Here is a 61,416-nt window from a genome sequence, read left to right on the forward strand (position 1 = left end):
TATTATTTTTCTCACATTCCTGGGAAGGAGCTGATGTTAGATAATCATTTGTCCTTAGCATTTTGACAAACAAAAGCAACTTAAACTGTTTGTAATGCCAACTTGCCCAAATAAATACTACTAGAAACTAAATTTTAATATTTTCTTATAAGAGATCGTCATGCAATTATAAATCATTCAAACACATTTGAAAAATTTTAAATATAATAAAATAATTAATTTTTAAAAATATTGTATTCATTTATTCATGAGAGAGTCAGAGACAGAGGCAGAGGGAGGAGAAGCAGGCTCCATGTAGGGAGCCTGATGTGGGACTCTGGGATCACACCCTGAGCCGAAGGCAGATGCTCAACCACTGAGCCACACAGGCGTCCCAATAATGACATTTCTTATTGTTAGTTTTTTTAAAAGATTTTATTTATTTAGTCATAGAGACAGAGAGAGAGGCAGAGACACAGGCAGAGGGAGAAGCAGGCATCATACAGAGAGCCTGATGTGGGACTCGATCCAGGGTCCCCAGGATCCCGCGCTGGGCTGCAGGCGGTGCTAAACCGCTGCGCCACCGGGGCTGCCCTTATTGTTAGTTTTTTTAATTTAAATTACCTAGGGATAGATTTTTATTTTAAGACATTTTGGTAAAGAAAGTATTTAAAAAAATTTTTTTTAAGATTTTTTTATTTTTCATGATAGACATAGGGAGAGAGAGGCAGAGACACAGGCAGAGGGAGAAGCAGGCTCCATGCAGGGAGCCTGACATGGGACTCGATCCCTGGTCTCCAGGAATCCCACCCTGGGCCAAAGGCAGGCGCTAAACCACTGAGCTACCCAGGGATCCCCTTTTTAAAATTTTTAAATTCAAATTAATTAACATATAGCGTATTATTAGTTTCAGAGGTAGAATTCAGTGATCCATCAGTTGCATACATCATCTAGTGCTTATTACTTCAAGAGCCCTCCTTAATTACCATCACCCAATTACCCCATTGCCCCAACCCTCTCCCCTCCAACAACCCTCAGTTTATTTCCTATGATTAAGAGTCTCTTACGGTTTGTCTCTCTCTCTGATTTTTATCTTATTTTTCCCTCTCTTCCGCTATGCACCTCCGTTTTGTTTCTTAAATTCCACATAGGATTGAAATCATATGGTATTTGTCTTTCTCTAACTTATTTCACTTAGTATAATACTCTTAAGTCCCATCTATGTTATTGCAAATGGCAAGATTTCATTCTTTAGGATGGCTGAGTAATATTCCATTGTATTTATACACACTGCATCTTCTTTATCCATTCATCTGTCAATGGGCATCGGGCTTTTCTGTAGTTTGGCTATTGTGGTCATTGCTGCTTTAAACGTTGGGGTGCTGGTGCCCTTTCAAATCACTATGTTTGTATCTTTTGGATAAATACTGAGTACTGCGATTGCTGGGTCATAGGTTAGCTCTATTTTTTTCCCTAAATTTTTATTTATTTATGATAGTCACAGAGAGAGAGAGGGAGAGAGAGGCAGAGACATAGGCAGAGGGAGAAGCAGGCTCCATGCACCGGGAGCCCGACGTGGGATTCGATCCAGGGTCTCCAGGATCGCGCCCTAGGCCAAAGGCAGGCGCTAAACCGCTGCGCCACCCAGGGATCCCGGATAGCTCTATTTTTATTTAACTTTTTGAGGAAGACTTTGTATAATAATCAGGGGTAAGAAAAGTAACATTTTGGGACTATTAAATCTCTTATAATCTTCACCCCATGAGAAAATGTAGGTTAGTAAATGGCGGAACTGAGATTTGAATCTGTATTTGAATGATCTCCAAAACCTGTGTTCTTTTTGTAATGGTGTTCATTTGGTAATGGTGAATATTACAATTATTTTTACGAAATGTGATACTTGTAATCCTGAAAACTATCAATTTTTTTTCTAGACTGTCCCGAAACTAAACTTAAGAAAGCAAATGGCTGCTTTTCTGCGACCCAAGAGTAAGCTATTTGAAGATTTGTGTTTTTCACGGAGTTTTGTCCATTTTTGTGTTATTTAGTAATTCAAAGTTACAGATATCTTCATGTACTCTTTACTTTGTTTTTCACTAAATAGAAGCAAAATGTGGTCTTGTGAGCCAAGAAGATAGACCTTTATTTGCTGACAACAATTTTGCAAGAGAAGATAAGACTGAAACTCTCTGTAAACCATCCGTCAATGTCTCTGACTATTCTCCTCTTGCTTTTGTATCACCCGAAACTCCTCAAACGTCTTCAGCAATGCTTGGTGTTACAAAGGTAAGTTGTTTTGAACTTTGTCCCCCATGTTTTTTCACATACTATCCTCTTGATATCCTTATAATGAAAAGAATCTTAGGGAGAAATGGAAGCCCTCAAGAATATAAGAGAAAACAGTGTAATAACAACAGAGAAGTAAGTACTGGGTTGAGATTTATTACGGTTGGTGGGAATAAACAAATCTTAGGTGTGCCATTATGGAGGGAAAGAATTAGAAAGCAACTGGATAGAATAGCTAGATGGATGTGAAGATGAGGGGAGGGGTTGTGGGGTAAGAATTCATTTAATAAGGATGATGAATGTAAAGATAGGAGAGTTTAGAGAGATTATTATTAAAAACACAGCAGTAGTGAGGCTAAGGTAGAACAGATGCTGTATATTATAAAATGCGGTAGAAATTATTTTAAATGCAAGTTAATAAAAGGCAATACAAAACATGCTCAGATTCTTCAGAATGACAGCTGGTTTTTATGAAGAACTGGGAGGAAATTTTACCCTTTTAAGTTTAATAAAGTATGATAGCCTATATTTAATTTAGCAAGAGTTGTGTTTATACATAGTACAAAGTGAAGTCTGTTTTAAGCCATAATCAGATTTATTATGAGTTTTGAACTTTGGCTGTTGTCTTTCTTGTGGTTTCTAATTAAACTTACTGTGTGGTATAATCTTGGTCGACTTTATATCTTTTGAGAATAGAGAGGACGTAAATAAACATTTTAGTTTTTTCATTAATTAAAACTGAATTTTTTTCTTAGGTAAGTGAGGTTCTTAATCTCTATCCATTAAATGAAAAAAATAAATTTTAAGCTGCAAGATTCTTAAAAAATATAAAAACTATTTTCTGGATTCTGATGCATCTTTTTTTAAATATAAGCTTAGAATAGAGACACATGTCAAATGAATAAACTCATGATTTATCATTTTTTTATAAGATGATTTATCATTATAGAATCGTAAGGAAGGAAAAGTTGCCCGTAGAGTATACAATATTATTTGTAGAAGGATGACCTTTACTTTCTCAAAGATCTCCAACAGTGGATACATTTTACGTTATCTCGGGAAACTTTAGTCTTCATAGTTGTTATATTTTGTATTTTGTATTTTTTAATTTTGTATTTTATTTGTAATTTTTTTTGGAATTCAGTTTGTTAACATATACCATAACACCCAGTGCTCATCCTGCCAAGTGACTCCCTCAGTGCCCATAACCCACTCACCCCAACCCCCTGCCCGCTTCCCCTTGCACTACACCTTGGTCATTTCCCAGGGTGAGGTGTCTCTCATGTTTTGTCACTCTCACTGATATTTTCACTCAATTTCTCTATTTCCCTTTATTCCCTTTCACTAATTTTTATATTCCCCAAATGAATGAGACCATGTAATGTTTGTCCTTTAAAGACTGACACATTTCACTCAGCATAATACCGTCCAGGTCCCTCCACCTCAAAGCAAATGGTGGGTATTTGTCGTTTCTAATGGCTGAGTAATATTCCATTGTATACATAGACCACATCTTCTTTATCCATTCGTCTTTCGATGGACACCGAGGCTCCTTCCACAGTTAGTCTATTGTGAACATTGCTGCAAGAAACATCGGGGTGCGGGTGTCCTGGCATTTCACTGCATCTGTATCTTTGGGGTAATCCCCAGCAGTGCAATTGCTGGGTCGTAGGACAGATCTATTGTTAACTCTTTGAGGAACCTCCACACAGTTCTCCAGAGTGGCTGTGCCAGTTCCCACTCCCAGCAACAGTGCAAGAGGGTTCCCCTTTCTCCACATCCTCTCCAACATTTGTTGTTTCCTGCCTTGTTAATTTTGCCCATTCTCACTGGTGGGAGGTGGTATCCCATTGTGGTTTTGATTTGTACTTCCCTGGTGGCCAGTGATGCAGAGCATTTTCTCATGTGCTTGTTGGCCATGTCTATGTCTTCCTCTGTGAAATTTCTGTCCATGTCTTTTGCCCATAGCATGATTGGATTGTTGTTTCTTTGAGTTTACTAAGTTCTTTATAGATCTTGGATACTAGCCCTTTATCTGATAGGTCATTTGCAAATACCTTCTCCCATTCTGTAGGTTGCCTTTTAGTTATGTTGACTGTTTCTTTTGCTGTGCAGAAGCTTCTTACCTTGATGAAGTCCCAATAATTCACTTTTGCTTTGCTTTCTCTTCCCTTCAGGGATGTATCTTGCAAGAAGTTGCTGTGGCCAAGTTCAAAAAGGGTGTTGCCTGTGTTCTCCTCTAGGATTCTGATGGATTCCTGTCTCACATTCAGATCTTTCATCCATTTTGAGTTTTTCTTTGTGTATGGCATAAGAGAATGGGTCCAGTTTCATTCTTCTGCATGTGGCTGTCAATTTTCCAGCACCATTTATTGAAGAGACTGTCTTTTTTCCAGTGGATAGTCTTTCCTGCTTTGCCGACTATTATTTGAGCATAGAGTTGAGGGCCCACTTCTGGATTCTCCATTCTGTTCCATTGATCTATGTGTCTGTTTTTGTGCCAGTACCTCACTGTCTTGATGACCACAGCTTTGTAGTACAACCTGAAATCTGGCATTGTGATGCCCCCAGCTATGGTTTCTTTTTTAATATTCCCCTAGCTATTTGGGGTCTTTTCTGATTCCACAGAGATCTTAAGATGATTTGTTCAACTTTCTGAAGAAAGTCCATAGTATGTTGATAGGGATTGCATTAAGTGTGTAAATTGCCCTGGGTACCATTGACATTTTCCCAATATTCATTCTGCCAATCCATGAGCATGGTAGTATGTTTTCCATCTCTTTGTGTCTTCCCAATTTCCTTCAGAAGTGTTCTGTAGTTTTGAGGGTAGAAACCCTTTAACCCTCTTTGGTTGATGTATATTCCTTGTTACCTTATGCTTTTGGGTGCAATTGTAATTGGGATTGACTCCTTCAGTTCTCTTTCTTCAGTCTCATTGTTAGATGTAATAGAAATGCCAACTGTTTTCTGGGCATTGAATTTGTATCCTGCCACACTGCCAAATGGCTGTGAGTTCTAGCAGTCTTGGGGTGGAGTCTCTTGGGTTTTCTAGCTGCATTATGATGTCATCTGCAAAGAGGAGAGTTTGACTTCCTCTTTGCCAGTTTGAATGTCTTTTATTTCTTTTTGTTGCCTGATTGCCGAGGCTAGGACTTCTGGTACTATGTTGAATAGCAGATGGTGAGAGTGGCCATCCCTGTCTTGTTCCTGATCTTAGGGGATAGGCTCCCAGTGTTTCCCCATTGATAATCGATATTTTCGTAGATGGCTTTAAGATGCTGAGGAATGTTCCCTCTACCCTACACTCTGAAGAGTTTGATCAGGAATGGATGTTGTATTTTGTCAAATGCTTTCTCTGCATCTATTGGGAGGATCATGTGGTTCTTGGTTCTTTCTCTTGCTGATATGATGAATCACATTGATTGCTTTACAAGTGTTGAAGCAGCCTTGCATCCCGGGGATAAATCCCACTGGGTCATGGTGAATCATCTTCTTAATGTATTGTCGGATCCTGTTGGCTAGTATCATTGTTGAGAATTTTTGTGTCCGTGTTCATCAAGGTATTGGTCTATAATTCTCCTTTTTGGTGGGGTCTCTGTCTGGTTTTGCAATTAAGGTGATGCTGGCCTCATAGAACGACTTTGGAAGTACTCCATCCCTTTTCTATCTTTCATAACAGCTTTAGTGGAATAGGTATGGTTTGTTCTTTAAAACGGTTGATAGAATTCCCCTGGGAAGCCATCTGGCCCCGGACTTTTGTGTCTTGGTAGGTTTTTGATGACTGCTTCAGTTTCGTCCCTGGTTATTGGCCTGTTCAGGTTTTCTATGTCTTCCTGTTGCAGTTTTGTAGTTTGTGGTTTTTCCAGGAATGCACCCATTTCTTCTCGATTGCCTAATTTATTGGCGTAAAGCTGCTCATACTAAGTTTTCAAAATCGTTTGTATTTCCTTGGTGTTGGTGGTGATCCCTCCCTCTCGTTCATGATTTTATTAATTTGGGTCTTCTCTCTCTTCTTTTTAATAAGTTTGGCTAATAGTTTATCTGTCTTATTAATTCTTTCAAAGAAACCACTCCTGGTTTTTGTTGATCTGTTCCCAGTTCTTCTGGTCTCTATCTCATTGAGTTCTGCTCGAATCTTTATTAATTGTCTTTCTGCTGGTTGAAGGTTTCCGTTGCTGTTCCTTCTCCAGCTCCTTTAGGTGCAAGGTTAGCTTTTGCATTGAGTTCTTTCCAGTTTGGGGACGGATGCTGGTCTTGCGATGTATTTCCCCCTCAGGACTGCTTTTGCTGTTCCCAAAGATTTTGAACGGTTGTATCTTCATTCTCATAAGTTTCCCAGGAATCTTTTAATTCTTCTCTAATTTTCTGGTTGACCCTTTAAATCGTTTAGCAGGATGGTCGTTAACCTCCACGTGTTTGAAATCCTTCCATATTTCTTCTTGTGGTTTAGTTCTAGTTTCAAAGCATTATGGTCTGAAAATATGTAGGGGACAATCCCAATCTTTTGGTATCGTTTAAGACCTGATTTGTGACCCAGTATGTGGCCTATTCTGGAGAAAGTTCCATGTGGCACTTGAGAAGAATGTGTATTCAGTTGCGTCTGGTTGTAAAATTTCTGTAAATATCTGTGAAATCCATCTGGTCCAGTGTATCATTTAAAGCGCTTGTTTCTTTGGAGATGTTGTACTTAGGAGACCTATCGAGTGTAGAAAGCACTAGATTGAAGTCACCAAGTATATGTGTATTATTATCTAAGTATGTCCTAACATTGGTTATTAATTGTTATACTTGGCAGTTCCTGCATTTGGGGCATACATATTCATGATTGTTAGGTCATCTTTTTGGAGAGATCCTTTAGTATGATAGAGTGTCCCTCTTCATCTCCTACTACCTTCTTGGGATAAAGTTTAACTTATCTGATGTCTTTTGTGTTTGTAATCGAAGGTTGGTCAGTACATTTTAGAGAAATGGCAAGTTGAATTTTTTTTTTTTTACTTTGGTAAGTCGGCAGAAAAAATAGTGTTGGAACATATATAATGACAGCAAACTTTTATTGGGAAAAGCTTTCCCATGTTGGAGAGAAAAATGACATTTGGTCAGGGGATCAGAATTCTTACTGTTGTGATTTTTAAATTCTACTAACATTGATTTTATTGATTCATTAATGAATTTATTATTGCTATCATGACTTTATAATACTCATGCCTAACTGAAATCTTTAGTGGATCCAATTATTGTAGGTTTTTTTTCTTGGATATTTTTCTTTATTGGACTTTTTTTTTTATCATGTTAGCATATAGTTTTACCAGAGAGGACTCAGTTCTCTATTTCTATCCTTTTGTTACATTTAGACTATAATAATAGAAATTGTGGAAAATCAGGGATTGTTTTCTCAAAATTTATATTGCTATGGTATTCCACTGTGTTTTTGAAATCATTCCATTAGAGTGTAGTTAACACTCTTTTTCTAAGTGAAGAATACAAGTATTGCCTAAAACAATAATCAGCTCTAGAAGCGGAGGCTCTTCATAACCACATGGTAAAATGTCCATTCTCAGAATTCTTTATAATAAAGTGCTAAAAATATCTACTCATAGTCCTTGTGTCCGATGTTAAAATTTAAAATTTTAGATATTTTCTATTTATTTACCTATTCATTTTAAAGACTGTGCTTCATTATAAGGTAGTAGATTATGTTAGGAAAACATAGTCGTGCTTCTCCTGGAACACCTAAATAAGATCTGCTTGGAAGAAGCAATTTAATATTTTTCTAATGTGAATAAGTGAGCAGACAGATGGAATTCTGTAAAATGGAATGTTATAAGTATTATGCATAATATGTCATAAATATATAAATTTAAAAAGTATAGTTCAAATTTATATTTCCTTTTCCATTTAGGATTTACAAGCTCAAATGAATTATGTTGAGGAAATAAAGAAATAAATAAGAAAGAAAGTTGTTTTTTTAGTATCCTTCAATTGTCAACTTAGAATTTTAGATAAAAATTCTCACCTTTTGTTTTTAAAACCCCATCTATATTACATTAGATGTAGGCTTTCAAGGTATACATTTCTTATTAGAATTTTCATTACCAGTTCTTATTCCACGTGGAAAGTTGATGTGTTTGAAACATTTCTTTTTCAATTTTTTCTCGCTCTAGTGATAATTTATACCTTCCAGGTTGTGAGAGATGACCACTATCTGAAAAATTTACTTTATGGTGAAAAAAGTAAAATCTTACTTTTTAGATTTTATTTTTTATTTATGAGAGACACACACAATGATGTGGGACGAGATCCCGAGACTCCAGGATCATGCCCTGAGCCGAATGCAGACACTCACCACTGAGCCACCCAGGCATCCCAGAACTAAATTCCTTATTACAGTATTTATAAACAAATAAATGTAGAGTAAGAAAAGTCAGTATTATTAGGGATATAGTATAAACAAAAGTCTCTTAAACTTTTTTCAATTACATTTTATAAATCTATTATATAAATGTTACCTGTATATATAAAACAGAGGCGGCTGTTCATTATATATTCCTAACTATACATACATACATACATATACACACACACATATACACACATATAGTGTGGCCTGTGGAAAAATGGTTAGGTTAGTATTAATACTAATTAATAATTAATTAGTGTTAACTAATAAGTTAATACTAACCTAACCATTTTTTTCCACAGGCCTTTTTTAACTTACATTTTTCCCTGCCTTAAGATCATGCTTGATTGGTCACGTCTTATGTTTTTCTTTTTTTCTTCTTCTTCCTGCATTTTTTAAAGGTTTTATTTATTCATGACAGACACACACACACGCACACACACACAGAGAGAGGCAGAGACACAGGCAGAGGGAGAAGCAGGCTCCATACAGGGAGCCTGACATGGGACTCGATCCTGAGGCTCCAGGATCTCGCCCTGGGCCGAATGCAGACACTCAACCACTGAACCACCATGGCTGTCCCCCCTGCATTTTTTTGTACATGACTTTCCCGTACCCTACGTTTTCCTTACATGGGGGAAAAAAAAAACAAAACACGTTTCTTTAGTGTCTGTTCTTTCAGTCCATCTCTTTCTATGTTTATTGTCAATATTTTTGATTATGCCTTTCTGTTGTCTGTGTGTGTCTGTGGTTTTCATTCCTGAACCATTACCCCACAAGCCTTATTATTTTTCTCACATTCCTGGAAGGAGCTGATGTTAGATAATCATTTGTCCTTAGCATTTTGACAAACAAAAGCAACTTAAACTGTTTGTAATGCCAACTTGCCCAAATAAATACTACTAGAAACTAAATTTTAATATTTTCTCTTATAAGAGATCGTCATGCAATTATAAATCATTCAAACACATTTGAAAAATTTTAAATATAATAAAATAATTAATTTTTAAAAATATTGTATTCATTTATTCATGAGAGAGTCAGAGACAGAGGCAGAGGGAGGAGAAGCAGGCTCCATGTAGGGAGCCTGATGTGGGACTCTGGGATCACACCCTGAGCCGAAGGCAGATGCTCAACCACTGAGCCACACAGGCGTCCCAATAATGACATTTCTTATTGTTAGTTTTTTTAAAAGATTTTATTTATTTAGTCATAGAGACAGAGAGAGAGGCAGAGACACAGGCAGAGGGAGAAGCAGACATCATACAGAGAGCCTGATGTGGGACTCGATCCAGGGTCCCCAGGATCCCGCGCTGGGCTGCAGGCGGTGCTAAACCGCTGCGCCACCGGGGCTGCCCTTATTGTTAGTTTTTTTAATTTAAATTACCTAGGGATAGATTTTTATTTTAAGACATTTTGGTAAAGAAAGTATTTAAAAAAAATTTTTTTAAGATTTTTTTATTTATTCATGATAGACATAGGGAGAGAGAGGCAGAGACACAGGCAGAGGGAGAAGCAGGCTCCATGCAGGGAGCCTGACATGGGACTCGATCCCTGGTCTCCAGGAATCCCACCCTGGGCCAAAGGCAGGCGCTAAACCACTGAGCTACCCAGGGATCCCCTTTTAAAATTTTTAAATTCAAATTAATTAACATATAGCGTATTATTAGTTTCAGAGGTAGAATTCAGTGATCCATCAGTTGCATACATCATCTAGTGCTTATTACTTCAAGAGCCCTCCTTAATTACCATCACCCAATTACCCCATTGCCCCAACCCTCTCCCCTCCAACAACCCTCAGTTTATTTCCTATGATTAAGAGTCTCTTACGGTTTGTCTCTCTCTCTGATTTTTATCTTTTTTTCCCTCTCTTCCGCTATGCACCTCCGTTTTGTTTCTTAAATTCCACATAGGATTGAAATCATATGGTATTTGTCTTTCTCTAACTTATTTCACTTAGTATAATACTCTTAAGTCCCATCTATGTTATTGCAAATGGCAAGATTTCATTCTTTAGGATGGCTGAGTAATATTCCATTGTATTTATACACACTGCATCTTCTTTATCCATTCATCTGTCAATGGGCATCGGGCTTTTCTGTAGTTTGGCTATTGTGGTCATTGCTGCTTTAAACGTTGGGGTGCTGGTGCCCTTTCAAATCACTATGTTTGTATCTTTTGGATAAATACTGAGTACTGCGATTGCTGGGTCATAGGTTAGCTCTATTTTTTTCCCTAAATTTTTATTTATTTATGATAGTCACAGAGAGAGAGAGGGAGAGAGAGGCAGAGACATAGGCAGAGGGAGAAGCAGGCTCCATGCACCGGGAGCCCGACGTGGGATTCGATCCAGGGTCTCCAGGATCGCGCCCTAGGCCAAAGGCAGGCGCTAAACCGCTGCGCCACCCAGGGATCCCGGATAGCTCTATTTTTATTTAACTTTTTGAGGAAGACTTTGTATAATAATCAGGGGTAAGAAAAGTAACATTTTGGGACTATTAAATCTCTTATAATCTTCACCCCATGAGAAAATGTAGGTTAGTAAATGGCGGAACTGAGATTTGAATCTGTATTTGAATGATCTCCAAAACCTGTGTTCTTTTTGTAATGGTGTTCATTTGGTAATGGTGAATATTACAATTATTTTTACGAAATGTGATACTTGTAATCCTGAAAACTATCAATTTTTTTTCTAGACTGTCCCGAAACTAAACTTAAGAAAGCAAATGGCTGCTTTTCTGCGACCCAAGAGTAAGCTATTTGAAGATTTGTGTTTTTCACGGAGTTTTGTCCATTTTTGTGTTATTTAGTAATTCAAAGTTACAGATATCTTCATGTACTCTTTACTTTGTTTTTCACTAAATAGAAGCAAAATGTGGTCTTGTGAGCCAAGAAGATAGACCTTTATTTGCTGACAACAATTTTGCAAGAGAAGATAAGACTGAAACTCTCTGTAAACCATCCGTCAATGTCTCTGACTATTCTCCTCTTGCTTTTGTATCACCCGAAACTCCTCAAACGTCTTCAGCAATGCTTGGTGTTACAAAGGTAAGTTGTTTTGAACTTTGTCCCCCATGTTTTTTCACATACTATCCTCTTGATATCCTTATAATGAAAAGAATCTTAGGGAGAAATGGAAGCCCTCAAGAATATAAGAGAAAACAGTGTAATAACAACAGAGAAGTAAGTACTGGGTTGAGATTTATTACGGTTGGTGGGAATAAACAAATCTTAGGTGTGCCATTATGGAGGGAAAGAATTAGAAAGCAACTGGATAGAATAGCTAGATGGATGTGAAGATGAGGGGAGGGGTTGTGGGGTAAGAATTCATTTAATAAGGATGAGATGAATGTAAAGATAGGAGAGTTTAGAGAGATTATTATTAAAAACACAGCAGTAGTGAGGCTAAGGTAGAACAGATGCTGTATATTATAAAATGCGGTAGAAATTATTTTAAATGCAAGTTAATAAAAGGCAATACAAAACATGCTCAGATTCTTCAGAATGACAGCTGGTTTTTATGAAGAACTGGGAGGAAATTTTACCCTTTTAAGTTTAATAAAGTATGATAGCCTATATTTAATTTAGCAAGAGTTGTGTTTATACATAGTACAAAGTGAAGTCTGTTTTAAGCCATAATCAGATTTATTATGAGTTTTGAACTTTGGCTGTTGTCTTTCTTGTGGTTTCTAATTAAACTTACTGTGTGGTATAATCTTGGTCGACTTTATATCTTTTGAGAATAGAGAGGACGTAAATAAACATTTTAGTTTTTTCATTAATTAAAACTGAATTTTTTTCTTAGGTAAGTGAGGTTCTTAATCTCTATCCATTAAATGAAAAAAATAAATTTTAAGCTGCAAGATTCTTAAAAAATATAAAAACTATTTTCTGGATTCTGATGCATCTTTTTTTAAATATAAGCTTAGAATAGAGACACATGTCAAATGAATAAACTCATGATTTATCATTTTTTTATAAGATGATTTATCATTATAGAATCGTAAGGAAGGAAAAGTTGCCCGTAGAGTATACAATATTATTTGTAGAAGGATGACCTTTACTTTCTCAAAGATCTCCAACAGTGGATACATTTTACGTTATCTCGGGAAACTTTAGTCTTCATAGTTGTTATATTTTGTATTTTGTATTTTTTAATTTTGTATTTTATTTGTAATTTTTTATTGGAATTCAGTTTGTTAACATATACCATAACACCCAGTGCTCATCCTGCCAAGTGACTCCCTCAGTGCCCATAACCCACTCACCCCAACCCCCTGCCCGCTTCCCCTTGCACTACACCTTGGTCATTTCCCAGGGTGAGGTGTCTCTCATGTTTTGTCACTCTCACTGATATTTTCACTCAATTTCTCTATTTCCCTTTATTCCCTTTCACTAATTTTTATATTCCCCAAATGAATGAGACCATGTAATGTTTGTCCTTTAAAGACTGACACATTTCACTCAGCATAATACCGTCCAGGTCCCTCCACCTCAAAGCAAATGGTGGGTATTTGTCGTTTCTAATGGCTGAGTAATATTCCATTGTATACATAGACCACATCTTCTTTATCCATTCGTCTTTCGATGGACACCGAGGCTCCTTCCACAGTTAGTCTATTGTGAACATTGCTGCAAGAAACATCGGGGTGCGGGTGTCCTGGCATTTCACTGCATCTGTATCTTTGGGGTAATCCCCAGCAGTGCAATTGCTGGGTCGTAGGACAGATCTATTGTTAACTCTTTGAGGAACCTCCACACAGTTCTCCAGAGTGGCTGTGCCAGTTCCCACTCCCAGCAACAGTGCAAGAGGGTTCCCCTTTCTCCACATCCTCTCCAACATTTGTTGTTTCCTGCCTTGTTAATTTTGCCCATTCTCACTGGTGGGAGGTGGTATCCCATTGTGGTTTTGATTTGTACTTCCCTGGTGGCCAGTGATGCAGAGCATTTTCTCATGTGCTTGTTGGCCATGTCTATGTCTTCCTCTGTGAAATTTCTGTCCATGTCTTTTGCCCATAGCATGATTGGATTGTTGTTTCTTTGAGTTTACTAAGTTCTTTATAGATCTTGGATACTAGCCCTTTATCTGATAGGTCATTTGCAAATACCTTCTCCCATTCTGTAGGTTGCCTTTTAGTTATGTTGACTGTTTCTTTTGCTGTGCAGAAGCTTCTTACCTTGATGAAGTCCCAATAATTCACTTTTGCTTTGCTTTCTCTTCCCTTCAGGGATGTATCTTGCAAGAAGTTGCTGTGGCCAAGTTCAAAAAGGGTGTTGCCTGTGTTCTCCTCTAGGATTCTGATGGATTCCTGTCTCACATTCAGATCTTTCATCCATTTTGAGTTTTTCTTTGTGTATGGCATAAGAGAATGGTCCAGTTTCATTCTTCTGCATGTGGCTGTCCAATTTTCCCAGCACCATTTATTGAAGAGACTGTCTTTTTTCCAGTGGATAGTCTTTCCTGCTTTGCCGACTATTATTTGAGCATAGAGTTGAGGGCCCACTTCTGGATTCTCCATTCTGTTTCCATTGATCTATGTGTCTGTTTTTGTGCCAGTACCTCACTGTCTTGATGACCACAGCTTTGTAGTACAACCTGAAATCTGGCATTGTGATGCCCCCAGCTATGGTTTTCTTTTTTAATATTCCCCTAGCTATTTGGGGTCTTTTCTGATTCCACAGAGATCTTAAGATGATTTGTTCCAACTTTCTGAAGAAAGTCCATAGTATGTTGATAGGGATTGCATTAAGTGTGTAAATTGCCCTGGGTACCATTGACATTTTCCCAATATTCATTCTGCCAATCCATGAGCATGGTATATGTTTCCATCTCTTTGTGTCTTCCTCAATTTCCTTCAGAAGTGTTCTGTAGTTTTGAGGGTAGAAACCCTTTACCTCTTTGGTTATGTATATTCCTTGTTACCTTATGCTTTTGGGTGCAATTGTAATTGGGATTGACTCCTTCATTTCTCTTTCTTCAGTCTCATTGTTAGTGTATAGAAATGCCACTGTTTTCTGGGCATTGATTTTGTATCCTGCCACACTGCCAAATGGCTGTGAGTTCTAGCAGTCTTGGGGTGGAGTCTCTTGGGTTTTCTAGCTGCATTATGATGTCATCTGCAAAGAGGGAGAGTTTGACTTCCTCTTTGCCAGTTTGAATGTCTTTTATTTCTTTTTGTTGCCTGATTGCCGAGGCTAGGACTTCTGGTACTATGTTGAATAGCAATGGTGAGAGTGGACATCCCTGTCTTGTTCCTGATCTTAGGGGATAGGCTCCCAGTGTTTCCCCATTGAGAACGATATTTTCGTAGATGGCTTTTAAGATGCTGAGGAATGTTCCCTCTATCCCTACACTCTGAAGAGTTTTGATCAGGAATGGATGTTGTATTTTGTCAAATGCTTTCTCTGCATCTATTGGGAGGATCATGTGGTTCTTGGTTCTTTCTCTTGCTGATATGATGAATCACATTGATTGCTTTACAAGTGTTGAAGCAGCCTTGCATCCCGGGGATAAATCCCACTGGGTCATGGTGAATCATCTTCTTAATGTATTGTCGGATCCTGTTGGCTAGTATCTTGTTGAGAATTTTTGTGTCCGTGTTCATCAAGGGTATTGGTCTATAATTCTCCTTTTTGGTGGGGTCTGTGTCTGGTTTTGCAATTAAGGTGATGCTGGCCTCATAGAACGACTTTGGAAGTACTCCATCCCTTTCTATCTTTCATAACAGCTTTAGTGGAATAGGTATGGTTTGTTCTTTAAACGTTTGATAGAATTCCCCTGGGAAGCCATCTGGCCCCGGACTTTTGTGTCTTGGTAGGTTTTTGATGACTGCTTCAGTTTCGTCCCTGGTTATTGGCCTGTTCAGGTTTTCTATGTCTTCCTGTTGCAGTTTTGTAGTTTGTGGTTTTCCAGGAATGCACCCATTTCTTCTCGATTGCCTAATTTATTGGCGTAAAGCTGCTCATACTAAGTTTTCAAAATCGTTTGTATTTCCTTGGTGTTGGTGGTGATCCCTCCCTCTCGTTCATGATTTTATTAATTTGGGTCTTCTCTCTCTTCTTTTTAATAAGTTTGGCTAATAGTTTATCTGTCTTATTAATTCTTTCAAAGAACCAACTCCTGGTTTTTGTTGATCTGTTCCACAGTTCTTCTGGTCTCTATCTCATTGAGTTCTGCTCGAATCTTTATTAATTGTCTTCTGCTGGTTGAAGGTTTCCGTTGCTGTTCCTTCTCCAGCTCCTTTAGGTGCAAGGTTAGCTTTTGCATTGAGTTCTTTCCAGTTTGGGGACGGATGCTGGTCTTGCGATGTATTTCCCCCTCAGGACTGCTTTTGCTGTTCCCAAAGATTTTGAACGGTTGTATCTTCATTCTCATTAGTTTCCAGGAATCTTTTTAATTCTTCTCTAATTTTCTGGTTGACCCTTTAATCGTTTAGCAGGATGGTGTTAACCTCCACGTGTTTGAAATCCTTCCATATTTCTTCTTGTGGTTTAGTTCTAGTTTCAAAGCATTATGGTCTGAAAATATGTAGGGGACAATCCCAATCTTTTGGTATCGTTTAAGACCTGATTTGTGACCCAGTATGTGGCCTATTCTGGAGAAAGTTCCATGTGCACTTGAGAAGAATGTGTATTCAGTTGCGTCTGGTTGTAAATTTCTGTAAATATCTGTGAAATCCATCTGGTCCAGTGTATCATTTAAAGCGCTTGTTTCTTTGGAGATGTTGTACTTAGGAGACCTATCGAGTGTAGAAAGCACTAGATTGAAGTCACCAAGTATATGTGTATTATTATCTAAGTATGTCCTAACATTGGTTATTAATTGTTATACTTGGCAGTTCCTGCATTTGGGGCATACATATTCATGATTGTTAGGTCGTCTTTTTGGAGAGATCCTTTAGTATGATAGAGTGTCCCTCTTCATCTCCTACTACCTTCTTGGGATAAAGTTTAACAGACTCCTTTTTTTCTTTTAGGATTTATTTATTTACTTACTTACTTATTTATTTACTTATTTATTTGAGTGTGTGAGCAGGGTGAAGGGGGTAGAGGGAGAGAGAAAGGGAAGAGAAGCAAACTCCCCAGTGAGGGTGGAGCCTGAAGCGGAGCTCAATCCCATGATCAGGAGATCATGAACTGAACTGCAATCAAGAGATGGAGGCCCAACTAACTGTGCCACTCAGGCATCTCCTCTACATTAAAAAAAAAAAAAAAAAATTTTTTTTTTTTTTTTTTTTTTAGATTTTATTTGACACCAAGAGAGAGAACACAAATGGGAGCAGGTGTAGGAGGGAAAGGGAGATGCACACTCCTGGCGGAGCACGAAGCCTGATGCACGGGTCTTGATCCTAGATCCCGGGGATCATGACCTGAGCCAAAGGCAGATGTTTAACTGACTGAGCCACCCAGGTGTCCACGTGTGTGTGTGTGTGTGTGTGTATACACATATATGTGTTTGTTTAATCATCATTCTCAGGTGTTTTTGTTGAATCAAACCTTTACATTTTGTTTAATAAAGTATGATATATTTTGACACATACGACTTTTATCATGTAGGTAGCATAGATTTTCAGCAAACCTTCAGTATTTGACTCTAAGGGAGAAAACTGATGTTTGAGGTGAAAAATAAAATCTAGAGATATCCTCCTTTAAAATAAAAATTAGCTAAGCGCCTCATCCCCAATTAAGGTATTAAATTACTATGCCAAAGTCACACTTTTAGCATAGCTGATTAATAAACTTGTTGGGTCATTTATTTGATTCAGCATCAAGGAATTGTATCATCTCTTTGATGCTAGGTAATGCCACTTTAGGAACTTTGGACAAATCATGTAATCTTTTTTGGTTTTATTCCCATTATCAATAGAAAATGGGATTAAAGTTGATAATTATTTTTATACCCTCTAGCTATAAAATTTTATGGTTATGGAATGTGAAATTTGGGGAGCATTACTCATTTCTCAAAATTCGACACTAATATCAGTTTTGCTCCTTTTATGTTGTGGTGAACTTTGGTTCACATATTTTAATGAACACTGTGACTTTTTTGATAGCTCTGGGATCCAAATGAAAAAAGAATTATAAAAGGCAGTTGGGGAAAGAATAGCTCAGTGCAGAAATGGAAAGCTTCCTCTTTGTTCCTGGAGCATCACAATGTCACATCCTTTGAATCTGTCAGTGTAAGCAAAATCCAGATGGTAAAGACGGAAGAGGACAGATTTTTGTGTCTTTTTATTTCTTTGTATCTGCTGGTCAGATGGGGTGAAGTTGGGAATGTTAGGTAACAAAGTGTAGATATGAACACAAAATTAAGAAAGCCCTTTTTGGAATTCTGGAAAATTATGTTGTTCTATTCCAACAGAAATGAAGCAGAATTTCCAAAAATTACAATTACACGTAATGATAAAGTTCAGTGCAAGATAGTTTTATTGATTAAAATTACATTAAAGAGTCAAATGATACAATTAATGAAAAAAGTTCTTTTTAATGAATGAAGTTGTAACTATCAAATTTCCATTCAAGACTGGAAAAGAAAGGAAGCAGCACACGAGTAATAAAATGGAAGGAGCAGAAAACATATATGATGCTGCTGCTGCTGCTGCTGCTGCTCCTGCTCTTGGTACTGCTCTTGCTGTTGCTGCTGCTGCTGCTGCTGCTGCTCCTGCTGCTGGACTAATTCAACAAAGAAAGACTGGAAAAACTGATAACCACCTGTTTCCTACTACGCAGAATGAAGATTCTGATAGGTAAGCCTATAGCAATATTTAAACAGTAGATAATTATTATTTTTCTATAAAACAAATTCTGTTTGGAGCTAATGTTCATGTTTAACACATTTTATATTTTTAGTAGAGATATTCCACCCAGGGTGCTAAACAGAAAGAGGCAAAGACCAGTAAGGTATCAAATTGTTTTGCAGGCATAGTGATAAATATTTAACTAAAAAAAAAATAACCTAGGTTAGCAAATGTAAGGAAAAAGTCATTCTCATACACTGTTGTTAGGTGAAAATTGTCAGATCCGTTGCACCTGAGTGGCTAAGTGGTTGAACGTCTGCCTTTGGCTCAGGTTGTGATCTCGGGGTCGTGGGATCGAGTCCTGCATCAGGCTTCCCATGAGGAGCCTGCTTCTCCATCTGCCCATGTCTCTGCCTCACTCTGTGTCTCTCCTGAATAAATAAATAAAAATCTTTAAAAGCGAGAGAGAGGAAGAAAATTGACAAATCCTTTCTGAAGAGTGATGTAGCAGTGCATTTCAAATTTCATATATGCTGTCCCTATATCCCAACGGCTTCATTGCCAGGAGTAGATCCTATAGGAAAACATGACTTGTGTCAACACTTAGACACACATATTCTAAGAACATTTATTATATATTATTATATTTATAAAATATGACAGATATATTAAGAATACTTACATAAACATGTTACATATATATGTTAAGATGATCTATCAAAAACTTGGAGGGAGTCTAACTCTCCATCCATAAGGAAGTAAGTTTTCACACCTATAAAATAATGCAGCATGTAACTATCTGAGAAAATGAATTTAGGTCTGCAGGGTTTTGATTGTTTAACAAATTTAAAATTTTTAATTTTTATTTTTATTTATTCATGAGAGACAGAGAGAGAGAGAGAGAGAGAGAGAGAGGCAGGCAGAGACACAGGCAGAGGGAGAAGCAGGCTCCATGCAGGGAGCCTGATGTGGGACTCGATCCTTGGACTCCAGGATCACACCCTGGACTGGAGGCAGGCGCTAAACTGCTGAGCCACCCAGGGATCCCCCAAAGTATATTTAAAGTGTTTGGTTTGATGTCTTACAATAACTTTAGAATACTTTTAATATCTGCTGAGTTGCAAAGGGAAGTTACCTGCTACACTGGCACTCTACCTTATTACCAACAAAACTGCTAATTATTAGGTTTTTGGTTTTGGTTCCCAATGCACGAGTGCTCAAATGTTGGACTCTCAAATTGATCTGAATATTATTACGAAGAGATTTCACGTGGCAACTTGTCCCATATTCTGTATAAACATTTGATCCCTATGCTATAAACCAAGAGGTTGTTAATGCAGTGAATCTTCTTTTTCAGGCACTTTGCATACAGGCTATTATTTTTCCTTTAAAAATGTTTTTAAGATTATTTATTTGAGAGAGAGAGTGTGTGAGTGCAGGGAGCGGCAGAGGCAGAGGGAGAAGCGGGGAGCCTGAAGTGGGGCTGATCCCGGGACTCCAGGGTCATGATCTGAGCCGAAGGCAGACGCTTTACCGACTGAGCCAACCAGGCGCCCCTTATTCTTCCATTTTAAAGAGCATATATTTCAACATGCACCACATCAAATTTTTCAATAGTGACTTCATATTATATAATCTTCGAAAATTCACTTTCCATTAATTCTAAACACAGTGGATCTATTAAAACATAAGTCAGATTATGTCCTCCTCTGCTCAAAACCTAATGGCCTCCCATTCACTCAAGTTCTTTCTAATAGCTACAAGGCCTTATGTGACTTGTTCATCTCGGGTCCCTCCCTATCCTTTCCTCCCTCTGTCTCTCTGATTTGAACTACTTTCTATCCCTTTCCTTCTGTTCAGCCACACTTGAATTTCTCACTATTCTTATCCCCCACCCTCATTATAAACACTTCAGGCATACCTCTGTACTTGTTATAAACTCTCTGTGGAGTGCTTTTCTCTCAGGTATCCTCATGGCTTACTCCTTGCTCCCTCTTTTTCTCCCTGGTTTTTGCTTCAAGGTCACTTTCTCAGCAAGGCCCTTCTTGGTTTATCCTGACTAGTATTTCGACCACCCCTTTTGCTACAACACATTGAAATTTGATTTCTCTGCTTTAGTTTTTCTCCTCTCATACTGTGTAGTTTATTGTTACTATGTTTACTATCCTCGTGAGTAGGGTTTTTTCTGTTTATGGCCGTGTCCTCAGTGCTTAGAGAACATTCTAGCATATATAGTGCTATTCAATAAATGTTTGTTGAGTGAATGGAGTTTAACTAAACCGTGTGTATTGTTTTTAACATAATACCAATTCTCACTTAAACAGAAAGAACGGTTGGCATGGGTCCATTCTGACAATTTAACCTGTCCGTTATCTGCATTTTGTGGATTATTTGGGCCTAATCTTGTGGTTACTTGCTACTTATTCTTTTACTGGTATTTATGTTAGTTTTAATTATAGTAGAATGGAACAAAGGAAGAGCAAACTTCATTTATGTTTCATTAAGGAAAATGAAATATGGTGGTAAATTATTATAGGACTTTAAACATTTTTGCCAGAGGATATGAGCCCTCAATATCTGAAATATAAAGGTGAAGTCGGAATTTACTGCTGACTAATAAGAGGGAGCTATGCTGGCCACTTACAGTCTTTTCTGACAGAGTAGTCTTCGCTTTCTATATACAGTTTCAGGAAAAGTGGAGTTTAAGACTTGGGAGACTTTCAGAGAATTAAGTGGTTTGTCATCATCTGAAGCCACCATGGTAATTTGGGTAAGACTGTTGTTGATTGGTTGGCATTCAAGGCATGCGTATTGGAGTGATTTTGTCCCACATTGGCTATACTTCATGAGGGAGAAGCTGACATTGGTTGGCTAGTGAGTGAGGACAGATGGCATTGATCATTACAAACATTTAAAACTGGTTCTGATGGGTTCTCGTTACCATGGCTGCATGTTAGCATTCCCCCGCCAACATAACTTTGAGGTGTCTTTAACCAGTTGTTTTCTATTTAAAAGTTGCTTCTATTAACTGTTTTCAAAATGAAAGCTATTTCGTATCCATAATTACAGATTTACTTCTGAAATTTGGGTCGAGAAGAATTGTTTAATAATTGCTTTCAGGAAGATCCATCTTTTTTGGATGTTTAATTTAACTAGAAGAGTTATCTGTATGGCAGTTTTAAAACAGTAATTGCTGGTTTTGTTTTTGTTTTCAGTGCCCTAAAGTTATTCAACCGATAATCTCCTATGGGAAAATTCAGTCTTTTTGTAAATTTACATAGCTATATGCTCATAATATTTTCTTGCATGCATTTAGTCCATGAAAAAATATATATAATTTTCTGTTGGTAAATCTAGCTTTTTGTATTAGGATTAGATACTAGGCTAAAAGTATGCACAAGTTACCAAAACATTTTCTTTTTCTTTGTCCCTTTAAAATTATTTTTAAAAATGTATTTATTTGAGAGAGAGAGAGAGAGAGAGAGAGAGAGAAAGAAAGAAAGAAAGAAAGAAAGAAAGAAAGAAAGAAAGAAAGAGCAAGTGGGGAGAGAGAGAAAGAGATGGAGAGAGGATCTCAAGCAGACCTGGGGGTGATTCCACGACCTTGAGATCATGACCTGAGCCAAAACCAAGTCAGACACTTAAACTGACTAAGCCCTTCCAGCTATTCATTAAACTTCTCATTTTGTTTATGTAGTGTATTCCTCATTTTATTGAATTAACTGTTTTTTAAAGATTTTATTCATTTATTTTAGCGAGAGAAAGTGTGTGAGCTAGGGGGGAATAGCAGAGGGAGAGGGACACTGTGCTGAGTGTAAGCCTGATGCAGGGCTCAATCTCATGACCCTGAGATCATAGCCTGAGATGAAATCAAGCGTCAGACACTTAATTGCCTGACCCACCCAGGCACCCCTGAATTGGCTTTTTGTGTTTTCTGGTAGCTCCTTGAATTTCCTTAAGACTGAGATTTTGAAATCTTTCTTGGATAAATTACAGATCTCCACGTGTCTGAGATTGATTACAGGAAGATTATTGTAATCCTTTGTTGGTGTCATATTTCCTTGATTTTGTCATATCCTTTTGCATTGCTGTCTTTGCCTTTGAAGTAGCAGTCACCTCCTCCAGTCTTTAATGACTACCGCTCCCATGTGTCCAAACCTGATTGTTTTGCTCTGGTGATGTGCTAGAACTTCTCTACAGGAAAGCTGGTTTTCCACGAAGACTCTCTACCCCCATGGGTGATTATCTAAGTGTTTTCCAGGGGCTCCCAGATGGTGGCTGTGAGGGTGAGGGTGGCGCCAATTTATGGGCTTTTGCCGGATCCACAGCTGGGTGTGTAGTGCGTATGCCTGTTACCCGATGCATGGGCAGATGAGACTTTTCCCCCGTGCCTTGGTGAATGGCACTTGATTCCACAGGTCCTACACAGGCAGTTTTGTCCCCACAAATGACATTGTATCATAATTGTATATGTGTATTTCCTTGCATATGGTTGCACTTCATAACTGTTCTATGAATTAATAAATGAATTCAGATGGGTAACAGATGTTTACAAAAAATTTTTTTTATTCCTTACCATTAAAATTATTAGAAAATATTGGCTTTCTAATGGATATTTTAACTGGATTTTTGTTTTAAGTAATGATCCTGGTTTGTCTATCATGGAAATAAAGAAAGATAAAAATGTAAAGTGGGCATCAAAAGCATCTGTGATTACACCAGGCTTTGAGGAGGCCGATTCCCTAACTGGTAGTCTACTACGAGTGAGTAATGACAACAGTCTAAGTAAAATGGATCAGGATGAAAGAAGGTAAAATCCCATAAATTCTTTATTTCCCTCTGAAGGAACGTTAACTATGATTATTATATAAGTAAAACACTGTAATATAGTGTCGTACAGGCTGAGGGAAGAAATACTCAAGTATATCAAAAACACCACTTGAAAGGTTAGGATGAGGAGGAGTGACTTTTTTTTTTTTAAGATTTCATGTATTTATTTGTGAGAGACAGAGAGAGAGAGGCAGAGACATAGGCAGAGGGCGAAGCAGGTTCCCTGTGGAGAGCCCAAAGCAGAACTCGATCCCAGGACCCCCAGATTAGGATATGAGTTTTGTGGTAAGAGGTTGTTTATTTAGAATCAGTTCCACCGTGCAGTATTCTCATATAATTGAATATTCAGATACTTTCCTTCATCGATTGAAAAAAATATATATATATATATAAAATAGTAAATATACAGACACATAGGCGATTCTGAATAGAACTAATCATTTCTTGATAGGTTTTAAGGTATTCAGTACCTTTGACAGTATCATGAATAGCTATGATTTTGTGAGGGGCTTTGGAGTATCTGATTATATTAAGTTAATATTTGTTTAGGTTCTGGGGAAAGGGGAATGGTTTTGTTTATTTACAATATGTTTATTTACAATTGAAAAACTATTCATCTATCATAGATTATTACTTTTGGATTATAAAGTTCTAAATTACAAGAGCCACAGTTACTGTACCAGCAGCGTCATTGACACATATTGTGTGCTTCATGAGTAATTGTTGAATCCATGAATGAACATTTGAATGAGTAAAGGAATGCCCATTAATGAACTTCTTTAGACTGAATTAAATCTTTAGTTTATTGAAAGTAGATTTTCAATACTGCCTAGGTATGAAGTGTTTTAATTAAAAAATGTGTGTGGGATGCCGGGGTCGCACAGCAGTTGAGTGTCTTGCCTTGGGCTCAGGGCGTGATCCTGGGGTCCGACACCAGGCTCCTTGTGGGGGAACCTGTTTCTCCCTCTGTATGTCTCTGCCTGTCTCTCTCTGTGTGTCTCTCTAGTGAAGGAATAAATAAATAAAATCTTTTAAAAAAATAAAAAATTAAAAATGTATGTAAGATTCAGAAATTATTTCTAGAATAATTATAGCTAGAAATGGAATAATACTATAGATTCAATTGGTATCACATTACTTAGAAATACTTAACTTACTTTTACCACATATTTTAAAACACATGTTTGGAAGGGACATTTCCTGGACTTGAGTTCTGGGTGGTCTGCTCCTACCAGGTGTATGGGCTTGGGGAAGTTCCTTAGAATTTCTGTGCCTCATTTGCTTCCTGTGAAAAGATACCCAGTATAATTGCCTACTTCATACGGTTTGTGTAAGGCCTAAAACCCCTTTAGGATATGTAAACTGTCCCAAATAATGCATAGTAGTTGCACAGTAAAACTTCAAAACACTAATATCACGATTATTTAAAAAGGGCTTATGTCATTAAAAAAACAGTTTGCACTTTCCAAATTGATTTAGTGAAAACTTGTTTTTATTGAAAATGACAACAAAAAATGTGGTATATTTACCCCTATCAAATAATGTAAGTAACATTATGATTTTCCTTTACTTTTGCAATTTTGATCTAAATTTAATACTTTGTTAATATTGCTATTAATATTGCTTAGATATGCTTTAAATATTCTTTGTATTTTAAGTATTTAATATTTTCCTGAAAAGAATCCTTCCTCTTTTTAGACCTGCAAAGAAAACATCTAAGGAAAAGAACAAGGTAGACAAACAAACAAAATATATAATTCTATTTCATTTATGATATATTTTTATTATATTATAATTCTATTTCATTCATGATATATTTTTATTATATTATTTTGATATTTCATATTTATCAGAAACATTATTCCGTGGTAAAAAAAATTACTTTATGAAACGCATAGTGAAAAAATGAAAATTTTCCTTTGTTGTATAGACATCTGCTGTGAAAAAATTATTCAGAAACACCAATTATTGATAAAGGTCTTTTTGATAAAAATCAGTTCTTTTAAAAAGTACCTATGTTTTTGCTTTTATAAAAAGATGGATATTTATCATCTTTCTACACTTAGTATATTTTATAAATATTTGGATGACATTTTGAAATAGTATTATTTATTTGTAGGTCAAAAAGCAAGTGAATTCTGCGGAGCATCTTGATGACGAGCATCTTGATGACTTAACTCAGTCATCTGAAACAGCTTCAGAGGATTGCAAGTTGCAATACTCTGATTATAAGAGTTCCCTGTTGCTCATTGAACTTGGCATGGATTGTAAAGGTAGGGCCGTCGTATAAATATAAAGCCTTTTTCTGTATATATGGTTGTAGTAATATGTGCACATCTCGTCTAGCGCTGCGCCACACAACACTGAGGAGTTATAGAGCTACTCATCTCAGAAGTATGTTTTATATTAAAATAGAGAACTATTGAATACTCTCAGCCAAAGAACTATAATTTCCAGGGATCCCTGGGTGGCGCAGCGGTTTGGCGCCTGCCTTTGGCCCAGGGCGCGATCCTGGAGACCCGGATCGAATCCCACGTCAGGCTCCCGGTGCATGGAGCCTGCTTCTCCTTCTGCCTATGTCTCTGCCTCTCTCTCTCTCTCTCTCTGTGTGTGACTATCATAAATAAATAAAAATTAAAAAAAAAAAAGAACTATAATTTCCATTATGGTTGTCCACGTGGGAATGGCACACTTGATGTGTTTGTGAACTCTGCTTCTCTTCTGTGTCTTCACCCAAGGTCAGGTTACCATTATTTTTCTCCTAGATTACTGAGCTAACCTCAGGACTGTTTTCCCTGCCATTCCACCTCTCAGGATCTTGGTGTACACTGCAACCGTAATTACTATACATTTTTAAAAATTTACATTTCATCACGTTACCCCCTTGCTTAAAGCTTAGCTATCACTACTTAATGCTATGAGGTGAAAGACCATAGGCCACTAGCTTCATCTTGTATGGTTTCATATCCATCTTTCCATCCATGTCTCAGCCACTGTCTTAGATGGTTTTTCATATAATAGAGGCTTTCTTTCTCCAACAGCCCTAGTTAGGTAAACTGCACGTGTATGAAGTATATAATTTGATAGTTTTGTCATATATATACACATGTGAAACCATAACTGTAATTTAGACAGTTAACATATCCATCACTCTTAGTCTCCTGTCTCTTCATATTGCCTTATTATGAAACTGCCAAATTGTTTTCTAAAGTCATTGTACTATTTTCTAAACCCACCAGCAGTGTGTGAGGGTTTCTAACTCCTCCATCTATATTTATCAGTACTTAGTATGATCAGTTTTTTAATCGTAGCCATGGATGGGTATGGTGTATATATGTATACACACACACACACACATAAATACATATATATGTGTATAAATATATACATTTATGGTTGTAATATACATTTCCCTAATAACTGATAATGTTGAGCTTATTTAACATCTGTATATCTTCATTGAGCTGTCAAAATTTTTGTCATTTAAAAAGTTAGGTTTATTTCTTATTTGTCAAGTGTTGATAAATCTTTGTTTTTGTTTTTGATATCTTATTATTTTTTAAATTGGAGTTCAATTTGCCAACAGATAGCATAACACCCAGTGCTCATCCCATCAAGTGCCCCCCCTCAGTGCCCATCACCCAGTCACCCCAACCCCTCGCCCACCTCCCTTTCCACCATGCCGTGTTTGTTTCCGAGAATTAGGAGTCTCTCATGTTCTGTCACCGTCCCTGATATTTTCACTCATTTTCTCTCCTTTCCACTTTATTCCCTTTCACTATTTTTTATATTCCCCAAATGAATAAGACCATATAATGTTTGTCCTTCTCCGATTGACTTACTTCACTCAGCATAATACCCTGCAGTTCCATCCATGTCGAAGTAAATGGTAGGTATTTGTCATTTCTAGTGGCTGAGTAATAATCCATCATATACATAGACCACATCTTCTTTATCCTTTCATCTTTCGAAAGACACCAAGGCTCTTTCCACAGTTTGGCTACTATACATTGCTGCTATAAACATTGGGGTACAGGTGTCCCGGCATTTCACTGCATCTGGATCTTTGGGTAAATCCCCAGCAGTGCAGCTGCTGGGTCATAGGGTAGATCTATTTTTAAGTCTTAGAGGAATCTTCACACAGTTCTCCAGAGTGGCTGCACCAGTTCACATTCCCACCAACAGTGTAAGAGGGTTCCCTTTTCTCCGCATCCTCTCCAACATTTGTTGTTTCCTGTCTTGTTAATTTTCCCCATTCTTACTGGTGTGAGGTGGTATCTCATTGTGGTTGTTGTTTCTTTTTCCCTGATGGCCCCTGATTCGGAGCATTTCCTCATGTGCTTGTTGGCCGTGTCTATGTCTTCCTCTGTGAAAATTCTGTTGATGTCTTTTGCCCATTTCATGATTGGATTGTTTGTTTCTTTGCTGTTGAATTTACTAAGTTCTTTATAGATCTTGGATACTAGCCCTTTATCTGATAGGTCATTTGCCAATATCTTCTCCATTCTGGAGGCTGTCTTTTAGTTTTGTTGACTGTTTATTTTGCTGTTCATTTTTGCTTTGGTTTCTCTTGCCTTCATGGATGTATCTTGCAAGAAGTTGCTGTGGCCAAGTTCAAAAAGGGTGTTGCCTGTGTTCTCCTCTAGGATTCTGATGGATTCCTGTCTCACATTTAGATCTTTCATCCATTTTGAGTTTTTCTTTGTGTATAGTTTAAGAGAATGGTCTAGTTTCATTGTTATGCACGTGACTGTCCAGTTTTCCCAGCACCATTTATTGAAGAGACTTTTTTTTCCAGTGGATAGTCTTTCCTGCTTTGTCGAATATAACTTGACCATAGAGTCGAGGGCCCATTTCTGGATTCTCTATTCTTTTTCATTTTCCTAGGTGTCTGTTTTTGTGCCAGTACCACACTGTCTTGATGATCACAGCTTTGTGGTACACCCTGAAATCTGGCACTTTGATGCCCCCAGCTCTGGTTTTCTTTTTTAATATTCCCCTGGCTATTCGGTGTCTTTTCTGATTCCATACAACTCTTCCGATGATTTGTTTCAACTCTCTGAAGAAAGTCCATGGTATTTTGATAGGGATTGCATTAAATGTATAAATTTCCCTGGGTACCATTGACATTTTCCCAATATTCATTCTTCCAATCCATGAGCATGGCATATTTTTCCATCTCTTTGTGTCTTCCTCAATTTCCTTCAGAAGTGTTCTATACTTTTGAGGGTAGAGATCCTTTACCTCTTTGGTTAGGTTTATTCCTAGGCATCTCATGGTTTTGGGTGCAGTTGTCAATTGGATTGACCCCTTAATTTCTTTCTTCAGTCTCATTGTTAGTGTATAGAAATGCCCCTGATTTCTGGACATTGATTTGGTATCCTGCCACACTGCTGAATTGCTGTATGAGTTCTAGCAGTCTTGGGGTGGAGTCTTTTGGGTTTTCTATGTACAGTATCATGTCAACCACAAAGAGGGAGCATTTGACTTCTTTGCCAGTGTGAATGCATTTTATTTCTTTTTGTTTTCTGATTGCTGAGGCTAGGACTTCTAGTACTCTGTTGAATAGCAGTGGTGAGAGTGGACATCCGTGTCTTGTTCCTGATCTTAGGGGTAAGGCTCCCAGTGCTTCCCCATTGAGAATAATATTTGCTGTGGGCTTTTCATAGATGGCTTTTAAGATGCTGAGGAATGTTCCCTCTATCCCTACACCCTGAAGAGGTTTGATCAGGAATGGATGCTGTAGTTTGTCAAATGCGTTCTCTGCCTCTATTGAGAGGGTCGTATGGTTCTTGTTTTTTCTCTTCTTGATATGATCAATCACATTGATTGCTTTACGAGTGGTGAACCAGCCTTGCATCCCGGGGATAAATCCTACTGGGTTATGGTGAATAATCTTCCTAATGTATTTTTGGATCCTATTGGCTACTATCTTGTTGAGCATTTTTGCATCTGTGTTCATCAGGCTTATTCTCTCTACCTCTCCTTTTTGGTGGGGTCTTGGGTTTTGGAATTAAGGGGATGCTGGCCTCATAGAATGAGTTTGGAAGTACTCCATCTCTTTCTATCTTTTGGAGCAGCTTTAGTAGACTAGGTATTGTTTCTTCTACAAATGTTTGATAGAATTCCCCTGGGAAGCCATCTGGCCCTGGACTTTTGTGTCTTGGGAGGTTTTGATGATATCTTCAATTTCCTCCCTGGTGTTTGGCCTTTTTGGACTTTCTATTTCTTCTTGTTCCAGTTTTGCTAGTTTGTGGTTTTCCAGAAATGAGTCCCATTTCTTCTAGATTGCCTAATTTATTCGTGTATAGCTGCTCATACTAAGTGTTTAAAATTGTTTGTATTTCCGTGGTATTGGTGGTGATCTCTCCATTTTTATTTGTGACTAATTTGAGTCTTTTCTCTCTTGTTTTTAATAAGGCTGGCTAATGGGGATCCCTGGGTGGTGCAGTGGTTTAGCGCCTGCCTTTGGCCCAGGGCGCGATCCTGGAGACCCGGGATCGAATCCCAAGTCGCGCTCCTGGTGCATGGAGCCTGCTTCTCCCTCTGCCTATGTCTCTGCCTGTGTGTGTGTGTGTGTGTGTGTGTGTGTGTGTGTGACTATCATAAATAAATAAAAAATTTTTAAAAAATAAGGCTGGCTAATGGTTCGTGTATCTTATTCTTTCAAAGAACCAACTCCTGGTTTTGTTGATCTGTTTCACAGTTCTTCGACTCTCTATTTCATTGAGTTCTGCTCAAATCTTTATTGTCTTTTTCTGCTGGGTGTAGGTTTTATTTGCTGTTCTTTCTCCAGCAACTTTAGATACAAGATTAGCTTTTACATATGGGTTCTTTCCAGTTTTTTGAGGGATGCTTATATTGCGATATATTTCCCCCTCAGGAGTGCTATTGCTGTATCCCAAGATTTTGAACAGTCGTATCTTCATTCTCATTAGTTTCCATGACTCTTTTTAATTCTTCCTGAATTTCCTGGTTGACCCTTTCATCTTTTACCAGGATGGTAGTTAACCTCCACATGTTTCCATTTCTTCTAATATTCTTCTTGTGATTTAGTCCTGTTTCAAAGCATTATGGTCTGAAAATATGCTGGGGACAATCTCAGATTTTTGTTATCAGTTGAGACCTGATTTGTGACCCAGTATGTGGTCTATTTTGGATAAAGTTCCTTGTGCACTTGAGAAGAACGTGTATTCAGTTGCATTTGTCTGTAAAGTTCTGTAAATATCTGTGAAATCCATCTGGTGCAGTGCATCATTGAAAGCTCTTGTTTCTTTGGAGATATTGGGCTTAGAAGATGTGTCATTTACAGAAAGCGACATGTTAAAATCTCCCCGTTTTAGTGTACTATTAGCTAAGTATGTCTTAATTTTGGTTACTAATTGACTGTTATACTTGGCAGCTCCCGCATTCGGGGCATAAATACTCATGATTGTTAGGTCCTCTTGTTGGAGAGATCCTTTAAGTATGATATAGTGTCCCTCTTCATCTCTCACTACAGTCTTTGGGATAAACTTTAATTTAGATGATATAAGGATAGGTATCCCTGGTTTCTTTTGAGGACCTATTTGAATGGTAAAGGGTTCTCCAACCTTTTATTTTCAGGCTGTAGGTGTTCTTAGGTCTAAAATGAGTCTCTTATAGACAGCAAATAGATGGGTCTTGCTCTTTTTATCCAGTCTGAAACCCTGCGCCTTTTGATGGGGTCAATAAGCCCATTCATGTTCAGAGTTACTCTTGAAAGTTATGAATTTAGTGCCATCATGATACCTATTCAGTCCCTGTTTTTGTGGATTGTTTCCTTGGACTTCCTCTTTCTTTTACAGAGTCCCCCTTTATATTTCTTTCAGAACTGGTTTGGTGGTCACATATTCTTTCAGTTCCTGCCTGTCTTGGAAGTTCTTTCTCTCTCCTTTTATCGTGAATGAGAGCCTTGCTGGATAAAGTATTCTTGGCTGCAGGTTCTTCTCATTTAGGACCCTGACTATATCCTGCCAGCCCTTTCTGGCCTGCTAGGTCTCTGTGGAGAGGTCTGCTGTTATCCTAATACTTCTCTCCATAAAGGTTAGGAATCTCTTGTCTCTTGCTGCTTTAAGGATCTTTTCTTTATCTTTGGAATTTGCAAGTTTCACTGTTAACTATCGAGGTGTTGAGTGGTTTTTATTGATTTCAGGGGGCGATCTCTCTATCTCCTGGATCTGGTTGCCTGTTTCCCTTCCCACGTTAGAGAGGTTCCCAGCTATGATTTGTTCAAATATGCTTTCTGGTCCTCTGTCTCTTTCGGTGGCCTCTGGAACCCCTATTAACCCTAAGTTAAACTAGATTTTTCCTTCTGAGGCTGTCATTTGTTTCCCTTAACCTTTCCTCATGACCCTTTAATTGTTTTTCTCTTTTTTTCCTCAGCTTCCTTCCTTGCCATCAACTTGTCTTCTATGTCACTCACTGGTTCTTCTACCTCTTTAACCCTCATTGTTAGGACCTCCAGTTTGGATTGCATCTTATTTAATTGATTTTTAATTTCTGCCTGATGAGATCTAAATTCTGCAGTCATAAAGTCTCTTGAGTCCTTTATGCTTTTTTCTAGAGCCACCAGTAGCTTTATAATTGTGTTTCTGAATTCGCTTTCTGACATTGAATTGTAATCCAGATTTTGTAACTCTGTGGGAGAGAGGACTGTTTCTGATTCTTTCTTTTGAGGTGAGTTTTTCCTTCTAGTCATTTTGTTCAATGCAGAGTGGCCAAAAAGAAGTTGTACTGGAAAAAGGAGAAAAAGAGAGGAAAGGGGGGCAAGGGGGAGGACAAACAGAAAACAAAAAGCAAGAGGAGGTATCCTCTGATTCTATATACTATAAATCCCTTGACTTCCCCTGGGACTTTCCAGTGCTGCTTGGTCAATGCTTTTTCCCCTGTCCTTCCAGCTGGTTTTCTGGGGGAGGGGCCCGCTGTGGTGATTCTCAGGTGTGTGCACCTGGGGGAGCTGCCCAGCCCCTTGCCAGGTGCAGGGCTCAGTGCAAGCTGTTTATCCTGTGAAGCTCCTGTTCAGTCCCAGGTACAAGGTGACAGCAGGAGGAACAACAAGAGTGGCGGCAGCCAGCTCTCCATCTCTTGAGTCAGCTCCCACAGTAACTACCACAGCTCCCAGTCCGCAGGGGCCTGGGTGGTCCGGGGGCAGGGGGCGTAGATTTGCACAGCTCGGGGCCGCGTGGCAGCAGGAGCATCCTTGCTGCCCTGTGTCCTCCCGGCCTCTACCTGCCCCGGGGGGAGTGCCGGATCCTGGGCTGTGTCCCCGGTGCCCTGGGTTCTGGGGTCTGCACCGCTGGAATCACATTCCCGGGGCCGCACAGTGGCCGCCACCTGAGCTGCTCCCGGGGCCCCACTGGGCGCGGCGTCCAGCCCTTTAGGGAGCTCAGCCTGTAGTGTGTGGAGGGATTTCCCCCAGAGTGCAGTTGCTCTTTTAGTGCCCCTGGGAGCCTGAGGGCATCTGTACCCCTTCTGGGATCCTGCCCGAGCTCCCTGCAAGCGCCTTTCCTTCCAGGAAGATTGGTAAAGTTTCTGCTTCTCCAGGACTGGGCTTTCCTGTCCTGGGGGCACTAGCTGCGTGGCCTTTGCCTGGCTCCTCATGGGGGCTCCTCCCCCTTGGATGCTTTTTTATTTCTTTATGTTTTTCCGTCTTCCTACCTTGATAGAAGCGCGAACTCTTCTGACTGTAGCATTCCAGCTCTTCTCTCTTTAAATCTCAGGCCGAATTCATAGGTTTTCAGGATGATTTGAAAGTTATCTAGGTAAGTTGGTGGGGACTGGTGACTTCGGGACCCAGTTTTCTGCCATCTTGCCCCGCCTCCTTCTCTTTTTAATATATACCTCAGTGCTATAAATGGTGAGATGAGTGCTATTCTTGGAGGATTCCAGAAATTTTTAACATATTATGTTTTTATTTTCATTCAATATGTGATACTTTGTAATTTCTTTTTTCATTACTTCTTTATTCCAAGGGTTTTTAAAAGATTTTTATGTATTTGAAAGAGAAGGAGAGAGAGAGAAAGAGAGCGCATAGGCGAAGGGAGGTCCAGAGGGGTAAGCGTCCTTCCCTCTGAGTGGGAAGCCCAACATGGGGCTCAATCCCAGGACCCGGAGATCATGACCTGAGCTAAAGGCAGACACTTAATCCATTGAGCCACCTAGGTACCCAGACCCAGGGGTTATTTAGATGTGCATTATTAATCAGTTTGCAAGTATTTGAGTATTTTCCAGAGGTAGGTTTGTTCTTCATTTCTAATTTGATCACTTTGTGGTCACAGAACACACTTTCATGACTTCAATCCTTTTTTTTTTTTTTTGACTTCAATCCTTTTGACTTAACTCCCTTTATTAAGGTTTATTTTATGACCCAGAATATAATCTCTTTTGGTAAATGCTCCATGGATACTTGAGAAAGATGGTGGTGGTCAAGTCTTCTATATCCTTGATGATTTTCTGCCTATTAAAATCTCAGACTAAAATTGTAAATTTGCCTGTTTCTCTTTGCAGTTCTGTTGATTTTTGCCTTATGTATTTTGATGTTATTAATAGATTCAAAAGCATTTAGGTTTGTTATGCTTATTTGTCGACCCTTTCATCATTAACAAATGACCTTATACATCACGAGAATATATATTGCTTTGAAATCTATTTTGCCTGGCATTAATATTGCTACTCAAGCTCAGCCTTCTTTTGTCAAGTGTGAGTGTGGTATATCCTTATTTTTGTCCTTTTCACAAATTTGTCTTTACATTTATTTATTTATTTATTTATTTATTTTAATTTGTGTGTGTGTGTCTTTACATATAAATTGAATTTTTTATAGGCAGCCTATGGTTGTCTCTTACATTTTTATCCATTCTGACAGTCTGCCTTTTAATCGAGGCTTTTAGACCATTTTCTTTCTTTCTTTTATTTTTTGACAATTTTCATTTACTCTGATTATTGATACAGTTGATATAAATCTCTCATCCTGTTTGCTTTCCGTTTGACCTGCTTTGTTCCCATTTTCTTTGCTTTCTGCTTTCTTTTAGATTAATAAACTAATTTTTACGAGTTCAATTTATACTTATATATAAATATACACATATGTGTATGTATGGGCTTTGTTTATTACTTAACAAAGCTTAAGATTTGCTATTTTAGTGATTGCTTTAGGGTTTAAAGCATATGACTCAAGCATCACAGTCCACCTTCTTGTAGTGTTATACCACATTATATGTAGTTTAAGAAAATTCCAATAGGGAACACGTGAGTAGCTTAGTGGTTGAGCATCTACCTTTGGCTCAGGGTGTGATCCCAGGGTCCTTGTATCAAGTCCCACATCAGGCTATCTCAGGGAACCTGCTTCTCCCTCTGCCTGTGTCTCTGCCTCTCTCTCTCTCCATGTCTCTCATGAATAAATAAATACAATCTTTTTTTAAAATTACAATAGTTTACTTCCATTTCTTCTCTCCTAGCCAGATCCTTTGTGGGTCTGTGGGATTATAGTTTTCATTCAGTTTAGAAAGGTTTCAGTCATGTTTTCTTTTCTTTTTAAAAGATTTTAAAGTTCTATTGATAATAAGATTTTATTCATTTATTTGAGAGAGAGAGCATGAGCAGGGAGAGAGGCAGAGGAAGAGGGAAAAGCAGACTCCCTACTAAGCAGGGAGCCCACCATGTGGCTTGATCCCAGGACACCAAGATCATGACCTGAGCCGAAGGCAGACACCCACCGATTGAGCCACCCAGGCACCTGGTATAATCTCTTTACGTTGAAGTTACTCAATATTTATTTCATGTATGAATGAGTTAATGTGAACATGCTCGGTCCCTTATATGCAAAAAATACTCATATTGTTTTATTTTACTTTTTAAAAGAACAAATTTGTGAGAGAGCATGAGCAGGAGATGGGGAGAGGAACAGAGAGGGAGGGAACGAGGGGGTAAAGAACCTTAAGCAGACTCTGTGCTGAGTGCAGCACCCAGTGCCAGGTTCAATCCCACAACTGTGAGATCATGACCTCAGCCAAAACCAATAATTGGATGCTTTACCACCTGACCCACCCTGATGCCTCCTGTATTTTATTTCTGTTTTTGTTTTTCCTCTGGTGTAGATTCTGTTAGCGTATTGACAATCCAGAATGCAATTCTTAAATACAAAAGATCAATAGAATTAAAAAGAAAAGACTGTGAACAACTTACAAGAAAAATTTTACAAGTGGAATATAAGGTCAATGGACTAGAACAGTTGCTATCAGAAACAAAAGAAATGAAATCTCAGTTAGAGCATCAAAAAGTGGAATGGGAACGAGAACTCTACAGTTTAAGGTATGACATCTTGGTTTTAAGGAAATATTTCAACTATTTACTTTTTTTTTTTTAATAGACTCCACACTCAGCGTGGGGCTTGAACTCACAACTATGAGATCAAGAGTCACATGCTCTGTCAACTGAGCCAGCCAGGAACCCCTTGAAATACTTACTTTTATGCTGCAGATGTGTAGGAGAAGTTTTGTAATTGCTAATTTGCCTTCTGGGATTTTATAGGGAAGGAAACTCCATTAGAAATGTGAAGTATCAGAAGACGAATGGGTAAAGAAGCAGTGGTCTATGTATATACAATGGAATATTCCTCAGCCATTAGAAACGACAAATACCCACCATTTGCTTCCACGTGGGTGGAACTGGAGGGTATTATGCTGAGTGAAATAAGTCCATCGGAGAAGGACAAACATTATATGGTCTCATTCATTTGGGGAATATAAAAATTAATGAAAGGGAATAAAGGGGAAAGGAGAGAAAATGAGAGGGAAATATCAGTGAGGGTGACAGAACATGAGAGACACGTAACTCTGGGAAACGAACAAGGTGTAGTGGAAAGGGAGGTGAGTGGAGGCTGGGGTGACTGGCTGATGGGCACTAAGGGGGGGCACTTGACGGGGTGAGCACTGGGTGATATGCTGTATGTTGGCAAATTGAACTCCAATTTTTTTTTTTTAAAAAAGTTGTAAAGTGTGAGATTCTTTGAAATAATACTGCAAGGTTTTAACAGTGAATACTTCTAATAATTTAATGTATATTCTAAAGCATAATTTTAATGACCATGTAGAAGTCCATCATATGTAAACCTCATTATTTAACAAATTGAATTTTGGTTGTTTTCCATTTTCCTATAGTTTAATTAATGCTATAAGGAATGTCTTTTATTTAATTCTGTTTCTACAGTCTTGGTTAATTGGAATAAATTCTTTAATATAGTATTGTGTTAATGTATAAAAATATTTAGTAGAGGTCTCTGATCCATATTTTTAAATTGTTCTCAGGGAATTTTATATTATATGCCCCCCAACAGAGTGTGAAATGGCCAATTTTTCTCAAGACAGAAAAATTGGTTTATTCTTAACATATGCAGGGGTTAAAAAGTAAAATGGAAAAATGATTAATGGTTAAGTTTTTTTTAACATTTCTCACATATATAAAGAAAATTAATTCAAAAGTCTATGCTGAAAGCACATCTTACTCTATTCTTTACTTAATTAATATGGATCCTGTGATGTTTTCAAAGGAGTTTTCAAATGATTTATAAAATACATAATGATCAACAAGGTTGAGAATATTACAGAATAAGAAACATAAAAAGCATGGGCAATAGATTTTAGGCTCCCTAGTCTAGTGCTGGATCAGAGTCATCTGCAGGTGTATGGTGTGTAAACGACATCTGCTGATGCTGTCTTACACTGAAGATCATTTTTAGAGGTACCTGTGATGTTTTGTGAAATAAAAATGTATTTCTAGTGAATTTATAAAATTGTTGATAAACAGCAACTTCTCTTTTTAATTAGTAATGAAATGATTTGTCTTAATTGAAGTGTAATTATGACTTTGTGGAGAAAAATGACAATTTTGAACCCTTTCTTAAATAATTTCAGAATTCCTTTGCTTACAACATCTCCCAGAGTTATTACTGACTAAAACTTACTAAGTTGCAAAATGCTTTCTCATTGCTTCTTTTAAACTATATATCTTTTTGAAGATATTGAAGTGATAAATTGAAAAACATGAGCCCTAGAAAGGGAAAAAAATTGAGAACAGAAAAATTTCCTTTGGATAATGAACCAACATATGTGGAACCAGATCATAAAATAAAAGTTTTATTGCTAACAAAACAAATTTTAAAATGAACACATGCATTTGCAGATTGACCTTAAAACAAGAAAAAGAAAAAAGAAGAAGTGCTGAAATTTTATATATAAATATTAAGGAGCAATTAAGAAGTAAAGAAGAGCTGAGTGAAGTAAGTCAATCATAGACAGACAAACATCATATGGTTTCACTCTATGGGGACTATAAAAATACTGAAAAGGATTATAGGGGAAAGGAGAGAAAATCAGTGGGAAAAAGTAGAGAGGGTGACAACACATTAGAGACTCCTAACTCTGAGAAATGAACAAGGGATAGTGGAAGGGGAGGTGGGCGGGGGGTGGGGAGACTGGGTGACGGTCACTGAGGGGGCATTTGACAGGTGAGCACTGGGTGTTATGCTGTATGTTGGCAAATCGAACTCCAATAACAAATATACAAAAAAAAATAGTATTCCATCATGTAATACTCTGGGCATTCTGTTCTCGCGAAAGCTGCCTCTGAACATCATTTTGCTCTTCTATAACCTAGAGACACATTTTCATTAGGATTTTGGATCTTATCATTAAAAAAAAAAAGTCAAAAGGCTTAAGAGAACTTAAAAAAAAATGTTCAAGAGTGGCCTTTTTTATAACAAGGCTTTTCATCCTCAATGAATAATTCAAATTTTAAATTAAATGACAGCAAAATGTACCATAGAGTAAAAATACAAGTAGACATAGTATTGTGAAATAAAATTTCTGTGTAAAACATTTAACTAGCTTCATCAGCATCTCAAGGAAATCTAGCTCATATTTCAACATTAAAAAATTCAAAACTGGGACACCTGGGGGCTCAGTGGGTTAAGTGTCCAACTCTTTTTATGGCTCAGGTCATGATCTCACGATCACGAGACTCCGAACCAGGTGAGGCTGGAGACTCAGATCATGAGACTCAGAACCAGAGTCTGCTGGAGATTCATTTCCCTCCCTCTCCCTCTACTCCTTTCCCCCCAGCCCATGCTCTGTGTAAAAATAAATACAATTCCATAAATCAATAAATCAATATAACATTTATCTCATTTTACCTTCCATCCCTTCATTCAAAATATATACATAGGGCATATGTGAGAGGCCAAGAATTCCAATAAGGTAGTAATTGTGGCTACAAAGATCATGGTTGCTATTAGGTTAAAATGAAATGTTTAATCTATTTGAAGCCTAACAATATGTATTATATCAAAGGGATACTATAAATAATATTGATGGAAATATACAATTACTGCCAAAAATTTACCTGATTCAAATTATTTTTTACACCCTTCAATTCCAAGTTTCGTCTTCTAAGATTAAGTTGAAGTTGTTTGATTTCAACTTCTTTACTATATTGCTCTTCTTTACTTCTTGTTTTTTATAATAAATTTATTTTTTATTGGTGTTCAATTTACCAACATACAGACTAACACCCAGTGCTCATCCCGTCAAGTGCCCCCCTCAGTGCCCGTCACCCATTCACCCCCACCCCCTGCCCTCCTCCCCTTCCACCACCCCTAGTTTGTTCCATGCACATTGAAGTTCCGTGCACATTGAAGCAAATGCTGGTTATTTGTCATTTCTAGGGACTGAGTAATATTCCATTTTATATATAGACCACATCCTCTATATCCATTCATCATTTGATGGATACTCAGGCTGCATCCACCGTCTGGCTATTCTGGAAAATGCTGCTATAAACATTGGGGTGCAGGTGTCGCGGTTTTTCACTGCATCTCTATCTTTGGGGTAAATCCCGAGTGGTGCTATTGCTGGGTCATAGGGTAGCTCTATTTTTAACTCTTTGAGGAACCTCCACACAGTTTTCCATAGTGGCTGCACCAGTTCACATTCCCACCAACAGTACAAGAGGGTTCCCCTTTCTCCACCTCCTCTGCAACATTTGTTGTTTCCTGTCTTGTTAATTTTCCCCATTCTCACTGGTGTGACATGGTATCTCATTGTGGTTTTGATTTGTATTTCCCTGATGGCAAGTGATGTGGAGTGTTTTCTCATGTGCTCGTTGGCCATTTGTATGTCTTTTTTGGTGAAATTTCTGCTCATGTCTTTTGCCCATTTCATGATTGGATTGTTTCTTTGCTGTTGAGTGTACTAAGTTCTTTATAGATCTTGGATACTAGCCCTTTACCTGATAGGTCATTTGCAAATAACTTCTCCCATTCTGTAGGTTATCTTTTAGTTTTGTTGACTGTTTCTTTTGCTGTGCAGAAGATTTTTATCTTGATGAGGTCCCAATGGTTTATTTTTGCTATTGTTTCCCTTTGCCTTCATAGATCTATCTTGCAAGAAGCTGCAGTGGCCGAGTTTACAAAGGCTGTTGCCTGTGTTCTCCTCTAGGATTCTTTTTTTTTTCTTTTTTAATTTTTATTTATTTGTGATACTCAGAGAGAGAGAGAGAATGAGGCAGAGACACAGGCAGAGGGAGAAGCAGGCTCCATGCACCGGGAGCCCGACGTGGGATTCGATCCTGGGTCTCCAGGATCGCGCCCTGGGCCAAAGGCAGGCGCCAAACCACTGCGCCACCCAGGGATCCCTCCTCTAGGATTCTGATGGATTCCTGTCTCACGTTTAGATCTTTCCTCCATTTTGAGTTTATCTTTGCGTGTGGTGCAAGAGAGTGGTCTAGTCTCATTCTTCTGCACGTGGCTGTCCAGTTTTCCCAGCACCATTTATTTTATTTATTTATTTTATTATTATTATTTTTTATTTATTTATGATAGTCACAGAGAGAGAGAGAGGGAGGCAAAGACATAGGCAGAGGGAGAAGCAGGCTCCACGCACCGGGAGCCTGATGTGGGATTCGATCCCGGGTCTCCAGGATCATGCCCTGGGCCAAAGGCAGGCGCCAAACCACTGCGCCACCCAGGGATCCCCCCCAGCACCATTTATTGAAGAGAGCGTCCTTTTTCCAGTGGATAGTCTTTGCTGCTTTGTCAAATATAATTTGACCATGGATTCGAGGGCCCATTTCTGGATTCTCTCTTCTGTTCTATTGATCTATTTGTCTGGTTTTGTGCCAGTACCACACTGTCTTGATGATCAAAGCTTTGTAAGACAACTTGGAATCCGGCATTGTGATGTCCCCAGCTCTGGTTTTCTTTTTCAATATTCCCCTAGCTGTTCGGGGTTTTTTCTGATTCCACACAAATCTTAAGATTATTTATTCCAGCTTTCTGAAGAAAGTGAAGAAAGTCCATGGTATGTGGATAGGAAAGCATTGAATGTAAATCGCCCTGGGTTAGCATAGACATTTTGACAATATTAATTCTTCCAATCCATGAGCATGGAATATTTTTCCATCTCTTTGTGTCTTCCTGGATTTCTTTCAGAAGTGTTCTGTAGTTGTTAGGGTATAAATCCTTTATCTCTTTGGTTAGGTTTTCCTTGGTATTGGTGGTGATCTCTCCTTTTTCATTCGTGATTTTATTAATTAGAGTCTTTTCTCCTTTGTTTTTTAAAAGGCTGGCTAATGGTTTACGTATCTTATTCTTCCTTTCAAAGAACCAACCTCTGGTTTTGTTGATCTGTTCCACAGTTCTTCTGGTCTCTATTTCATTGAGTTCTGCTCAAATCTTCACTCTCTCTGTTCTGCTTGGTGTAGGTTTTATTTACTGTTCTTTCTCCAATTCCTTTAGGTGCAAGGTTAGCTTGTGTCTTTGAAGTTTTTTTCCAATCTTTTGAGGGATGCTTGTATTGCAATGCATTTCCCGCTTAGGATTGCTTTGGCTGTATCCCAAGGATTTTGAATGGTTGTATCTTCATTTTCATTAGTTTCCATGAATCTTTTTATTTCTTCTCTAATTTTCTGGTTGACCCATTCATCTTTCAGCAGGATGGTCTTTCTCCTCCCTGTGTTTGCGTTTCTTCCAGATTTCTTCTTGTGATTGAGTTCTAGTTTCAAAGCATTGTGGTCTGAAAATATGCAGGGGACAGTCCCAATGTTTTGGTATCGGGTGGCCTATTCTGAGAAAGTTCCATGAGAAGACTATGTATTCAGTTGCTTTTGGATGTAAAGTTCTGTAAATATCTGTGAAATCCATGTGGTGTAGTGTATCATTTAAAGCTCTTGTTTCTTTGGAGATGTTGTGCTTAGAAGATCTGTCATTTGCAGAACGTGCCGTGTTTAAGTCTCCTACTACTAGTGTATTATTATCTAAGTATGCCCCTACTTTGGTTATTAATTCATTGATAGACTTGGAAGCTCCCACATTAGAAGCATAAATATTCATGATTGTTAGATCTTCTTGTTGGATAGACCCTTCAAGTATGATATAGTGTCCCTCTTCATCTCTTAACTGCAGTCTTTGGGATAAACTTTAATTTATCTGATATAAGGATGGCTACCCCTGCTTTCTTTTGAAGACCATGTGAATGGTAAATGGTTCTCCAACCTTTTATTTTCATGCTGTAGGTGTCCTTATATCTAAAATGAGTCTCTTGAAGACAGCAAATAGATGGGTCTTGATTTTTTTATCCAGTCTGAAACCCTGCGTTTTTTGATGGGATCATTTAGCCCATTCACATTCAGAGTACCTATTGAAAGATGTTAATTTACTGTCATTGTAATGTCTATTCAGTCCCTGCTTTTGTGGATTATTTCTTTGGGCTTCCTCTTTCTTTTACAGGGTCCCCATTAATATTACTTGCAGAGCTGGTTTGGTGGTCACATATTCTTTCAGCTTCTGCCTATCTTAGAAGCTCTTTATCCTATTCTGAACCAAAGGCTCGCTGGATAGAGTATTCTTGGCTGCATGTTCTTGTCATGTAGAACCCTGAATATTTCCTGCCACCTGTTTCTGGCCTGCCAGATCTCTGTGGAGAGGTCTGCTGTTAATCTAATATTTCTCCCCATATAAGTTAGAAATCTCTTGTTTCTTGCTGTTTTAAGGACTTTCTTTTTCTTTGGAATTTGCTTGTTTCACCATTAAATGTCGAGTTCTGCTTTTTTTCCCTTCCCCTTGGTGGGGGACCTCTCTATCTCCTGGACCTGAATGCCTTTTTCCCTCCCCCAAATTAGGGAAGTTCACAGGTATGATTTGTTCAAATATCCTTTCTGGCCCTCTGGCCCTCCTGTGGAACCCCAATTATGCGTATATTTTTTCTTTCCTTCTGAGGCTCTCGATTATTTCCCTTAACCTTTCCTCATGGTCTTTTAATTGTTTTTCTGTTTTCTCTTAAGCTTTCCTCTTTGCCATCAACTTGTCTTCTGTGGCACTCACTCTTTCCTCTAACTCATTAACCCTCATTGTTAGGACCTTCAGTTTGGATTGCATCTCATTTAATTAATTTTTAATTTTGGACTAAGTAGATCAAAATTCTGCAGTCATGAAGTTTCTTTAATACTCTCTGCTTTTTTACAGAGCCACCACTAGCTTTATAATTGTGCTTTTGAATTGGCTTTCTGACATCAAATTGTAATTCAAATTCTATAAGTCTGTGGAAGAGAGTACTGTTTCTGATTCTTTTGTGGTGAGATCTTCCTTCTAGTCATTTTGCTCACTGCAGAGTGGCTGTATGAATGGGCTGAGTCAAGAATATCAACCACAATCTAAGTCAATTTCACCTTAGATGATTGTTTTTAAACATTTCATTTATGTATTCATGAGAGACACCGAGAGAGGGGCAGAGACACAAGCAGAGGGAGAAGCAGGCTCCATGCAGGGAGCCTGATGTGGCACTTGATCCTGGGACTCCAGGATCATGCCTTGAGCTGAAGGCAGGCACTAAACCACTGAGCCACCCAAGGTTTCTTATCCTTCGATGATTCTGACTGTTCCATGACATGAAATTGAAAACGAAGAGAAGAACAAAATAACACAAAATGACCACTAAAGTGAAAAACAAATTTTAAAACAAAGTAGTAGAAAATAAAAGGCCAAGAATGCCAAGGAAGAAAAAAAGAGAAAAAAAAGCAAAGGTAAAGAGGGGAAAAAGAAAAAAAGAAGTAGAAAAATAAAATGTTGGGGGGGACTGGGACATGGTGGTGGTGATGAAGTTGTAGTGGAGGGAGAATGTAGTCTACCTGAGGGGTCCTAGGGGGTGATCCTCTTGGTCCTGGGTGTATTAAGTTCTGTATGTTAGAAGATACTGAGTCCCAAATTTCTATAAACCAGAAATACTTGTAGAGAGACCCAACATTGTTCCCCAAAACATAAATGAGATAAAAAGGGGGGCAGAATGGGAACGAAGAGAGAATATAGTCTCACAGAATGAACCAGCACGGTATACCACTTGGTTCTGGGTGCATGCTCGTCCTGTTTTAGAAGGTATTGTGCCATTGTAGAACAAAATGAGGTAGAGAAAACAAAAAAAGCACACACACACAAAACATATCTCGTCTAGCTCCCAAAATTAAGTTGAGTATGTTGAAGGGAATCTAGAAGTGGAAAATCTATCTAAGACGTGTAATTGTAAAAATATGAGTCAAAAAGGAAGAAACCTGAAAATGAAGAGGTGGCAAAATATTGTAGTTAAGGTGGGAAAAGAGAAAGAAAATTGGAAACTTACAGTCTGATATAAAAATGAGTTGTACTGGAACATGGGTGGGGGGGCGGGGAAGAGGGGTACCCTCTAGTTCTATATACTGTAGATCCCTCGACTTCCCCTGGAGCTTTCCAGCGCTGCTGGGTGGGGAACTTGCTCTTCCCCTGTCCTTCCAGCTGGTCTTCTGGGGGAGGGGCGGGACTGTGCCGATTCTCAGGTGTGTGTACCTTGGGGAGCTGCCCCGCCCCCTGCTGGGTGCAGGGTCACGGGGAGCCGACCTGACCTCCCGTGAGGCCCGTGTCCCCTGGCGGCCACGCCTCTCCCAGGCACCGGGTGACACCAGGAGGGACAACCACACCGGCGGCGGCCAGGTCTCCCTGGCCCTGGAGGGCGCCCCCTGCAGTGACTCCCCCCATCTCCCAGTCCACAGGGGCCTGGATGCTCCCGGGGCAGGAGGGGCAGGAGTGTCCTCGCTGTCCTGGGCCCTCCCCGCCTCGGCCTGTCCCGGGGGGAGCAGGATCCCGGCTGTGTCCCCTGGGATCCGGGGCCTGCGCTGCTGGAGTCTGGCTCCCGGAGCCCCTCCCGACACACCGGCTTCTCCCCGAGGCCCCGCGCAGCGCGCTCCAGCCCTTTACGGAGCTGGGCCGGTGTGGGGGGCGCTCGACCCTGCGCACTTCCTCTGTCAGTGACCCCGGAGACTGGAGGTCCCCACCCCCCACGTCCTGGCGGAGTTCCCAGCTGAGCGCCTTTCCATCCCGGAGGAATCCGGGGCGGATTTTAAAGCTCCCACTTGTCTGCTTCTCCAGGGCTGCGCTTACCCGCCTGGGAGGCTTTCCCCGCTGCAGGCCTCAGCCCGGCTCCTCCGGTGCCCCTCCCCACTTGATTCTTTTTTATTTTTTTCCGCCTCCCTACCTTGTTAGGAGCGAAAACCCTTCTCTCTGTAGCGTTCTGACTGTTCTCTCTTTAAATCTCAGTTCGGGGGGATCCCTGGGTGGCTCAGCGGTTTGGCGCCTGCCTTTGACCCAGGGCTGACCAGGGCTGAGTCCCGGGATCGAGTCCCACGTGGGGCTCCCAGCATGGAGCCTGCTTCTCCCTCCTCCTGTGTCTCTGCCTCTCTCTCTCTCTTTCTCTCTCTATCATAAATAAATAAATAAATCTTTAAAAAAAAAATCTCAGGTCGGGCACTTGCCAGGGGAGGGGGGGGCACTTGACGGGATGAGCACTGGGTGTTATACTATATGTTGGCAAATCGAGCTCCAGTAAAAAAGTAAATAAAAATCAATCATCAATCAATCTCAGGTCGAATTCGTAGGTGTTCAGGATGATTTGAAAGTTATCAAGGTAAGTTGGTGGGGCCAGGTGCTTGAGGATCCCTACTCCTCCCTCACCTTGCCCCCGCCCCACCCAAGATGGGATTCTAAACAATCACCTTTGCAAACGAAATGAGTCAGAAATGTCTCATACTAAAATGAATTCTGAGGTATTTTCTTTAGTTATTTTGAAGTACGTGTGTATGTATTTGTACGTATGTATATTTTATTTTTTGGAATTATTATTTTTCTCCATGCATGTGTATATTTCTAAAAACCAACCCTGTACATTATGGTAAGTACAGAGGATTTTAAAAGAATACATATATATTTGTGGGTGAGTGTGTGTGTATGTATATACATATATACATACGTACATACATACACATACGGGTCTATATAGGGAGGAGTGAAGTTTGTAGTCCATTCATTAATTTAAATGCATTTGTCTGCAGGTGTCAAATAGTGACATTCATAATGCCCTTATCTGAAGTAGAAGTTTTTATTATTTTGGAAAATAGTATGGAATTTATGAGCTTTCCATAAGCACAAAACTCTTGCTACTAACAACATATGTTTTAGTTTTTGGCAATTCCTTCACCACCTCTATATTCATAGAGGGGTTAGTTTCACACTTCCACTGATGAACAGGAGGAAAAGTGTAGCCCGTTTTAAGACCTTACTTCAGATGTTAGTCTCCTACTTTTGAGATGAGTAACAATTTGCTCCAAGTAGTATCTGATTTCATTACAAGGAGCTTTTTTTTTTTAATTTTTTTATTTATTTATGATAGTCACAGAGAGAGAGAGGCAGAGACATAGGCAGAGGGAGAAGCAGGCTCCATGCACCAGGAGCCCGATGTGGGATTCGATCCCGGGTCTCGAGGATCGCGCCCTGGGCCAAAGGCAGGCGCCAAACCGCTGCGCCACCCAGGGATCCCTACAAGGAGCTTTTGAAATAATCATATGCTGTAATATATACTTACTGATAATTTATTGATAAGTCTTTTGTTCCTAGTAAAATAGCTCAGTGTATTTTCCCCTCTTCTGCATTTATTGCCATTTTAAACATCTGAAGAGGAAATAAAATTAGTTGCAGCCACAAATAATCTCATGATTTTTCTAGGAGCTACATAAATTTTACCTTAGTTAGTATTGGTATTTTGAAATATAAGGCTTTTTTTTTTCTTTTTAAAAGACTTTATGGATTCATTTGACAGAGCACAAGCAGGGGGAGTGGAGGCAGAGGGAGAGAGAAAAGCAGGCTTTCTGTGGAGCAGGGAGCCTGACACGGGACTTGCTCTCAGGATCCGGGGACCATGACCTCAGCCGAAGGCAGAGGCTTAACTGACTGAGCCACCCAGCCACTCCTGAAATACAAGGCTTCTTTTGTATTTAAGATTCACACTAGAGAAGTAGCTGCAGTTTGGTGCCAGAATAGTGGTAGTGGGTACAAAGACCTGGGGAATGTCCTGCAGCTCACTTAGTATTTTTAACCTCTCCATTTTTGAATTGTGATAACTAAAAGAGATAATTAATGTGTGCAGACATGTTTGTAGTACAATGCCTAGATTTATTAGTTATCAGTAGATAAAATTCTTATAACTGAGTATAGAAATGTTAGAAAAGTCGAATACGTATGGAATATTCTCAGGACAAAGTGAGGTTAGGAAATTGAATCTGTCCAAATATATGCAGAGCTAAGGGTTTTCCTGTGGACTGTGTTAGACATGAGACTATAAACTCAATTTTAGTGTAGTCAGATGTATTAGTTTTTTTCTTTCAAGCCTTCTGAGTTTGTTGTAAACCAGAGAAAGACCTTTCCAATTCTGAGATTCTTAGGATTTTGTCATGATTTCTTTTTCCTTTCGTGCATTCATTGCTTTCAATTAAACTTTTGAACTTTGGGGAATTTATGCTTGTATAAAAGTTTGAGCTTGGATCCAACTTTGTGTTTTTCCAGTTGGATATCCACTTAACTGCAACCCATTCCTTGTATAAACATAGGATATTCTTTGATTTCAGAGAAAATCATGATAATGTCATTTTATTGAGTTCCAGCTAAAAGACTCTTGTTTTACTTAGGTTTCTCCTCCTCATGAAAAAGAAAAAGGTCTGTTACATGAAAACCGCATGTTGCAAGATGAACTTGCCATGCTAAGACTGGAAATAGACACAATAAGGAATCAGAAGCAGGAAAAGAGGTATTGTGAAGACACTGAAACTGAAAAAGAAAAGAATGACAGTCTTCAAAACGCCATAAAACTGAATGAGGTAACATTAACAAATACAGTATTCCAATCTAGTGGGCAGCTGAATGTTGTGACAACTGAGAATACCATGCTGAACTCTAAATTGCAGGATGAAAAGCTAAACAGAGAAAGACTGGAAGCAAAACTTCAATCATACCGAGCTAGAGTCGCTACAGCTATACAGGATCGTGATCAAAGTCAGGCATCAAAAAGAGACCTAGAACTTGCTTTCCAGAGAGCAAAAGATGAGTGGTGTCATTTACAGGACAAAATGAACTTTGAGATGTCTAACCTAAAAGATAACAATGAGGTGCTTTCTCAGCAACTTTCTGAAGTCGAAAGTAAACTTAATGCCCTAGAAATTGAGCTGCAGTATACAAGAGATGCTCTCAGAGAAAAGACGTTGGCTTTAGAACATTTACAAAGAAACCCAAAACAAACACAGGGTCAGAAGAAGGAAATTGAGCAGAAATCTCAAAACGAACAAGGTAAAGTGAATGAATACATGGGAAAGCATGAATCCTTAGAAGAGAAATTATCTCAACTACAAAGTGAAAATATGTTGCTCCGAGAGCAACTAGATGATGCCTACAGCAGAGTGGAATGTAAAGAAAAGACTATAATTTATCTCAAAGACCAGGTTCAGGTTATTGTAAGAATGGTTCGAGTTGCAGGTGAAAAACGAGCTCTTCAACTGCGAGAAAGAAATAAGGAGTTAATCAATAAATGTAAACAGATAATGGAAAGAGCATTTAGATATGAAGATGAGAAAGAAGAAAGAGAAGTAAGTATTCAGAAAGACAAATATTTTTCAAGCTTCCTATTAGAAAGTTCAAAGTAATGTTTGGTTATGGCTTATTAGTACTATTTTTTTTTTTTTTTGGAGAGAAATAGTGCACCTGCACCTAAATGGGAGTGGGGCAGATGGAGAGGGAGAGAGAATCCAAAGTGGGCTCTATGCCCAGTGCAGAGCTCCACTTCATGACCCCGAGATCACGACCTGAATGATTATGGGTCAGTTTTGAATCTTCATAACTTGTATCCAGCAAATAAAAATTAGACCTGAAAGGTGCTTTAATTTGAATAAAAATGCACGTCATCTATGAGAAACTTCAAGAGGTTAAGTTATACATTGTTAAAGAAAGGAGTCTGATATTAATAATTTATTGTTAGTACTACTAAAATAGTTTTAATTCTTGTCACCACGTTTTAATACCATGATGAACAGATAAGTGGAAATGCTCATACCTGAGTGTTTTGACCTTGAGGTTCAAATAAGTGGATTACCTTGACAACTAACTCCAGATTTGTCACATGAACTGAAGTGTAGGTGCTGTATCTCAGTACTTTTTTTTGATAGCTTTTTAAGCATTTTCAGTTAGCATACTTTTATTTTTATTTATGTAAATTTAAATGTTTAGTCTCAAATCATTTATTCTTGTGACCTTTTCACTCTTTGAAGGCATCTACTTTTCACTAAATCATAATTTGGGATAACTGGTGACTTAGCAAAGCTGTATTTGATTTCATCTTCCCACCACGGTTTATAATTTAAGCATTTTTCAAATAATTTGCTCATTTCAAAACTCCATTGGTAACTACCATTTGGGCTTAAAATTTTCCAATAGAATTGTATCTTTGTGATTTATTAATTTGGCACTGGATCTCCATTTTCAGGCTACTGAGGGAGGGATGGCAGGATTCTTGTATAGCAGGAGTGGAGTGAGCATGAACAGGGGAGGGATCTCTAGGAGCTGAGGCCAGGAGGGAGGCAGAAGCCAGGTTATGTAGGGGGCTTGAGGGCCATTAGTATGACTTCACATTTGTTCTGAGATAGTAACCTATTGGAAGGATTTGAGCAGAGGATTGAGTATGTGAAGAACTTGGAAGTTAATTTTAGCCTCTAATAAAAAAGAGAGAAAATATTTGATTAATGTAGAATTTACCACTGCTAGTCTCACCTATACAATACCCATTTCTTTTTGAGACTTCAGCAGGCTGGGAAGCTTTGCAAATTCATCAACAAGGAATGGAGAGTGGGGCTGAAATAATTATCTGTGTAACATAATACTGACTAGGCAGGAGGGATAACACTTTTTGTGTCTTTAACTGAATTCACTTAGCAGTGTGTACATTCTAGGAATAAAAGGTGAGTTGATGTATGTGGTGATAAAGTACATACTGTTAGAATTATATTATTAACATAATAATAGGATGATTTCTAAAATCAGTAACAGAAGGTCTTATTAGGTAGTTATGAGAGAACTTCAACAAGAACTGGCTGATGCCCTAAAAAAGCAATGTATGTCACAGGCTTCACCGGAGTTATCACATTATCGTATTAATTTAGAAGATGAGGTACAGGATTTAAAAACATTGGATCAAATCGAAAGTCACATATGTATTACATATAACATGTCAACAGTTCCTCTGTAGCTGGTTAAATAATATAAATGTTTTAGGATGCTAATTTCCATGGACCACTTTCTTTTGTATTTTCATTTCAATTTAGCATAATTTTAGTGTCTTCACCATGCACTTATTTATTAAATTCTGACTTTTCATTCTGCTCTCTCTGTGTTCTATGTTTTTCCTTATAGCATTTACCCATTCACAGAAATTGAGGGACTTTTTTCTCCTGCTATACGATTTTTTTTAACGATTTATTTATTTATTTGAGAGAGAGAGAAAGAATGCATGTCCATGCACACTCATGAGTAGGGGGAGGGGCACAGGGAGAGAGAAAGAATCTCCAGGAGATTCCCTGCTGAGTACAGAGCCCCATGCCAGCTTAAACCCACCACCAATGAGATCATGACCTGAGCTGAAATCATGAGTTGGACGCCTAAACCAACTGAGCCACCCAGGTGCCCTAAAAACAATGTTTTCTACTGAGATCTCTATTACCATGATGAGGCGAGCTAGATAAAATCAGAAGATAAGGTTTAACGGAATGTTTCAGAAAATCGTCTTACTTCTCATCTTCACTTTTATTGATGGATATAGACTCTGTACTGATTTCAGGAAAACTTGTAAAGAAAGGTTACGACTAGTGGAACTGAGGCATTTCCTTCATTTTCTTTTCCTTTTATATATTTATTTTTAATATATTTATTTATAAATATTATAAAATATTTATATTTTTAATATTTATATATTAAAATGCATGGAAATATTCAGATGATGTATATAAAGCCAAAAGAGAGAATTAAGAAAATTATCTAGGTCCTGCCATTGACTCTTTTTAAAAGCTTTATTGAGCTATAAATACACCTACCATACAGTTGACCCATTTAACATGTGTTGTTGTCGCTGAGTATATTTATAGGGTTTTGCAACTATCACTGCCATCAGAACATTTTCGTCACCCTGAAAAAAAACCCTTAGCTGTTGCCCTTGACCTCGGGCAACCAGAAGTCTACTTCTTGTCTCCATAGAGTTGCCTATTGTGAATGTTTCCTATAAAGGGAGTCACACCACTGTGTGGTCCTTTGCGACTCGCTTCTTTCACTTCCTGTTTTCAGGGTTCGCCTGTGTTCTAGCATATGTCAGTGCTTCATTTCTTTTTCTGGTCAGACAGTCCTCCATTGTGGGCTAACGCCCTTGTTCATTCATCATTTAATGCACCTTTGGGTTATTTCCACTTTGTGGCCATTAATAATGCTGCTGTGAACATTGGTTTAGTTGTGTGGACATCTGTATTTCTCTGCCATCAGATTTTATCCTTTAAGTTAATTGGGGTGATTTTACCATCTCTCACCCTTTTTTATTTACTCATTCTACCCTTTCTGTCTTTTTAGTTTCCCTTCCTCTTGCCTAATCCTACACTATTGAGTCCTGGCTCATTGTCTCTCATTCTCCATGAGGCTTTCTCTGATTATTGTAACTCCCCCTGAACTTACTTTCTTCACCCGTATTATCTAGTCTGTGCAGACCAGTTTAGTCCTTTATTTTACATGTATTATCTAGTCTGTGCAGACCAGTTTAGTCCTTTATTTTACATTGTTTTTATTTTTTTTCATGAGCGATAATTCTGTCTTCTTATGTACAAATGTATCTAAGAGGGAAAATATTTTATGTGTATGGTACCTGTCCTTGCCTAAATTTGAGAATATCTTAACAGTTTTTAGGATAAAATTATACCATAGCAGTAATTTCTGATTGAAACATAACACAAAGCTGTATTCTAAATGTATTTTAAGCAGTTAAGTGTAAAACTGAAAGCATTTAATCCGATCGGACAAAGTATTCAATCAGATGCTGTTTTTTTCTGATTATGGCAAAACAGTCTAAATATGCCTGCCTTCATTATGCAACCAGAACTGAGATTTACAGAGTTCCAGCACTTTACCAACTACAAAGCTCTGAGGACAGGTTTTTTTTTTAAGTTTATTTATTTTATATAATCATTACATCTATTGTGGGGCTTGAACAGGAACTGAAGGTTAACCGTTGGATGTTCTTTTAACTGAGCCAGTGGGTGCCCCTGAGGGCAGCTTTTCTGATATGCCACACCACGGAGCCTTAATCTCTACTCATCAGAGTACTTGCTAAAGCCCTCTAACATAAACAGTTGCTAAGATGAACAATATGAACATAAAATGATTTGGGAACATTGGTTTAGCAAGAGTCCATTATTTCCACGTCAGTGGCTTTACCTTGCCTCTGATGGTCATGTAAGTTATGTATCACTCAGTGTAGGAGTTACTGTTTGCACTGTAGTCCATGAGCATTGTTCACTGAGTAGTATAGAGAGGAGGTAAATTAAAATTATTATAAGTGGAGGAAAGTACCATTGGCTAGTGGAATTTTTGAAAGTTTTTTCTTGAAGATTTAAAAAAAATTAACTTTTGTTTATTTACTCATAAGAGACAGAGAGAAAGAGAGGCAGAGACACGGGCAGAGAGAGAAGCAGGCTCCATGCAGGAAGCCTGATGTGGGACTTGATCCCAGGACTCCAGGATCAAGCCTGAGCCAAGTCCCAGTTCAAGTGATACATAACCGCTGAGACACCCAGGCGTCCCTTTTTTTAATATTTTACTTGAGAGAGAGAGAGAGAGAGAGAGAGGGAGAGAGAGAGAGAGAGAACATGAGTGCACAAGCAGGGGGAGGGGCAGAGAGAAAGGAAGAAGCAGACTCCCTGCTGAGCAGGAACCCTGATGTTGGGGTCTCAATCCCAGGACCCCAAAATCATGATCTGAGCCCACAGCAGATGCCTAACTGACTGAGCCACTGAGGCACCTGTAGTGAAAGTGTTTTGAAGTCCTGAGGCTATATCCTGGGCCTTATGCTCCCCATTTGCTACCGCTTTCAGTGGTATGAAGAATGATTTCAATATAACTTGTGTAAGAGACCACTTTCATTGGCCTGCCGTCTGCCTAAAATATCAAATATCATTAGAACGTAAAACACAACAACAATAATAATGCTAATTGCAGACACTTAGAATTTGGTATGTGCCACATACTCTTCTAAGTAGTTTATGTATATTCCCTAATTTAAACTTCCGACTATCACAGTGAGGTAGATACTATTATTAACTTCATTTTACACATGAAGAAACTGAGACACAGAATTTGAAGTAATTTTTCAAGGTCAAACAGCAAATGCCCAGGGGAGCTGGGAATTCAAATCCAGGCATTCTGGTTCCTACAGAGATCCTGCCTCAGAAGCTGTTACTTGAAATATCTGAGTGTCCCTGAAAGCAGCATGTTAACTTGTATAATCACTGGAATGCCCATGGTGATTTGTAAATGTGAATATTTAAAATTATAATTGATGTGGTGCTTGGAATAGAAAACTAGAAAAGTTTACCATAAGGTAATTTCCTGTCTTTCTGCCTTTGAACAATACGTAAATTTGTATGTGTACCTGATAAAATATAATTTAAAAACGTTAGAATGTTGTTTTTTAATACTAGAAGAGTGCTCAGAAAGCTTTTCTGTCAGGGGATTGTAAATATTTTGGGCTTTGCAAGTCATAGGTCTCTATTGTAGCAGTATAATTCTGGGGAAGCCTTAAATCAGTATGTAGAGGAAAATGTGGCTGTGTCCAGTGACATTGTATTTACAAAAACAGATGATGGTGGTTTTATACTAGATTGTCAGTAGTTAAAAGTATTTCTTTTCTTTTTAGCGACAAGAAGCAAAGGAGTTACAAACAAAGGTTGTAAGGTGCGTTCAGAAGTTCAGAGATGACATAAAAAAGTATGCAATTTATTTTAAGATTTATTTATTCATGAGAGACACAGAGAGAGACAGAGACATAGGTAGAGGGAGAAGCAGCCTCCCTACAGGAAGCCTGATGCAGAACTCAATTCTGGGACTCCAGAATCGTGCCCTGATCCAAAGGGAGGCTCTCAACCACTGAGCCACCCAGGCGTCCCGCAACAGGACAAGTGAAAGCAGCACAGAAAATAACTTGAGTATTTATAAAGCAGATAAGTAGTATAGTATGAGAAATATATCCATTATGATAAATACATCGTTGTTTAGCTGGGTAAAAATATCAGCTTTGTGGGATTTTGAAATGCATAATTTTTGCTTACGATCCTTTTTTTTTCTTTTTTGCTTACGATCTTTAAATTTTGTACATTAACCCCAAAACACAACCAGAAAAATGGCACAATTGCCAAATCTACTTTTTAAATTTCTAAGAATTTATGTAAGACCTTTAGATGTTTGTTTAGAAATTATGTGGTATGTTTAAAATTTGTGTCTGAGAATAAATATTTTAAAATATGCATTTTAGGCTTGAAGTTGAAAATGCCGAGTTAAAAGTTACAGTCAAGGAGCAAGCAGGCCAAATTGAACAGCTTCAGAAAGACCTGTTAAGTTCAAGTTCGGTAAGTCAGTCTCTTAATTTCTGTCCTAAGGAGAAGGAATTTTTATATCTCTAGTAGTAGTGTATAAGAACATTTTGGATAATATGAAAATTCTCACTCATAAAAATATTTATTATATTCATATGGTTGCTATTTAACTACTCTTGGTATAATTCCTCTTTATAGATAAAGTTGACTGAATGCATAAATTAATCATTTTTGTAGTAAGATTTTAATAAAAAGGATTGTGATAGCCTAAGCAAAACAGTATTTTATATATATATATATCACATTTTGTTTATCTGTCAGTGATCATTTGGGTTTTTCTACCTCTTAGCTATTGTTGGTAATGCTGCTATGAATATTGGTATACTAATGTCTGAGTCCCTGCTAATATTTTTCAATATGTTTAAAATTCCCCAAACTTTGAGTAATAATTTGATCTTGAATGCTGACTTTCTCTTGTAATCTCAACCCTTCACTGAGATTTTGAGAATGAATTACTTTACTAATAATTTGTGGTGATTTGTAATTACAAATTGGTAGTGTGTTGCCTTCATTAAGAATGACTACGAGGGGGATCCCTGGGTGGCTCAGTGGTTTGGTGCCTGCCCTGGGCCCAGGGCATGATCCTGTAGTCCCCGGATTGAGTCCCACATGGGGCTCCCTGCATGGAGCCTGCTCCTCCTCTGCATGTGTCTCTGCCTCTGTGTGTGTGTGTGTGTGTGTGAGTGTGTTTGTGTGTGTCTCATAAATAAATAAATAGAATCTTAGAAAAAAGCAGAATGACTACTAGGTAATTATGCAAACATTTTCTCAAAGGGATGTAGTTTTCTCCTTGTTGGATTTTGTAAAGGAAAAGAGATGCCAGTGAAAAAGTAGAAATGACTGCTCAGTCAGGGCCTTAGAGAGTAACCTAGTGCTCCTAGCATTCATTGCAAGTTCAGAAACGAATGTTTTTCTATTACCTTGAGTTAATCATACTTTCAGAGATTTAACAGTCCAATCTCAGAAAAGATTAATGTGCAATCCAGGACTCCAGTTTATTGATAGGTAGTGAAAACTATATAACCATTTATAAGCAGTACAGGATTATCGTGCCATTCATACCGTCCTTTGTAGGAGTGGCTACCAATGATTTAAGATGAGAAGATTGCTTTGGGACTTCTAAGTTGGAACTATGAGGTAGATGGACCTACAACTAGTTTCTTTCAGTGACATAAGTTAGGTACATGCAAATTTCATTAAACAATCATACCTATCAGGGGAACTAGCACATTCTGTTGACTGGTCCTTTCTGTGGCCAAAGAAACATCGAAAAAAACTTTTTTTCCTGACTTCATATAAAACTGCTCAAGTTGCTTTACTGTACTTTTCATGCAGTTAACTTGACAAGGAGTCTTATCTCTGACTGAGAGTGCCATGAGTTGTCCCCCTACAATATCACACAGGAATCTATTAGGAAGCCACCACATATTACAGAGTTTGTAAGAATATCCATAGATAATTCTGCATATTCCTATAGAAATGAATTAGGGTTATGGTATAAAATGATTAGCCACTTTAAGCTTACCCTATAAAATAAAAACTTAAATAGCTTTCCAGCAACTTAGTTCATAGCCCTAATTTCTCTAGAAGGTTCTCACCTCATGAATCCCCAGGACAGAGACTACATCTGTGTTAAGATATTTCATGGACACCATTTTGAGGTGAAGAAATATGGATTGGGAAGAAGAGTTAGCTCTAGCTGACTTAAGCCTCTGAAGAAAATAGTCAAGTATGTGTCTGAAAAGAACTTAGAAGAAGACTTCCGTAAGTTCACGTCTCTATGGAATAGGAAAGTATTCAAAAGGAAACAAAGGCAAACCGTTCATAATCCAACCCTTGGGAAGAACTTTGCATTATTTTTTTTTGAACTTTTGCATTATAAAAGAAAAGCAAGACAAAGTACAATGGTCAGCATCCTGAGGGTAAAGGTGCCCCCCCCCCAGATTAAAAAATAATACACTGGGATCCCTGGGTGGCACAGCGGTTTGGCACCTGCCTTTGGCCCAGGGCGCGATCCTGGAGACCCGGGATCGAATCCCACGTCGGGCTCCCGGTGCATGGAGCCTGCTTCTCCCTCTGCCTGTGTCTCTGCCCTCTCTCTGTGTGTGTGTGTGTGTGTGTGTGTGTGACTATCATAAATAAATTTTAAAAAATTAAAAAAAAATACACTCGGGATGCCATGGGTGTCCTCTCATTAAGCGTCTGCCTTCAGCTCAGGGCATGATCCTGGAGTCCTGGGATGGATCCTCCATGGGGCTCCCTGCATGGAGCCTGCTTCTCTCTCTACCTGTCTCTTTGCCTCTCTCTCTCTCTCTCTCTCTCTGCCCTCTCTCCCTGCCCCCCCCGCCCTCTCCCTCCGGACCTCTCATGAATAAAATAAATGAATAAATAAATCTTTAAAAAATAACTCAAAGTAATCCCAAAAAGAGTCAAGATAAAATGTACAAGATTAACTGTGTTGAGGGGCCTGTGTGCTCAGTGGGTTAACACATCTAAACCTTAGGCTCAGGTCATCACCTCAAGGTCCCAGAATCGAGTCCTGTATACATCAGGCTCCCTTGCCGCAGGAGTCTGCTTCTCACTCTGTATCTGCTCCTCTCCCCATTCATGCTCTCTCTCTCTCTCAAATACATAAACTTAAAAAATATATAAAAATAAACAGATAGCTAACTAGAAAGGTAATGCACATCAGGTAACAGGTATTGAATGTGTGGTTGAAAATATTGTCTATGAGGAACTAGAAGGAAGATGGAAGCATACACATGACCTCAGTAAATGGGTCAAGGCTGAAAGTATAGAATAGAGCATCTGGTTTTGAAGCCTTGGGATTTGGAGAACTCTGAGAGGATGTGAAAAAGAGGAATAGCAAGGGTCCAAGGACTGAATGTCAGCGTTTGCTGTCATTTAGAAATGAAATGGATTAGAAGAGCAGAGGGAAGATGTGGCATTGTTTTCAGCTGCTGCTGAGAAGTAAAGCAGGATCAGGACTTGTAAAAACAGATCCTTGATGATTGTCAAAACTTTTTAGTGGAATTCCAGGATTGAAGTCAGATTTTAGTGTAAAAGACGCGATGAAAAGATGAATCTGTGGCTGAGATGACACATTAAAGAATGTTCGAGTCCAGTGAAAGGGAAAAAGCAAGATGATCGAAAATGCTGCAAGAGTAAGGAAAGTTTTTATAGAATATTGGGAAGCCTTGAATTTTATTTAGAGAGAAAAGTGGTCAACAGAAAAGAAGACATTGAAATCTTGCAGAGAAATGTTTTGAAATGCTTGCAGAGAAGGAGAGTATCTCATCCTAAAGTCAGATGATCATCAAATTATAATGGGGACAGTATGGGAATTTTTCAGAGACTGTATCTTAAGCTGTGATCTCACAAAACCCAGAGTATCTTAAGACATTGGTGAAACTGCTTCTAGGACATCTCTAGAAACTCAGATGTAAGTATAGCCACCTTAAAGATTTTTTCATTAATGTGGATTAAAAACCTCTGTATTTCCCAAGTAAATTTTGGCAATTTAAATTCTAGAAACAAAAATGATGAAAATATAAACTCAGTTGAAGCTGTTTTAACAAACATCCTTATTTTTGAGATTTCTTTTCATTGACATTTGGTTCATAACCTACATTTTATATGTATTTTATAAACCTGTCTAAACACATATTACTCATGGATTCATGAGAAATAGCATTTTATAAAAGAAGGAGTCTCTTGATTTTTGAAACTAATGTTCTTAAAAATTGTTTCCAAAGTGTGGTGATGAAAAGGAAAACAAACAGCCTTTGCAGTTCAGGTTGGATCAAGAAGTGAAGAAAAATGAGGAATTGGAAAAAGAGAATACTGGGTAAGACTAATATTTCACATCACTTTAACCATTAATTAACTAATTTATCTGTAATTGTAGTTTTATAAAACCTAAATAGAAATTCTTGCCAAAATACTACATTTACTCTTCCGTGATTCCTTAAATAATAACAACAATGCCTTTGACATATATTGTCAACTGCGCTTTTCATTGTCCACCGTGAATTTTTTCTGCAAGATATCTTTGTTCTTAGGTAATCTTTCCTTTTAATAGTGTTCTTTTTTTTAGAGCAGATATCCTAATCTCTAAAACTTAACTGTGTCATTATATAACAACATCAAAAGTTATCTTGGATTCGCTTGTATTTCTTTTTATTTTATATTATTTATTTGAATTCAAATTAATTAACTTATAGTGTAATATTAGTTTCAGAGGTAGAGTTCAGTGATTCATTCAGTCTTATGTAAAACCCAGTGCTCATGCCATCACATGCCCCCTCCTTAATCCCCATCAGGCAGTTACCCCATCACCCCCAATCCCTTCCCCTCCAGCAACCCACAGTTTGTTTTCTAGTATTGAGTGACTTATGGTTTGTGTCTCTTTCTGATTTCATCTTGTTTTACTTTTCCTTCCCTTCCCCTATGCCCGGAGCCAAAGGCCTACTCTCAGCCACTGAGCCACCCAGGGGTCCCAAGATTTCATTATTTATTGGCTGAGTAATATTCTGTTCTCTCTCTCCCTCTCTCTCTGTCCAATAAATAAATAAATATGATTATTTATTTATATCACGCCTTCTTTATACATACCTCTTTCAAAGAACATCGGATCTCCTAGTTTGGCTATTGTGGATATTTACTGGTATTAAACATATGGGTGCAGGTGCCCCTTTGGATCCTGACCAAGTGATCTTTGGGATTCATACCTTCTAGCGCAATTGCTGGGTTTTGCATAGGTAGCTCCTTTTTTCAACTTTTTGAGGAACCTCTGGTACTGATTTCCAGAGTGGCTGCACCAGGTTGCATTCCCACCAACATCGTAAGAGGATCCCCCTTTCTCTGCATTTCCTGCCAACATCTGTCATTTTCCAGACTTGCTAATTTTGGACATTATGAAAGGTGTGAGGGGGAAACTCACCATGGTTTTGATTTGTATTTCTCTGGTGCCAACTGATGTTGAGCATGTTTTCATGTGTCTGTTGGCCATATGTATGTCTTCTTTGGAGACATGTCCTTTCATTTCTTCCCATTTCTTCATTGGGTTATCTTTCTTTGGGTGTTGACTTTGATTAGCTCTTTATAGACTTTGCATACCAGCCTTTTATCTGATAAGGCATTTGCAAACACCTTCTGCCATTCTGTCAGTTGTCTTTTGGTTTTGTCAACTGTTTCCTTGCTGCGTAAAAGCTTTTTATCTTGATGAAGTCTCAGTAGGTCATTTTGGCGTCTGGTGACATGTCTAGCAAGAAGTTGCTGCAGCCAAGGTCACAGAGGTTGCTGGCTGTGTTCTCCTCTAGGATTTTAATGGATTCCTATCTTACATTTGGGTGTTTCATCCATTTTGACTCTATTTTTGTGTATGGTGTAAGAAAATGGTCTAGTTTTATTCTTCTACATGTGGTGGTCTGATTTTCCCACACCATTTGTTGAAGAGACTGCTTTGTCTCCATTGGATTTTCTTTCCAGTATTGTTGAAGAGGAGTGGACCATAGAGTTGAGGGTCCACTTCTGGATTTCTCTTCTGGGCCATTGATTGACATGTCCGCTTTTGTGCCAGGACCATACTGTCCTGTTGATCACAGCTTTGCAATGGAGCTTAAAGGCTGGCTTCTAATGCCACCAGCTTTGGCTACGTTTTTCAACATACCTTTGGCTATTCGGGGTCTTCTAAGGTTCCAAAGAAATTTTAGTATTATTTACTCCAGCTGTATGCAAAGAAGTTGGGGGCAGCCCAGGTGGCTCAGCGGTATAGCTCTGCCTTCAATCCAGGGTGTGATCCTGGAGACCCAGGATCGAGTGCCACGTTGGGCTCCCTGCATGGAGCCTGCTTCTCCCTCTACCTGTGTCTCTGCCTCTCTCTCTCTCTCTCTCTCTCTCTCTTCTAATGTGAATAAAAAAATAAAAAATCTTAAAAAAAAAGTTGGTAGTATTTTGATAGAGATTGCATTGAATGTAGAGATTGCTCGAGCTTGCATAGACATTTTAACAATATTTGTTCTTCCAATCCATGAACATGGAATGATTTCAGTTCTTTATGATTTCTCAATTTCTTTCCAGAATGTCCTGTCTTCTTCAGAGTACAGATCCTTGTCTCTTTGGGTGGGTTTATTCCAAGGTATCTTATGGTGTTTAGTGCAATGGTAAATGGAATTGACTCCTCAGTTTCTCTTTCTTTCCATCTCATTGTTAGTGTATAGAAATGCAACTGATTTCTGTGCATGGATTTCCTATCCTGCTGCTTTGCTGAATTCAGGAAAGGGTCCTAACAATGTTGGCGTAGAGTCTTTTGGGTTTTCCACATAGGATATCATGTCCTCTGAGAAAAGTGAGAGTTTGAGTTCTTTTCTGATTCAGACGCCTTTTTATTTCTTTTTGTTGTCTAAATGCTGAGGCTATGTCGAACAACACTGGTTGTCCAGAGAGTGGACCTCCCTGTTGTGTTCCTGACCTTAGCGGCAAAGCTCTCAGTTTTTCCCCATTAAGAATAGCATCGGGTGTGGGCTTTTCGTAGATGGCTTTTATGATATTGAGATATGCTCCCCTCCTCCCTGCACTGTGAAGAGTATTGATCCGGAAAGGGTGCTGCACTTTGTCAACTGCTTTTTCTGCATCTCTTGAGAGGATCCTATGGTTCTTATCCTTTCTTTTATTTCTGTAGTGTATCACATTGATTCATCTGCAGATGTCGAATCACCCTTGCAGCCCAGGCATAAAACCCACTTGGACATGGTGAATCATCCTTTAATGTACTGTTGAATCCTCCCAGCCAGTGTCTTGTTGAGAATTTTGGCATCCGTGTTCATCAGGGATATTGGAGTGTAATTCTCCTTTTGGGTGGGGTCTTGCTCTGGTTTTGCGATCAGAGTAATGTTGGCCTCACAGAGAACACTGGAAGGTTTCCCTTCCATTACTAATTTTATAAACAGCTCCGAAGAATAGATTAATTCTTCCTGGAATGTGTGGTAGAATTCTCCTGGGAAGCCTCCTGGTCCTGGACTCTTGGTTGTTGGCAGATATTTGATGACTGCTCCCATTTCCTTGCTGGTTATGGGTCTGTTCAGGTTTCCTGTGTCT

General features: G+C 38.6%; 1 protein-coding gene across 1 annotated transcript; it reads left to right on the forward strand.

The window, feature by feature from the left end:
• Positions 1-1,717: 1,717 nt before the first annotated feature.
• Positions 1,718-58,169, forward strand: LOC119878807 (ankyrin repeat domain-containing protein 26-like). Its single transcript, XM_038589379.1, has 15 exons — positions 1,718-1,968; positions 2,084-2,265; positions 11,359-11,413; positions 11,529-11,710; positions 18,185-18,408; positions 23,039-23,209; positions 24,928-24,961; positions 25,349-25,502; positions 35,346-35,559; positions 37,429-37,525; positions 47,281-47,469; positions 47,557-48,231; positions 53,583-53,653; positions 54,198-54,291; positions 58,110-58,169. Exons 1-15 carry the CDS (start codon positions 1,944-1,946, stop codon positions 58,167-58,169), a joined length of 2,427 nt encoding a protein of 808 aa, XP_038445307.1. The 5' UTR covers positions 1,718-1,943.
• The last annotated feature ends 3,247 nt before the right edge of the window (positions 58,170-61,416 follow it).

Source organism: Canis lupus, unplaced genomic scaffold (assembly GCF_011100685.1).
Source record: "Canis lupus familiaris isolate Mischka breed German Shepherd unplaced genomic scaffold, alternate assembly UU_Cfam_GSD_1.0 chrUn_S1931H2130, whole genome shotgun sequence".
NCBI classification, from domain to species: Eukaryota; Metazoa; Chordata; class Mammalia; order Carnivora; family Canidae; genus Canis; species Canis lupus.

What these genes read in the sequence shown, in the direction of transcription:
- LOC119878807 (XM_038589379.1), top strand. Translation starts at nt 1,944, where the DNA reads ATGGCTGCTTTTCTGCGACCCAAGA. An exon ending in CAGAATGAAGATTCTGATAG is followed by an intron (nt 18,409 to 23,038) that starts GTAAGCCTATAG and finishes TTTTGTTTTAAG; the next exon opens with TAATGATCCTGGTTTGTCTA. An exon ending in ACTTGGCATGGATTGTAAAG is followed by an intron (nt 25,503 to 35,345) that starts GTAGGGCCGTCG and finishes CCTCTGGTGTAG; the next exon opens with ATTCTGTTAGCGTATTGACA.